Source organism: Misgurnus anguillicaudatus, chromosome 21, assembly GCF_027580225.2.
Source record: "Misgurnus anguillicaudatus chromosome 21, ASM2758022v2, whole genome shotgun sequence".
Lineage (NCBI taxonomy): Eukaryota > Metazoa > Chordata > Actinopteri > Cypriniformes > Cobitidae > Misgurnus > Misgurnus anguillicaudatus.
In genome coordinates, this window is record NC_073357.2 from 26,638,037 (window position 1) to 26,709,334 (window position 71,298).

At 38.2% G+C, this 71,298-nt stretch overlaps 4 protein-coding genes across 8 annotated transcripts; 2 read left to right on the forward strand and 2 right to left on the reverse strand.

The window, feature by feature from the left end:
• Positions 1-1,227: 1,227 nt before the first annotated feature.
• mmp14a (matrix metallopeptidase 14a (membrane-inserted)) lies at positions 1,228-13,006 on the reverse strand. The gene is made up of 10 exons (XM_055199596.2): positions 12,507-13,006; positions 5,670-5,818; positions 4,531-4,653; positions 3,889-4,196; positions 3,655-3,816; positions 3,427-3,569; positions 3,199-3,337; positions 2,968-3,118; positions 2,747-2,862; positions 1,228-2,669 (listed from the first exon to the last, which is right to left on the reverse strand). The coding sequence occupies exons 1-10, from the start codon at positions 12,606-12,608 to the stop codon at positions 2,338-2,340; spliced, it is 1,725 nt and encodes a 574-aa protein (XP_055055571.1). The 5' UTR covers positions 12,609-13,006; the 3' UTR covers positions 1,228-2,337.
• A 566-nt stretch (positions 13,007-13,572) lies between these two features.
• Positions 13,573-23,413, forward strand: lrp10 (low density lipoprotein receptor-related protein 10). Of its 4 annotated transcripts, none has more exons than XM_055199559.2 (12): positions 13,573-13,710; positions 14,179-14,371; positions 14,540-14,572; positions 16,953-17,091; positions 18,641-18,831; positions 18,990-19,468; positions 19,569-19,999; positions 20,077-20,485; positions 20,586-21,016; positions 21,094-21,288; positions 21,381-21,510; positions 21,597-23,413. In XM_055199559.2, exons 2-12 carry the CDS (start codon positions 14,323-14,325, stop codon positions 22,170-22,172), a joined length of 3,063 nt encoding a protein of 1,020 aa, XP_055055534.2. In that variant the 5' UTR covers positions 13,573-13,710; positions 14,179-14,322; the 3' UTR covers positions 22,173-23,413. The 4 variants fall into 4 exon arrangements, with proteins under 4 accessions (XP_055055534.2, XP_055055543.2, XP_055055551.2 ...); XM_055199568.2 differs by having other exon boundaries at positions 13,610-13,715; XM_055199576.2 differs by lacking the exon at positions 13,573-13,710 and adding an exon at positions 13,735-13,949.
• Positions 23,414-24,981: 1,568 nt separating this feature from the next.
• Positions 24,982-35,387, forward strand: cirop (ciliated left-right organizer metallopeptidase). Of its 2 annotated transcripts, none has more exons than XM_073859672.1 (15): positions 24,982-25,097; positions 25,367-25,762; positions 27,993-28,086; positions 28,192-28,243; positions 28,439-28,588; positions 28,752-28,877; positions 30,905-30,989; positions 32,016-32,161; positions 32,267-32,450; positions 32,656-32,722; positions 32,800-32,896; positions 33,590-33,697; positions 33,805-33,933; positions 34,254-34,360; positions 34,852-35,387. In XM_073859672.1, exons 2-15 carry the CDS (start codon positions 25,384-25,386, stop codon positions 35,105-35,107), a joined length of 1,980 nt encoding a protein of 659 aa, XP_073715773.1. In that variant the 5' UTR covers positions 24,982-25,097; positions 25,367-25,383; the 3' UTR covers positions 35,108-35,387. The 2 variants fall into 2 exon arrangements, with proteins under 2 accessions (XP_073715773.1, XP_073715774.1); XM_073859673.1 differs by having other exon boundaries at positions 33,805-33,885.
• Positions 35,388-47,137: 11,750 nt separating this feature from the next.
• Positions 47,138-63,380, reverse strand: LOC129440333 (NLR family CARD domain-containing protein 3-like). The gene is made up of 7 exons (XM_073859929.1): positions 61,225-63,380; positions 57,493-57,666; positions 54,318-54,491; positions 53,872-54,045; positions 49,736-49,909; positions 49,290-49,336; positions 47,138-49,194 (listed from the first exon to the last, which is right to left on the reverse strand). Exons 1-7 carry the CDS (start codon positions 63,321-63,323, stop codon positions 48,668-48,670), a joined length of 3,369 nt encoding a protein of 1,122 aa, XP_073716030.1. The 5' UTR covers positions 63,324-63,380; the 3' UTR covers positions 47,138-48,667.
• Between the last annotated feature and the right edge of the window lie 7,918 nt (positions 63,381-71,298).

Below are 71,298 nucleotides of genomic sequence, written 5' to 3' on the forward strand. Positions count from 1 at the left end.
TATATTATATTCATTCATTATACACAGACTAATATATTTCAAATGTTTGTTTCTTTTAATTTTGATGATTATAACTGACAACTAAGGAAAATCCCAAATTCAGTATCTCAGAAAATTTTAATATTGTGAAAAGGTTAAATTTTTAAAACACCTGCTGCCACACTGTAATCAGCTAATAAACTCAAACACCTGCAAATACCTTTAAATGTTCTCTCAGTCTAGATCTGTAGGCTACAAAATCATGGGGAAGACTGCTGACTTGACAGTTGTCCAAAAGACGACCATTTACACCTTGCACAAGGAGAGCAAGACACAAAAGGTCATTGCAAAAGAGGCTGGCTGTTCACAGAGCTCTGTGTCCAAGCACTTTAATAGATAGATAATAGGCGAAGGGAAGGAAAAGATGAGGTAGAAAAAATCCACGCAATCCACGTGCTTGAAGTCCAGTGTAAAGTTTCCACAGTCAGTGATGGTTTGGGGTGCCATGTCATCTGCTGGTGTTGGTCCACTGTGTTTTCTGAGGTCCAAGGTCATCGCAGCCGTATACCAGGAAGTTTTAGAGCACTTCATGCTTCATGCTGCTGACCCACCTTATGGAGATGCAGATTTTAATTTTTCAACAGGACTTGGCGCAAAAGCTACCAGTACCTGGTTTAAGGACCATGGTATCCCTGTTCTTAATTGGCCAGCAAACTCGCCTGAACGTAACCCCATCTATGGGGAAAATCTATGGGGTATTGTGAAGAGGAAGATGCGATATGCCAGAGCCAACAATTCAGAAGAGCTGAAGGCCACTATCAGAGCAACCTGGCCTCTCATAACACCTGAGCAGTGCCACAGACTGATCGACTCCGTGCCACGCCGCATTGCTGCAGTAATTCAGGCAAAATGAGCCACAACTAAGTATTGAGTGCTGTACATGTTAATACTTTTCAGTTGGCCAAAATTTCTAAAAATCCTTTCTTTGTATTGATCTTAAGTATTATTCAAATTTTTGGAGATACTGAATTTGTGATTTTCCTTAGTTGTCAGTAATAATCGTAAAAAAAAAAAATTGAAATTATTTGATAGTTTCACTTTTTTAATTCATGAAATAACTTTTTGATAATACTTTAATTATATGACCAGCACCTATATGGGACTGACTCATAAAAACATTTTAGTTTCATTTTTAGTTGAAAAGTTTGCACATAAAAAGTTTCATTTTTTATTTTGAGGGAAAGGGAATCATGTTAAAAAACAGAGTTTATTTCAATTTCATTTCCAGGTACAAAAAGTATGAAACAAGCAAAATCTCATTCCTTTACATTTAGTATTATAAATATCATTACTATTATCATTGTTAAAATGATTCGGAAACCTCTAATCCTGATGTATGAAGTTTTATTACACAAAACCCATAGCACCATTACTGTTTATAAATAACTCTTTCTTCCCACTATGCCGAAGACAATTTCACCTCCAGCCCTTCTATTACAGAAACCTGATTTTTAAAACCTGACATAAGAATTGGAAACTCATTTGATATAAGTCACATTCTGCCTGTGTCCAGCAGGACCTGAAATGACAAGACTACATGAAAAAACACATTGCGAACAATAATAACAATAACCATAGTTATAATAACAATGCAAATCATGAATGGAATATTATTAATCAAAGTAAAGTGTAACACACACCAAAGTGTGACAAGTATGTTGGTCCGCTCTTTAGGTGTCATTTAAAACTGGCCTACTTCAGGAGCTAAGCCGACGTCTCTCTCCCTGAACTTTAACTTTTACCTTTCACGTACAGCAGGTCTCTACAGTTGAGCCATACTTACTAAAGTGGGTGAAAAGTCAAAATCTATCCATGTCTTTGGTGAATAAAGGGTGGGAGGTCAATGTTGTCCTTCAATAATGACAACAGTGCTTTAGGGGGAACAGGAGGTTTTCATTGCACCAAAGCGAAAAGTTTAATAAATCAATTAGTTTATAGATGTCAATCAAACAGCCGCCCAGCTGGAGTCAAGTTTGGTTCTGGAGAGGGAGATTTTCAGAGAAGATGTTAAAAAAGACATAAAAGTGCATTTGAATGAAAACTGTAATTGTGTAGGGGAACATATCTGTCTCTTTAATCTCCCTCTCCATGTTGTTTTTATATTAATGGCAGGAAAGTACATGTAAATAGAAAATCGTACATTACACATCCTTCATATCTGTACCCCGTGTAGACCTGTAAAACGTTCATTTTCACCCTAACGCAATTTCTCCCATTCAACACCCCTCCCAAAGTCATCTACTTGTATCCCATCTATTCCACACCTCTTTCTTTTCCCTTCTGTGGCTTTGTTTGTCTTTAAACTTTATCGAGCAGAGAGCGGTGGCAGTAGAGGAGGCGTCGAGGTGTGCCGTAATGATGGAAGAAAAACAGTGCTCCCAAAGTGAGAAGCACGCAGGCCAGAAGAATAAGAGAAACCACAATAGCTGCGGCTCTTCCCATGGCCCCGCCCTCCGACTCATCCACCTCAATAATGATCACTTCATCGTCAGTCCCAATTCGTTTCTTGGGCTCCTCCTCTTCACAGCCCATCCAATCGGTAAGGACGGATTTGGGGTAGCCTGGCTCCACCTTTAGCTGTTGATTGTTAAACTTCCAGTATTTATTGGCTTTGTAGAAGTAGGTGTGGGCTGAAGAAAAAGGTTGACTAAAGTTACAATTATTATCTCTAAATTTGCAAACACAATCAACTCAAATGTGCCTGTACCTCCATCCTCACTCATGATGGCTCCTTTAATGTTGTCTGGTACTCCTTTCCACACATTGATAGGTTTGGGATAATCGGGATCCACTGATCTGGTTTTCTCATTGAAACGGTAATACCTGTGATTCAACAGGGGCAAAGAAAGATGATAAAGGAAACACAGAAGTTAACAAAAAACAGTAAAACTGCCAAAAATTTGACTAAAAGTGACATGAGGATCGTACTTGGTTCCTCTGAAGAAGTAAGTGTTGCCAGTGGGTGTGTAGAAAACAGCTGCATCCAGTTTGTCTCTGGGGAGGCCTGTGCCAAGCTCCTTGAAGGTTTTTGGATAACCTTCATCCATTTTGGCCTCGCTAAAGACCCAGTACTTATCCCCTAGACAGAAAAATAGACATTACTTCACGCTTCGTGAAAATCGATGACTACAGTGAGGTGGAAATGCAGAATGGACGCACCCTTGAAGAACACAAATTTTCCATCGGAACGTTCGTAGGCAGCATTGATAGAAGGAGGCAGTCCCTTCCAGAAGTGTCCGATGGGCATGGGATACCCTTGCTGAGGTTTACCATCACGAACTCTCCAGAACCACTTCTCCTGTGGGGGAGAATAGAGGTGTATATCACAAATACACAAACCCATTACAGTGCAAAAAAAATATTCCTCCATGTTTATTAATGGCGAACCTTAAAGACGAACATCTCTCCCCTCAGGAAAGCCACAGTGTCGAAGTGTCCCTCACATACGTCAGGGCCAAATGAAGGGCGGTCTGGTCTGCGAGTAGGGGTGCGGGGTGCTGGGGGATGAGGGACTTCACCCGAGCCAGCACCTGCCAAAAGAGGCACAGGTGAGTAATGGTTTACTAGATAGCTACTAAGCGAACATTTGTATTTTTTTGTATTTCAGCTGACTACCATATATTTGCTGGATCCCTCGTCTGTCATCATCAGGCAGTATGAAGTTCTCAGTGTCCATCCACTGGTAAAACGGAGCCATGATCGCAGAGGGATCTCCTGAATGTTCCAAACCAAGAGCATGACCCAATTCATGCACTGCCACCAGGAACACATCATTGCCTGAATGAGAGATGATAATGAGAGCACACAATGATATTCGAAGTAACATGCGCACATTTTAATTTTGCTCACCTCCCTGGTCAGTGCTGCCTGTTGTCCACGGCTCTGCCGAGTCAAAATGGGTATCACCTCCGATGCCATTGCCGGGGAAGTAAGCGTGGGCAAGGAAGCCGCCCTCTCCGTCAAACGGGGTGCTGTCTCCATGAAAGCCTTCGGCGAAGAAGAGCATTATGTCTGCAAACTTATCCACCTTGCCTTTGATTTGACTGTATGGAATTTCACGAAACTTGAGGGGCGTCACAGCCTCCCAGACCTTAAACGCCTTCCTGATGGCCTCATGTGTGGCCTTTTCACCAACTTTAGGTGTGTAATTCTGAATACTGGGAAAAGAGCATATGCAAAAAACAACTTGCTTTTTGAGAAGGAAAAAGTGGTAGCATTTTTAAAAATAAAGAAATGGAGACGCTGGATATTTCCATCCACTTCTTAAAAATGAAGAAGCAAAGATTCCTTTTTTATTTCGGGTTTGATAATCTTCCCGTTTTCTAATATTAATGTTCCAAAGAAGTTCTGTTTTTTCTATTTTTCAAGGTCATCCTTTTTAGGATTTTACATTCTTAAAATAATTAATTCATTGCACTTGATAAGAGTTTTGACATTACATTTTATGTAACATAAATGTTCATTCTCTGTTTCTATAATGCAGTTCCATACCTGAAGGTGACCTCTCTTTTGTCCCATTTTAGGCCTTGGATGACATAGCGTTTCTTTCTTAGGTTGCTCTTCAGTTCTGAGCCAAACTTATCTGGAACACCACATCTTGGTCGTTGCATAGCCCTGATAACATCGTGTTCATGAGAAACAAACAACACTTACTCATTTAGCTATTGACATCATCTTTCCATTCAGTGTTTCACTTAACTCTTTCCCCACCATTGACGAGTTATCTTGCAATTAAGAGAAAAAAAATTTCTGCCAATGTGACAAGTTTTTACGGTAATCTGTAGTTCTGTAAAAAAAATTCAGTAGAAATTACAGTGTTACTTGCAGCTGGTTGCCGGTAACTTACCGTAGATTTAAATTTATGTTATTTACTGGCAAAATTTTGTTCAAAGTTAAATGAACATTAAACATTTACAAGTCTTTGTCTTTACAGAGTAAAACTAAAATAACAGCATCAAGCAAAACTTTCTGGGAAACAAAATCTGAAGTAAAAAAAACAGAAAAAGGTTGATGATGATTTCTGGTTCCCAGAATGCTTTGCATGAGGGTGCTATTGTATATTTTACTCTGTAAAGACAAAGACCTGTCAATATTCAAAATGTTTTTAACTTTGAACAAACTCTTGCCAGCAAATAACATAATTTCAAATCCACAGTAAGTTACCGGCAAACAGCCGCAAACAACACAGCAATTACATATTTTTTTTACAGTGATGGCGCTTACCCAATTTATAAAAAAATGAAGCAAAAACGAATTTTACAACATTTTAAACTCTGTGTATGTTTTGATCTTCATTCTGAATCTGATCTCTTACAAAATACCTTTACAAAAATGCAATTATTTCAGTTTTTTGCTCAAAATTTGGTATTTTTGAAGAAACCTACCCATATTTAAGAGGTTATAAAAAGAGAACCAATGAAGATAGGATGAAACTTTTTCCCCCGTTTTGTTTGTTTGTTTGAAAGCAGAGGGTCTGTTCTTTCCTTTGATACATTTGTATGTTTTTATATTTATAGAAGAAAATTTTCCTGAAACTTCACAAAATGCTGGCGGGCAACTATTTAAAAAAGGCTGGAGGGGAATGAGTTGATATTCCTGTAATTGTTTAATAATGTGAGCAAGACACGTACGTGAGTGTAGCCGGGTCCATAGATCCGGTCACAGTGAGGCCATAAAACCTCTGCATGGCAGATATTGCGGCACTGATGGATTTAGGAGAGCGGATCGCCTGAGCCCGAACATCACCAGGTGGGAGATACCCATACTGCTGGAGCCATGCCTGAGAAAGACGAGTGCTACATTAATGCAAAAAACATCCTGTTGTGCCCCATGACTTTCCTTCATAAATATAATGAAGCCACATTGAGTCTATTACTGCGCATAGACTCTCTGGAAACATTTGCACTTCTGTCAAAACATGAAACAGCACAGATTTCTCTGCTGTCTTTGGTGCTTAGGTGACCTCAGTGAAATGAAGGCCAGGCAGGGTTTTTTTACCTTTACACGTATCCCAAACGTCTCAGTGCAGCATCTAATCCTCATGACATGCTGTCTGAGTTCATAAAAATCTAATTGAACATGAAACTGCCAGAATCAACAGACATTAGTACAGAACCACAATGCAAACAAAAAAATGTGTGTGTGTGCTAATGAACTGGTTACACTTTTATATGTGTGTTTGTGTGCTAAGAATTTGGAAACTTTACTGTGGTTTGTGTGTTTTTACTGTAATTTACTGTTTGATAGTTGTTGATGACTTTATCCTAATTTAACCTAAGAAAAACACATGCGTGTGTGTCTCCAACCTACCTAACTTTTTTATTTGCTGAATATGCATCCAATATATGAAGAGTTTGGTTCCAAAACGCAATAAACGCCATTTTTTTAAAGAATGAGTTACCACCAAAATCAGTATTTTATCAGGTCAGTATTAAAAAGTAAATTCTTAATATTACACAAAATCCAATACCCACCGTGTTATTCTGTCATCTTTTCTCCCTTTATTCACAAAATGCGATAAACGCTAGTCCTCCTTCTCTGCAGAATGCAATAAATCCACTCAACCAATCACAGCGCACCATTCCACGCATTGTAAACAAACAATGGCGGCGCGTTGAATACAGACGGAATCCTAGTTTTCCTTATCTACTTTGTACTTTGTGATCAACAAACAAACAAAAACAAAATAATACTTTTGTTGGCATTGATAAGCCTGTGATGGTTTTCTGTGATGGGGAAGAAACGTAAGCCATCAAAATCTAATAATACGCGAGAGGCACTCTGAAGACGGGTGCTTGTTCTCCCGACATCATCAAGCATTTGTCATGCTAACACATTGACCCCAGGTGATCTTATGAAAAACTTTATATTATTTTACTCAAAGCCAACAAAAATCCAGCAGGACCAAAACATTTTACAGCTGACAAAAAAGTTCAGCGACGATGTCCCAAGGATGACAGCAGCAATGACAGTGTTCTTAAAATGATGACGTAAGTGTTTTGATTAAAGGTGCAGTGTGTAACTTTTATAAGGATCTCTTGACAGAAATGCAATATCATATGCATAACTTTGTTTTCAGTGCTGTATGAAGACTTTACATTATAATTCTTTATTGCCTTAGAATGAGGCATTTTTATCTACATACAGTACACTGCGGGTCCCCTTATAGAAGTCGCCATTTTGCTCCCCCACCCTAAATGTCACTATGTTAACCTCAGTGCTTGACTGGCTACTCTCTACCGTCTAAGACAATGACATTTTTGTCCAGCATCGGCCACCGTAACTTCTCTATGTGCTGAGAAAGTGAGGGGTGAGCGGTGGTCTGAGCTATCGGTTGCTATTTACAACCTCACCACTAGACGCCGCTAATTTTTACACTTTGCACCTTTAATTCCATTAATGTTTATTTGTATACCACTGATTTCGCTGTATACCACTAGTCAAAATAATGAATATAACATAGCAAAGATGAATGCACATTTATATATTGATTCAATAGATTTATAGCATTTTGGAAAAAAAACTTTTGTGGAAAAAATTATCAGTTTTTATAATAAATCTTTTTTAATGTTTTTATAACCTAAAGATGCTTTGTGAAAGTTTGTAACAGAAAATAGTGGTTTTCATCTTGTCACTTTCTTGGCATAGAAAACGCGTTTTTACCGAAATTTGTCAAAATGGATTTATTGCGTTTTGGAACAAAACTCTTCATATATATATGTAGATGTAGCTATAGATATAGATTAATAGTTTTACATGCTAAAACATGTCTATAAAAACCCAACTTAGGTAATTTGTTTGCAATTTACTGTTTTTTTTTTTACATAAAATCAACCTACATAATGTAAAAAACATTCTGTGAAAATATAACACTGATATATTTAATATTGTCTGAGTAAGGCCGTGTCAAAGATTGACATTAATGTGAAATCAATGGGTGAAACTCTGATGCTCCTAATCTCATAGATTATAATACTTTAACTTGGATTTTACAAGCAGGGTCTGAATAGAATAAATAGAATATACTTTATAGCTATAACAAAAAGAATGATATTGTGTTATTGTGGTATTATGTTTTTGCTTTAACTTATGCTCTGACAAGAAATCTGTGTCTTTTTTCATTTTTAAAAATACAAATAAACAAAATCAATCTTTTAGTTGTAGTGTAAAGGTAAGTAGTAATTTGTTACATTTGGTAAGCTGAGGTAAATGTGAATGACATCATCACTGGTGTCTGTAAGGTGTGTGGGAGGCCTAAGCACTTGGATAAAACCCACCAGGCTGACTCTGCTCTCACTCTTTATGCCTTACAAAAATAAACAAAGACATCATAAAAGTACAAGGAAAACTTAAAACCGACAAAGAATAAACTAAATAAAACCTAAATATGGACATAAAGGCAGTGTAATTATGTATCTTCAAAGGTTTCTTCTTTATAAAGTTCTCTAGTCGTTGTGTAAAAAAGAGAATTGAGACTGGTTAATGTCTCCACCAGTTTTAGGCATTTGACATCTCTCTCTCTCTCTCTCTCTCTCTCTCTCTCTCTCTCTCTCACACAAACACACACTTCCTGTGTCCCCGTAAACCATGTTTATTGCATATTATAAAACGGTTAGTTCCAATCCTTGATTCTGATTGGTCAATAGGTGTGCTTTATTCACAATAAAACACTGCTATGACCGCTTCACCCAACTGTTCTATTTAATATCACTGCGCCCTTAGCAACACCCTTAGCAACACATAAACATATAATGAGACAAAGTCTGAGAGCAGTTTGTTGTTTTTATTTGAGCTTCCATGTTGTTGTTTGCATTCAGGGACTATTTTTTCTAGCGGAAGGAATGCTTTTATTGATTTAACTTCATGAAAGTTGCACTAATATTTTTTTTACTTTAATATTGTGTGGTAACCGTTTTATAAAAGCAATAAGGTACTCGAGGCAAGTGCTGCATCGTGAATAAGCAACGGCCGAAGGGGTTGCAGGCACTCCGCTACGCGTCGTGCCTAACAACGCCCCTCAGCCGCCACTTATTCACGATACAGCACAGCCTCTCGTACCTTATTGCTTAAGTAAACATGTCATTATACACTATTCATAAATTCACATATGTCAACCCACGCACACACACAAGTAAACAGACTTAAACAGATGTCTAGACATGTGTTTTTGACTAGATCTCTTTTGCCTTTCTTCTGAGCTGGAGATAAGAACATATGGACTTAAAAGCAAAGCAACCTGCAAATGCAGATAGTTGTAGCCCAACAGCTAAACACAAAAGTTACAGGTAGAGTCAATGTGGGCTTAACAGAGTAAATGCCCAATTTTAAGGATCAGACAGCCAGTGTCTCCATTCCAACCACAACGAGTGTCAGCAAAAATTACAAGCAGTTTTCAGTAATCCATGTGACCTCAGACCTCAAACTGTTTTTCTCCTCCCTGTCTCTGTCTCTTTCTTTTTGAATCCTTTAGGATTGATCTGACATTACAGAACGTACGCACTGGTACAGAAGAAACAAACAAGGATTGATGCCTTGGATTTACACATTATAATTTACAGAATGGGCAAACACTGCCTTTTATGCATGCACACTGTCCACATTTGCATAGCAGCACTCCACTGATCAGGAAATCCAACCCAGAGAGTGATTTCACAGGTCAGTACCGTAAATCATGGGGTGCTTCACACTGGTCTATTCACATTGCAGATTTTCCATAGGGAGTGGTCTACTTTGGCCATATCGGTCGAGAAGGTATAAATATAGATAATGCAGTATAGTGTAGTGTTAACCTGGTCACCCTGCTCCATTTTTCTTTCTCTTTTTCTCCCCCTTCTCCATAAGTGCTCTCTGTGTGCGGTGGCTCCGCTGCGGTAACGCACCCCGTTTTTGTAAAAACACTCACGAGGGTGAAAAAGTTTCCCTCTTTCTCGCTCTCTCTCGTACTCCCTCTGAAGGCCACTCTTCTTTCTTCCTAAAAGCCTCAGGTCTCTTACTACTGCCAGAAATCCCAGCATGCCCCACTGCCCTGGAACTCCCGACGGTGGGCGTCAAAGCTTCTATTGAGAACCCCTCTGCTGTTCCCCAAACTGAGGAAGAGCGAGTGACTGTGTGGCCATGCGTCAGCTATTACCATGCACAGACAGGTAGCCTTTAATACGTTTACTGAGTCTCAGTCTGTCTGGGAAAGCTTTGAGTAATAATCAAGGCCAAAGCTGCCATTATACACAGGTCTGGGAACCATTTTCTTTCAACACTGACTAGTATTAGTCACTGACCTGTGGACAGTGCATAGTCACATGCTATGACGTCATTGCCGCAGATGGCTCTATAGCACTAAAGAGGAACAATTAATTCAAGAGACTGTTTTTAAGCAAATACTCTTCAGGTATTTTGCAACAGGCTACGTTCTGGGATGGCTATGTTTATGAAGCATAATGGCATTCGATTTGTTGTGTTGCAACATTCAAAACACATTCCATGTTGGAATTGAAAAGTGTTGTTTTGCTTCAAGGATGATGTGCACAGTTAAAATATCTCCACTGTTAAACTATGCACAGCTCACTCTTCAAACCTCAGATAGCTCTTCTGCAGAAACTATTGCTTTCTGCAGAAACTATTGCTTTCTGCAGAAACGATTGCTTTCTGCAAACGTTCAGACTTTCCGCTTAAGAAAAAAAGGGCATTTATGATTTTTACAGCTGATCTGCTCTCCCCAAGGTATTAAAGAGAGAAAGAAAGACTATACCTAGAGAAAGGAAAAGAAGTTGCTAAATAAAGGGGTAAAATAAAACCCTGAGTGAGATTTAAAATGTAAAAAAAAATACAACAAAGAATAAGAAAATAAAGAGAAAGAAGAAGAGAAATAAGGGCAGAGGTGAGTTAATGCACGACAGAAGGACTGAGTCAGTCGTTCCGCCTTCTCTGTGCCAATGGAAAAAACTGAACGTTTTATACATTAGTGCCCGAGGCTCAATGAGCATCAGAATGGGTAGAATCAAATAGCTAACCTATTTTGCTGAACAAGAGAATTAATACCAGGATAACAGCTGAGTACTGTAGTTAAACAATCCACATCAACAATCATACAAACTTCTTTTTTTACACCATGGAGTTAAATAAATAAAAAAAAAAAAAATAATAATAATAAAAAAAAATATATATATATATATATATATATATATATATATATATATATATATACATATATATATATATATATATATATATACATATATACATATATATATATATATATATATATATATATATATATATATATATATATATATATATATATATATATATATATATATATATATGTATGTATGTATTTATTTATTTATTTATTTATTTAACTCCATGGTGTAAAAAAAGAAGTTTGTATGATTGTATATTCAAACAATATATTCTTCCAGGTTGCATTTACGACTAAACAATGCATGAAAATATGTGCTAAAAGATTTAGCAGTTTTTGCAGATGCCTTGATACAACATCTGTAATGCCACTTAAACAAATAGATCATCTCTCAAATAAGGGGGGTGGGTTGTGGTTCATTATCCAGGTGTTTTCCATAAGGAATAATGCTGAACTGCCTTTCTTTCTTAATGTTGCATTTAAAGGACACTATTTTAAACAACAGCACCTGTAAAAACAGCAAAAGTGAAGAGTTGCAAAAAGTGTCTGGGGTTTGCTACACATAAAAGTACTATATTTTGCTTACAATAAAACTAAAGTTCAGGATTTCTATACGAAACACTTGACAAACTAAAAGTGCGATTCATTTCCGTGTATAAAGTTAAAATATAACTTTTGTCCGTATCACATCTGTGATTTAACCTTTTGCGTGACCTTTCCTTTTGGATCGCCGACTCACTTAAAACACGAATCCCGAAGAATGTATAGTACTTTAAATTAACCTTTAACAGTTTTGATGGAATCTGCATAGTTACAGCAAATATTTTCCACACTAACCTTGGTATCTAAACCATCTAAGAAATGTGAAGGATTGTGGGAGAAAGGAATGAGGAGATAAAACTAAAGATTTAGTTATTTAAATGTCTTAAACCGTCTCTTTGATGTTGTTTTCTTTATTGAAGATATCCCAGCACGAGTATGTGACTGAGATGCCAAACCTTTCTAAAAAAAATCAGTCCTTCTCTCCCACTTATTTATGTGTCTACCACATGTAGGCCTATTTCTCAGACGTCAGGTTGTCTAGGGTTTACTTAAACGTTAAAATGGTTACCCACCTTTATTGAACCAAAGCACCAAAAACAGAAGGTAATGTCAATCTGATAATGGTGAATTTTACATTTGTAATACTGGAGATGCTGCACACACACGCGCGCACACACGCGCACACACACACACACACACACACACACACACACACACACACACACACACACACACACACACACACACACTTTATTACATATAATAATACATGAAGACTGTGGGTTTTTACCTCTGGTCTGACTTCACTGTCACTTGTCCCACTCTGTACCAGAAATACGCTCGCGAGGGCGAGCGTCAGTAGCCGAGGCAACCTCTGAAGTCTCGGTAACATTCCTAATGCTTGAAATTACCGAGCCCAAAACGCTGGAAAAGTGCTCAAGAGTTCCGTCCTTAAACTTTTCTCCTCTTTTTTTCCCAATAGATTATCCTCAGTCAAAACAATCCAATACTGAAACAAATCCTTAAGGACTGTTGGGATTTCCGAAGTGCAAAATAATTTAACCAAATGTCTTAACTATAAAGTAAGCATGAACATTACGTAAAAACTAAAAAAAAAAAAACCCCGAAAAGTTTCAGACCAACAAGTAAACACTTCTGTTTGATCTGCACCTCATTCAGTTGTTTCCCATCTTGCATTGGCTTTTTCTTTTGTTCTCTTCTGATCTTTCCACGGGCAGTTTTCAGTGTCAGATTGGAGACGTGGTTGTATTTTACTTCCCCCGTGGTAATCTGACTGCACTACAGACCATATAACTGGGAGGAGTTAAAAGAGTTAGATGACCCTGCAGATGTGCATTTTTTCACCATGCAGAATTGCATGTATGGTGAGAAATAAGGGACATTTTTGCACCTTTAAATATATATTTGCTGTGAGCATCACAAACTGTATAACATGACAACCCAGGAAGAAGTGCTAATGTACAGCAAAGAGGTAAGAAATGTACACATGTTGTCCAGATGTCTCAGTGTCCCAGAGTTTTCCTTATCTACCATATTGAGTCCATAATTTGGCAAGGAGTAGGATCATTTGAAACCCTTATAAATCCTATTTAATTAATTACTTTGTCCGGTTAATAACCGTATTCAATTTTTATTTTGTTAATTTTAAATGCAGTCAACTGTTTTAAACACACTCATGTTTTCGCTCTTTACATGACTCCCATTATGTTTTAGTTTTGACGGCTTTACTTTAATTCCTAAATGTGAAATAATAAACTTGGTGTCCAAACATTATGTGACAATCCTATCACATGCCAAGGGTAAGTAAAACGTGATACATGATGACATCTAGTGTTAGGATGCGGACATTGCAAGCAAAAGGTTGTGAATGTGCGTCACTAATACGTATATGGGCGGCGCCTCGCACACGTCATACGAAAGAGATCTTACGGAAGTGGCTAAGAGCGAATGTCAACAAGAAAGACGAAGAAACGGTATGGTAAAGAGAAAGTCACTTAATTCTTTTCGTTAAACAAAACAAACTGATTATAAACACTTTTTATTACGACAGTGTTTCTTTTTACGAAGTTATAAAAACTCAGATACCGTTAAATAGGTAAAGTCAGGCAAGAGAGTGAGACGCTAGTTAGTCGAGTCGGAAACGAAACTTTCTGAACAACGCGTCAGTTTAGGAGCTGCGGCCCTGCCTATTGCTAACTTTACATGTCTATACGTAAGCCAATTATTTTACAATAAATATTTTTACGGTAAACTATGAAATGTCACCGAATAGTTTCATGAACCTAACGTTATATGAACATTGCCACGATCTGCAGCTCGAGACAGGAAACTGTTCACAGTGATCGTCAGACGTTTTTTTGACCCAGTCGACTATTTAAATTTTAATATATGGAGTTCGTATTCGTCACTATTCTGACTGTTGTTTCTTTTTGCCTTTAAAGCTAAACAATTCCAGCGAGACACATCCGTGACGATGACGCCTATAACTGTGGCGAGCTGATGGATCTACCGACAGTATTTTTTTAATGAACTGTGTTTTTTTATTTTGTGTTTTATAAGACGACGACAGTCATTGGCTTGTTAGAATGTCTGTTTCTTACGGACTTTGCGTCCTAGGTCTTTTAGTTTTATCAGGTGAGATGTCATTGTTTTCTGATGGCCTGTTTTTTAGATTAAAATAATGACTCAACCGATGTAACACATCCAAGGTTAATTAAGGTTGTGAAGTGTATTTTAACTCCTTAATATTGCAATTATTTTCATATGTCATTCATCTTTCATTTGCTGATTATTTTCCCACAGTTCCCAGCACTCTGGAGCTGGCCTCCAGTAATGGTAAGAGAGAGATCTCAACACTATGTTCCTTTTTCATTATTTATCCATTTGATTCTTAGGCCCTGTTTACATTAGAGCATTTGCGTTTTAAAACGGCATTTTAAAAAGAAAACGATCCTCGTTTATACTGGCATTTTAAAAAGAATCTTCATCCACACTATACACGATCATAAACGCATGAAACATGACAAATCACGTAACTGGGCATGCGCATAAAAGTGTAAAATAACTTATTACTCTAATAATAGCTTACCTTTGCGCATTTATGCAGCCTAGGGGTGTGGGATATTGACAAAAATGTATACCTGGATCCTTTGCCAGCAACTACAACAGACACTATTTTTGAACCTATAAAAATGTGTTTGGGAAAGTCTTCAGCTCCCCCATACAACATATTAATATGATTATTAGGTAATGTTGATGTTATAAACCAAACAGAAAGGTGTTTATGATTTAAAAAGGAGGCTCTTAAGTGAACAGTACTAAACAGTAGCGAAGGTCTTATCTTCCCTTACCTGTCGCTGTTCAGTGTGCAATTAGTTAATATAAATTAATATGACGTTAATTTTTAAATGTGTGCGAGGTCCGTGCACATCCTCCGCTAGCAACACAGAAATAGCAAAAAGCGTAATCGGCTAAACGAGCATTAAATAAATATTAAAATGACGTTGATTTTATTGTTTTTAATTTATATTCACAAAACTTATCAACAAAACATCGATTAAAATTAAGAGACAAAATATATGAAACAAAATTCATTTTGAAGTAGCAAACAAAACTGAAATTAAACTCGAAAATAATGTCTGACCCAATACAATTCTCCCTTCATATCGGCCTTTACAATGCCCTATATGCCGTTTAAAAGTCTATCTTTTGCAGTAAGCTAACTAAATTGAAACAAAACAACAACAACATTACAACAATATTCAAACCCAACAATACTTAAACATAAATATAAAGCAGACTTTATCTATAAAGATACATGTTAAAACAATCGGATATAGCGTTTATAATAGCTGGTTGGTAGATGTTTACTATTTTTGGCAAAACCTCCATTGCAAACCTCCATTTACCTGAATAAAAATAATTTTTTATTTTTAAAATGATGCGCTGGCACGTTAACATCAGCTGTTTGTTTACATAAGACTCCGTCTATGTTCATTTACACTGCAGCGCAACGTCTGAATTAACTAAAACAGGGTCTGCAGCGTTTGCGAACGAATCCGTTTATGAGGGTCGAAAACGGTGGTGTAGTGGAAATGAAAGGTGTAAACGTAGCAAAAGTAACGCATTTTAAAGGGACACAAGGCAGCATTTTTATGTTAATAAATCATCTTCGTAAGTCGGTATATGGTTAAATGACTCATTACATGACGAATGGAGACTCTCTCGCCCGCCCCTACTGTCCGTAGGAAGAATACCCCACTTGCAAGTTCGCTGTATCCGACCCGGTGTCCTTCAGTCTCGTAAAGTCTCAGATATAGAAAGCATCTACTCCCAGACACTAGGGGGAGCTAGTAGAGAAATAATACTCAGACTTGCCTTGTGTGCCTTTAAAGGATAAACCGATTAATGTAAACATAGCCTTAGTCGTTACACTCGTGTGATTCACTTTTGAGGGCCTGTTACAAAACTAAAAACTTTATTTGAGTAGTCACTATAGAAGTCAATGGTGCTCCTGTTTCCTGCTTGATTACAAATATCTTTCTTTGTGTTCAGCAAAACAAAGAAATGTATACAGGTTTAGAACAACTTGAGGGCAAGTAAATAATGACCGAATTTTCATTTTTGGGTTAACTATCCCTTTACAAGCTTAGTTATGTAAAAACACATTATCATAATAAATTGTGTCAAACAAAGATAATAGATATTAATAAGAGATGATGTACTAATATTACTATGAAATTGGGAAATGCAACCCTCAATAAGGCCACTTTAGCGGCCAAAGTCCAGGAAAAAGAGCCAATCATTAATTGTAAAAGACTTATAATGTGAAAATATAACCTAGATATCTTTAATATTGAGTAAGGCCACGTCAAAGTTGAAATGAAAATGTAATAAATGAGTAAAATCAAACTTTGATGCTCCTAATCTCAGTTTTGGATTATGAGGCTGCATCTGTCAACTTCATGTTGTATCATATAGACATTAGAAAGTGTCATATATGGAATGGTTTTCTTTGAGTATTTTTAATAATCTGTATTTAAAATTTATAGTGTGTAATTTTAAGGTTGTGCACTTATATTTACAAATGACAAGTTTTCAAATTAGACAAAAAAATTCTGTTCGACAAAAGAGCAAATCATTACAACATGGAGATTAAGGCCCTCAGTACATTCCAATAAAACATTCAATTGTTATTGTTGTTGTTTTTTTTCAGCTCGTTGTGACCATTCACTCAAAATACTAGAAACTAGACAAGGAAAGATTCATAACTCTGCCCTTCAAACCTGGTCACCCCGTCCGATCGACTGCAGTTGGCTGATAACATCACCAGTTGGGAACCGCGTAGTCTTCAGGTATCAACAGTCTTGTCTTTTATTGGTGGATTTTTATGGCATGTGTATATATGTATATGTTTGTTTTTTTGTGTGTGTGGATGTTAGGGGTATAATGGTTCTCTGTAAAAATCCGAACCGTGCCGTTCACCTTTTTAAATGCTTGACAGCACCCCCTTCGCCTTGTGTACTTTAGCAGCAGTTATACATTTAGTTATACGCAATCTATGATGAAACTCGCATCAAAACTGAGAACGAACTGGCAAACGCACAGAACCTGATATTTCCACATCCATGGCAACTGGAAGTTACTTAATGTGACAGTAGATTACATTTGAATTGTGAAATGGAAAGCTCTGTGTTTCAAACATGCCTAAAACATAAAGCAGTGTTTTAATCTGCTGTTTTGATGAAAAACAGTTTGAAATGCACTTTGTTAATGGGAAATCTCAGATGCTTTTTAAGTGCCAAAAATACTAACTTAATGGATTAGTCTATTTTCTTAAGAAAAATACAGATAATTTACTCGCCACCATGTCATCCAAAATGTTGATGTCTTTCTTTGTTCAGTCGAGAAGAATTTATGTTTTTTGAGGAAAGCATTCCAGGATTTTTCTCATTTGGATGGGCTTTGATGGACCCCAACACTTATTGGCTTTGATGCGGTTTGGAATTGCAGTTTCAGCGCAGTTTCAAGGGCATCTAAATGATCCCAAACAAGGCATAAGGGTCTTATCTGGCGAGGCGATTGTCATTTTTGGCAAGAGGAAAGAAATGCACTTTTGAACCACAACTTCTCTTCATCCGCTGTGTGGCGAGCCAGTGCGACCTCGCGTAATTGCGTAATGACGTCAAAATTACCCTTTTAAACAATAAACTGACACAAAGACATTAATTAATATCATTCGACATACAACGACGTCGGAACGGTCCTCTTTCTCCACACTTGTAAACACTGGGGCGTAGTTTCGATACGTCATCCGTGACCTCTTGACGTCATTGCGCATCACGTGGGGTCGCGCTGGCCCGTCACACAGCCGGATGAGGAGGAGAGGTTGTGGTTTAAAAGTGCACATTTTTTATTTTTCTTGCCAAAATGGCGGTCGTTTCGCTAGATTGGGACCCTTGTGCCTTGTTTGGGATCGTTTGGAGGCCTTTGAGGCTGCGTTGAAACTGCAATTTTAAACTACATTAAAACTGTTAGATATTGGGGTCCATTGGAGTCTATTGGAATGGGAGAAATCCTGGAATGTTTTCCTTGGAAAACGTACTTTCTTCTCGAGTGGGCGGGGAGAGACATCGACATTTTGGATGACATGGTGGTGAATAAATGATCTAGATAAGAAAATGGACTAATCCTTTAAAAGGTTGGACAAATGTTGATTTGTCAGTAGAATGTTGTTCTGAACATTGCCAGTGCCGAACTGTACCAAAACTGTTACACCCCTAGTGGATATGTAATTAAATGTGTACCAAATGGCTTTTGCTTTTAAAAGTGTGAAAGATTGCGTTGAGTCTTATTTTAAATTACCAGCCATTTCCTTTGCCCCTCTCTCTCTCTCTTTTAAAGTTTTTCCCAGTTTTACATGAAGTGTGGGCGCGAGTGGTTGTCCGTGGCTTCTCTAACTGAAAGACCCGTTAAACTCTGCGGCATCCATCTGCCAGCACCATTCGAGTTGACCGGAGGAAACATAACAGTGACGCACCACTTCTACCCTCATTTTTACCCAGTATCAGAGTTTAAACTTTCTTATATTAAAGGTACAGAGGAACCGTCACCGTATTTGCTAACATTATGCAAAAAGATTTTTACCTTGCTTGACAGGTTTATGAATATGCTAGTAATGTTTTGATGTATTGTTTCAACTGTGTTTATTCCCCTTCTCCACATCCTGTTCTCTGTTCCTCCACTTCTCTAGACTCGGGTCCTTGTTATCCAGGCGAGTTTGAATGTTACAGTGAACGTTGTCTTCCTGCATCATGGCATTGTAACGGGCAGGTCGAATGCCTTGGAGAAGGGGATAACCTTGGCTCTGACGAGGATGGATGCGATGAGAGCGGCTCTGAACATCACACAGACTTTGTAAATCAAATTCCTTTTATCGATACCACCACCAACACCATACCAGTCCCGTTATTCAACACCGATGCGCCACCACCTAAAGGACCAGACTTTTCCTTGTTGCCCCACGGAGGTCCATGTGGGGGTTACTTGGATGCATTTTACGGGTCGTTTACTCCCCCTGTGCTAACAGGAAAAACGTTGGAGTGTGTGTGGACGGTTGACCCCCATGATTCACGACCACTCAAATTAGAGCTTCAGCAACTGTATCTCGATCGTAATGACACGATTATAATCACGGACCGGCCTTATGGCACTGGCAACATCATTAAAACGGTGAGTTTTACTGGTTGTAAATTTGTATATGCGTGATGCAATGTAAACTTTGGTAGTATTTGCATTTTTAATCCCTTGCCCTTCTCTTCATCTGTTACAGATCAACAATATGTCCAATAACAAAGCAGTAGAGGTGGAATCCCACACTGGTTTGCTTTCCCTGATCTACCGTACACCATCTGCCTCGAAAGGGTGGGGCTTCAATGCAACCTACAGAATCAAAGATTACTGTTTTCCGTGGGAGGGGCTTTGCGGAGGATCGATGGGAGGCTGTTACACCCAGAAGCAGCGTTGCGATGGGCACTGGGACTGTCCTGAAACGGGCCTGGATGAGGAGGCGTGCGGCGGCTGCCCGGCTGGGCACTTCCTTTGCGGGGCGGGTAACTTGCAGAAAGCAGGCCACCAAATGATCCGTTCGGTCTGCTTTTCCATTAATGAGCGCTGCAATTACCAACTTAACTGTGCAGATGGAAGTGATGAGAGGGAATGTACCATTTGTCAACATGGGACATTTCACTGTGACAGTGACAGGTTTGGATGCATTTATAAGTGAGTTTTGATTAGGTTTTTTGTTAGCTGTATGATTGAATATTGGATTGTTTGAACAGGTGTGTGTTTGAGAGCTGGCGCTGTGACGGGCAAGTGGACTGTAAGGATGGTACGGATGAGCTTAACTGCACTGTGACTCTGCCCCGGAAAGTCATAAACCACATCCCTTTTATCGATACCACCACCAACACCATACCAGTCCCGTTATTCAACACCGATGCGCCACCACCTAAAGGACCAGACTTTTCTTTGTTGCCCCACGGAGGTCCATGTGGGGGTTACTTGGATGCATTTTACGGGTCGTTTACTCCCCCTGTGCTAACAGGAAAAACGTTGGAGTGTGTGTGGACGGTTGACCCCCATGATTTACGACCACTCAAATTAGAGCTTCAGCAACTGTATCTCGATCGTAATGACACGATTATAATCACGGACCGGCCTTATGGCACTGGCAACATCATTAAAAGTGTGAGTTTTACTTGTTGTAAATTTGTATATGCGTGATGCAATGTAAACTTTGGTAGTATTTGCATTTTTAATCCCCTGCCCTTTTCTTCATCTGTTACAGATCAACAATATGTCCAATAACAAAGCAGTAGAGGTGGAATCCCACACTGGTTTGCTTTCCCTGATCTACCGTACACCATCTGCCTCGAAAGGGTGGGGCTTCAATGCAACCTACAGAATCAAAGATTACTGTTTTCCGTGGGAGGGGCTTTGCGGAGGATCGATGGGAGGCTGTTACACCCAGAAGCAGCGTTGCGATGGGCACTGGGACTGTCCTGAAACGGGCCTGGATGAGGAGGCGTGCGGCGGCTGCCCGGCTGGGCACTTCCTTTGCGGAGCGGGTAACTTGCAGAAAGCAGGCCACCAAATGATCCGTTCGGTCTGCTTTTCCATTAATGAGCGCTGCAATTACCAACTTAACTGTGCAGATGGAAGTGATGAGAGGGAATGTACCATTTGTCAACATGGGACATTTCACTGTGACAGTGACAGGTTTGGATGCATTTATAAGTGAGTTTTGATTAGGTTTTTTGTTAGCTGTATGATTGAATATTGGATTGTTTGAACAGGTGTGTGTTTGAGAGCTGGCGCTGTGACGGGCAAGTGGACTGTAAGGATGGTACGGATGAGCTTAACTGCACTGTGACTCTGCCCCGGAAAGTCATAACTGCGGCCACGGTTGGAAGCTTAGTTTGCGGACTTCTGCTAGTCATCGCAATGGGTTGCACTTGCAAACTGTACTCACTGCGCAATCGAGAGTACAGGTAAAGTCACTGCCGCCTCATAACAAAGGATGTAATTGTACAGTGAAGTCAGTTGAACTTATTGACTCCAAATGTGTTTTTCGCGTCCTCAGCATGTTTGCACCAATCACACGGCAGGAAGCCGAACTGATTCAGCAGCAGGCCCCACCCTCTTATGGTCAACTGATCGCTCAGGGCATCATTCCACCAGTGGAAGACTTCCCTACTGAGAACCCCAATGAGGTGAACGCTTCTTATTCTTTGTTTTTGGCAATTTTTTTGTTTGCATTCGTATGCATGTCATCACAACTCTATTTTTTATTATTCAGGCTGCCTCGCTCTCTCTGAGGGGAATACTACAGCTTCTCAGGCAGGACAATTCTTCCTCTCCACGGCGAAGACGCAGGCCCCGGTTTGTACGCAGAGCAGTCCGTCGCCTGCGAAGGTGGGGCTTGATTCCCCGCCCTGCCCCCAGATCGACACACACCACAGCCACTGCCTCTCAACAGACAGAGGATACTACAGGCTCTGAGCCCAGTCACTCAAGTCCTGGAGTCTCCTCATTGGCTACAGAAGTGGCAATTCAGCCCTTGCCTCAAAAACTCTGTTTATCCCAACAGACAGAAACGCCACAGCAGCAAGCCGAGGCCCCTCCTCCTCTGCCGCCTCCTATTAATACTCATGAAACACTGCCTGTTTCTGTTCCCCCGAGCAGCCCATCTTTGGCGTTATTCTTCCAAACACTGGGCCGGGGCATCTCCCGTTTTAGACCGTCCTCTTCCCCTACCTTTCATCCTCTATCTGCATCGCCCTCTTTTTCCTCCTCTTCCTTGGAAGATGAAGTGCTGCTGATCCCGCTCTCGGATGACACGACCTCTGAGGATGATGTGCCCTTGCTGACTTAAGAGATACTTTTATTAGAACCATTTATTTTATTTTTTGTCTTTGTGGTTCAGTCTTCGCTCCACTTTGTTTTTCGCTATCCCTGCCTCTCAGCACGTAAGCGTCACCATGTTTGCTTCTTGTGCTGGCTTGGTGCCTTATCGATCTGTTTTCCTGACCTAAATGAACAAGTATTTAATTAACGTGGCAGAATATTTGACAAGTGACTGTGTGTGTGTGTGTGTGTGTGTGTGTACAGGTATGGCTATACTTGTGAGGGTCAGATTTTTTAAAAATGTTCTCACAAATATACTGAAACTCGGCATATTATGAGAATATTTTAGGCTCAAATCAGCCAAATAATGTTTCACTTGGTCTAATAGTGTCAACAGGTTTGTGTCAGAGTTAGATAATAGAAAATGTAATTTGCCAGGCATGAGATTTAGTGAAACAAACACTGTGCACTTATCATGAGTGTTATGTATACTAAAAGAAACATTTGCACAAAGAATCTTCCCCTAGCTCGCTTAGGAAACTGATTACAAATCTAAAAATGTAAAGTTAGCACTGCTTTATAAATTTAATAGACTTCAGTTGACATGGTTGTACATGCGTATAAGTTTACCTACAGGCCACGAGGTTTTTTGTTTGTGTTCCTAAGAAGTGCCTATGATTGAGCTTCCCGTTTGTCACTGGACGTATGGACTGCGTATGTGCTTGCACGTAGGGCCAAACACACTTGCACAAAATGTTAACACATAGATGTAGAAAAATACCTTTGCTATGTATGTGTTAGTGCATGGCAACTGTGGCAATAATGTATGTGTGTGTGTTAGCTAGTTAGCTAACTAGCTGCAAATGATTATCCACAATCCCTCTGATGCACTTTAATGTGCACAGCCCACCTGATTGAATGACATCACAGTAACTTGAATAAGTCTATCAAAAATAAAAAATGTAGATTTTATACTTTAAAGTTTCTTTGTAAATGGATGCCTGGTTGTAGTGCCATATCTGTAGTCACCTGATTTCTGCTGCTGTTACAATCTCTCATTTCACTCCTCTTGTTACAACGTTGATTGTTGTTTAAACATGTATTTTTATGTCGACATGTTTTAACTCATCTGCTGAATAGGGATTGTAATAGAAAAAGGTGGGAGGGAATTATGATAGATAAACTGATGGTAGTAAGATGTATTTCACTGTATATATTTGCTAAACCAGTTGGTAAATCCACAAAGAATAAAATGATTTGCACTTTTAAGTCTGTGTTGTGTTTTTATGTCTACATGCCTAATAATAAAGGTACTACACAGGTTTCTATGCAGTGATGCATGTTTGGTTTAGAATAGAACCCTTCAGTTAAAGCAACACCAAAGAGTTTTTTTTAACCTTAAACTAAAGTTTCCAAAAAAGTTTCAGTCGTTTATCCACTCGAAACAGGGTGAATGGCACTTTCACATTCGCTTTGCAGCCCTCTATCGGCCAAAACCGCACTAAAGAAGTTTCCAACCGTCGGGTAGTGGTCCTGTAGTTCGAGTGAAAACTACAAAAACTTGCTTTATGGCAGACCTACAATCCAATCAGAGCAAGCTATGCTGCAGTATTTATGACAGTGGTAATGGACAATTACGCTTCTAACCTGTAGGGGGAGCAAAGAGCAATAAGTCTTTAGTGTTGCTTTAAAAGTTCTTAAAAAGGTCATAACACTTGTTAACCCTTAATTAGTCTCTAGTAGATCTTTTATTCATTACAAAGAAGCTTTGGAACAATAGAAAGTTCATATGAATGTCAAAGGTTCGTTAAGGAATGGAATCATACAGCCCGACAAAAAGCCCAACATTTCTTTTTAAATGTATTTGAATATTTATTGTGGTTCAGTTTCTTAAATTGTTTACAAATTGCAAAAGTAATTTTTTTAACCTAGGACTCTGTTAAGATCTTAAGGTGAAAGTTGAATGAAGTTTATTTAACTAAGTTCAGGAGGAGCATGTCCATGTAATCCCATGTCTATCCCAGTTAAAGAGGGGGAGTACTCTGGGTTCGGGCTAATATTCCGAGCTCGGGGGCCCACTCCTTAAACAGCATGCCAAATATGCTTTATATACAGTACTGTGCAAAAGTCTTGTTGTTTTAGAAGTTTTAATGTCCATCCATATTTATTTTTCAATCTATTTTATTAAGCTACAAACAGAAAATACAGGAAATATGTACAAAAATTAAAATTTTCAGGACTAAATGTCTTTTTTATGCATCGTCTGTGTTTAGCGTGACCTCTCTTGGCACTAAACACATTTTGAGCGTTTTTGAGCAGAATGAAATAAAAATACTAATTTCTTTCAAATTAAAAATTAGTATTTAATTTTATTTAGGTTTAAGAGATCCTGCAGTGTCTTGCTATTGTTCAAGTGGAAAGGGAGTTTACTCTAAAAACTTGACACATCCGTTTACATTTGAATACAGTTTTTAATACTATATACACATTTCCTTTATTTTCTGAATGTATTCTATTAAAGAGACTGATAAACAATTATATATATGATCACTAACATTGCAAAAACAACAAATCGAATTCCTTTCATGGTTGCCTAAAACCAGTATTGCACAGTATTGCTGTATATCATTACCCTATTGATAACATGTTAATGGGAACTCTTACAACATAGATTAAAACTTCCAAGAAATGAAGACAGGCTTTTATTAGATATGTTGTCCCAGGTTATAATGGATGCATTGTGCCATCAATTCCACTGAAACTGTGAGGTGTGAGGTGTTTTATTAGCACTTCAAAGCTTGCATTGTCAATGATCACTTTCTTTACATCCTGGAGGAGGAATAGGAAGCACAGGATCATTCACCTTTAAGAAACACCACACTAAAGAATAAGCTAACTAAATAGCAGAAGCCGATTTGATGGTGTTACAGGATGAAAAGCTGATACTGTGCTGGTAAGAAATTCATTGACTGAATTGTAAATGTATTATAAATACATTTTGCCTTTTAACGTTGTAATGTTTGTAGAAGATCTGTTTTATTCATACAATATTTAGGAGAGACATAAATATCATCTAAAGTTTCTGTTATGATAGTTAAAGCAAACAGATAATAAATGGGCATGCATGTGTAACTTAATGAGGATAATGTACTTTAAAACCTTTCTGAAATGAAGACATCATTGTGATCATGGACTGATAAAAGTGTTTCTCTTATGCTGTAGGTCCTTTGGTCTATGTAATGGCTTTTCTGCATTGTGTTTGTATTGGCGTATTACTGCTGCCATGGTTTCAATGTTGCTGGGGGAAGTGCATCTTTGACAAAGTTCAGAGATCAGTCAAAGTTGTGTCCCCATCCATTAGTAAACAAAACTTGGGTCATTGGTCCGTGAATGAAACTGCACGTAACTATCAAACTCTTATCACTGGATCAGAAGACAATTCGGCTGAACATTCTCAGAGATCTAAAAGATCAGATAGAGATACATTTCCTGATCCACAACCAATCAGGATCAAGACCTGGATTCCAAGAGAAAGCCCCATCCTCTCAGACCAGGAGGGAGAGAGATTAATGGCAGCAGTTAATGAGGCCATAATCAAAGTATCCAGTTTACTGTCAGGTGTGTGATTCCTTAAATAGCACCTATTGTCTGATTTTTTCATTTGTTTGGTGTGTAAGTGTGTGTTAGTAGTACATGTTAACGATATGCAAAAGGTACAAGCCCCAAAGTAAACTATGATGCAAGTTATCGTCTCCAACGTAAATCTCTTTTCTTGGACTACGACAAACACACGGATTGTAGGCAACAGTTTACTTCCTGGGATTGGTGATGTAGAAAAGACCCGCATTATCGGAATTCCTCCCGCTTCGGACTCACAGCCTGTAAGTTAACTCCTGTTAGCAACCGAATCTTTCAAACATGGTAAGGAGCGTCACATTTCCGGCTGACATCAGAGGTATTCAGGCCACACAACGTACAGATTAGCTGGTCAATCAGGGACACAAAGCTTTTCAAATCCGTGCGTTTCAGGAAGAGAGTGAAATCTGGAGCAACAAAAATGTACCATATGTGGAAAAATAATGTGTTTTTAAACATATACCAAATACACAAAATAACATTGTTTTTAGCAATGAAATAGGTGCACTTTAAAGAAATAATCAATGCTCCAACTTCCAAACCCATGGGCATCATAACCTTTAATAATAATAATAATAATAATAATAAAAGCACTTTGAGGTCATTGAGTTGATGTAAAGTGCGCTATAAATAACATTTATTATTATTATTAGACTATTATATGTTTTGGACCACACACAATTCTTTTTTTTGCTTCCTATGCCCATATGACTCTCTTCATTTTGTGGAGTCTTTATTTGGCAGACACTTTTTATCCAAAGCTTACAGTAGCTACATTAACATTAACCCCGTAAATTTTTTATCAATAACGTTAAGTGTGTTATGCTGCGTTCACACGTTATCGTACTTGCCCTTGTTTTTGTGTGATAACAACACCACGTGACCTTCAACTCGAAGCTGTTCACGCCCTCGAATTGGGGATTGTGCGTTTCTGTAGCAACAATAACAAATTAAATCCGTGAGAAATTGTTTTCATGTGTAAAGTATAATTACATCATGAAATTTTAATGCTTGAGCTAAATATTGCAGAACACAGAAAGTGCGTCAGGTAAAGCCCGATTTATAGTCGTGCGTAAAGGGCTCGTTATAGTTGTGCGTAGGTCCTACGGCGTAGCCGTGACGGGGTAGGTTCCGCGTCGGTTTTCATTTATACTTTAGCGTCGTCGTCCGCGTCGACGTTTAAACACACACGCAGACCGGAAATACCTATGACGCAGTTTTTTACCTGACAGGAGGAGTTCTGGTGGAGATCTGGCGCGCTGTTAAAAATTTTGCGAGGTGCACGTCAGGGTACGCAGAGGTACACACAGGCTACGGATAACCTACGGCGTAGAGCTTACGCACGACTATAAATTGGGCTTAAGTTCTACGCCGTAGCTACACCGTAGGTTGTCTTCTTCGACGGTCGCGGTGCTACTGTGGTTACACGCGTGGTTACTGCCTACCAGCGGTCTGCGGGTGTGTTTGCACGTCGATGCGGATGACGACGCAAAAGTATAAATGAAAACCGACGCACAACGATGGCCCTGTCCCAAATGGCACACTCCGGACTTGTGGTCCTCCTCAGAGTCCACACTTTGATGACATCATCTAGTGCAGACTTTAGGGACCCTTGATGCGAGTCCATGTGGGTGCACCGGAGTCGTATTTTGGGGCAGACTCGAGCGTCACGCCGGAAATAGGTAGAGAAGTTGCCCGTCAGTATGAACTCCTCCCTTCCATCGTCTGATTGGTCTGATTGCTCTTTCGCAAAGACTTCTGGGTTGGTAAAGTGCGCAAAGCCTGCTGCAGTGCGGGCTTCGCTGAAGACCGCATCAAGGGGGCAAAGGAGGCGCTGATGAGCACATGGCTAAGAATAAACAAAGCCAGTGCTCTCACACAAAACATGGGTCTGTCATGGTTCTGCCACAAGACTAGATTAAACAAAGGACAAAATGGCAGAACCATGACATCAAGGGGGCAAAGGAGGCCACAAGACCGAAACTCCACATAAAGTGCGCCATTTGGGACAGGGCCTATAACAAGCCCTTAACACTGAATGTGCGTAAGGTTGCAGCGGTCACGTTTCACAGCTTCAACATTTAAAATAGTTTATTTTATGGTTATATAAACAAAGGAAAGTCAAGATTTAAAGTTTCATCAGGGTGAGAATGAAGGGATTTTGTTGCATCTTTTCTTTGTCAGCAAAATTTTTTGTGTATATTGTTTATAGTTATAGGAGTTCCAGATAGACTGCTGTTAAACAGAGACATCAACAAGTACTGCAAATTCATCTGGAGAAACAGTAACACAGTCAACTATATGAAGTATGTTTCAGATGTTTTGTGGCATTTATTTATATTCCTATAGGCATTTCAAATTTTTATCAATAACTTTTATCAATAATTCACCACTACTTTCCTGAATTCCAGATGTGGCAGAGCCAATGATAACTACAGATCTGAGAGCTGTCTGGATGTGACTGTAAGTCCTTAAGTATTAGTATAAATGTATTCATATAATGATTTGTATTAATAAAATGCATATATTAATATTCTCAGGGATTAATAATAATTAAAAGTCTTTTTAAAATCTTGTTCTTTGCATGTTTATAAATTCCATTGTCGTAACTCTATTTCTAAAGAGCTCTGATCATACCTACCTGCTTTTGATTGACAGATACCAGATGAGCACCTGAATGGCTGTTTCATTTATCCGCATCCTGATCATCCAATCCAAAACGTGCTGAAGCCAGAGGGGGCGGGAGTTCCTGACACTGACTTCCTGCTTTATGTGTTCACTCACAGTACTGATAAATGTCGGACAGAGGTAGAGACCGCCAGCTGATAGATGCTCCATTTATTACTAATCATGGATCAGTTCATTTTCCCTCATAGAACTTTACAATAGTGTGTAATCAGTAGTATACAATAAACTGCTATTTATGCAGTCTGTTGAAATAATGCTTATACATCTGCTCTGTCTTTCTCAGTCCAGTGTTTTAGCGTATGCTGCTCATTGTCAGACAGACTCTGTTGGACGACCTATAGCTGGGGTCATGGTCATCTGTAGAGAACACCTCAGTGTGGAAAGATACACACATGATCACTTTGTGCAGGTGACAGCAGATATATTAGAAATAATATATGAATTATCATAATTAATAAGAAGTGAGAATTGTGGATATACACTCACCTAAAGGATTATTAGGAACACCATACTAATACTGTGTTTGACCCCCTTTCGCCTTCAGAACTGCTTTAATTTTACGCGCATTGATTCGAAGGTGCTGAAAGCATTCTTTAAAAATTTTGGCCTATACTGATAGGGTAGCACCTTGCAGTTGATGGAGATTTGTGGGATGCACATCTAGGGCACGAAGCTCCCGTTCCACCACATCCCAAAGATGCTCTATTGAGTTGAGATCTGGTGATTGTGGGGGCCATTTTAGTACAGTGAACTCATTATCATGTTCAAGAAACCAATTTGAAATTATTTGAGCTTTGTGACATAGTATATTATCCTGCTGGAAGTAGCCATCAGAGGATGGGGACATGGTGGCCATAAAGGGATGGACATGGTCAGAAACAATGCTCAGGTAGGCCGTGGCATTTAAATGATGCCCAATTGGCACTAAGGTGCCTAAAGTGTGCCAAGAAAACATCCCCCACACCATTATACCACCACCGCCAGCCTGCACAGTGGTAACAAGGCATGATGGATCATGTTCTCATTCTGTTTACACCAAATTCTGACTCAGAAATCGAGACTCATCAGACCAGGCAAATTTTTCCAGTCTTCAACTGTGCAATTTTGGTGAGCTTGTGCAAAGTGTAGCCTCTTTTTCCTATTTGTAGTGGAGATGAGTGGTACCCGGTGGGGTCTTCTGCTGTTGTAGCCCATCCGCCTCAAGGTTGTGCGGGTTGTGGCTTCACAAATGCTTTGCTGCATACCTCGTTGTAACAAGTGATTATTTCAGTCAAAGTTGTTCTTCTATCAGTTTGAATCAGTCGCCTCATTCTCCTCTGACCTCTAGCATCAACAAGGCATTTTCGCCCACAGGACTGCCGCATACTGAATGTTTTTCCCTTTTCACACCATTCTTTGTAAACCCTAGAAATGGTTGTGCGTAAAATTCCCTGTAACTGAGCAGATTGTGAAATACTCAGACTTGCCTGTCTGGCACCAACAACCATGCCACGCTCAGAATTGCTTAATTCACCTTTCTTTCCCATTCTGACATTCAGTTTGGAGTTCAGGAGATTGTCTTGACCAGGACCACACCCCTAAATGCATTGAAGCAACTGCCATGTGATTGGTTGATTAGATAATTGCATTAATGAGAAATTGAACAGGTGTTCCTAATAATCCTTTAGGCGTGTGTACACCGATCAGCCATAACATTATGACAACCTGCTTAATATTGTGTAGGTCCCCCTTTTGCCACCAAAACAGCCTTGACCCGTTGAGGCATGGACTTCACTAAACCTTTTTTATCAGAACCAGCCTTCACTTTTTCAGCAACTTCAGCCACAATAGCTCTTCAGTTGGATCGGACCACACGGGCCAGCCTTCGCTCCCCACAAGCATCAACGAGCCTTGGCTGCACCAAACCTTATGCTTGCCTATTTTTCTTGCTTCTAACACATCAACTTTGAGGACAAACACTTGCTTAATGTGTTAGAGACAGGAATAATGGGCAAGCGTAAGGATCTGATTTGACTTTGACAAGGGCCAAATTGTGATGGCTAGATGACTGGGTCAGAGCATCTCCAACACCGCAGCTCTTGTGCAGTGTACCTGGTCTGCAGTGGTCAGTTCCTATCAAAATGGTCCAAGGAAGGAAAAGTGGTGAACCTGTGATCATGGGCAGCAAAGGCTCATTGATGCACTTGGGGAGCGAAGGCTGGCCCGTGTGGTCAGATCCATACTGATGCTGAAATTGCTGAAAAAGTGAATGCTGGTTCTGATAGAAAGGTCTAGTGGAGTCCACGCCTCAACAGGTCAGGGCTGTTTTGGGGCAAAAGGGGGACCAACAAAATATTAGGCAGGTGGTCATAATGTTATGGCTGTATAATGTATATATACGGTAAATAATTTGTGTGCATATTTCACTCTTTTTACTCTCATTTTGTTGTTGTACAGACTGTCCTGCATGAACTGTTTCATGTATTGGGCTTCAGTAAAGAGCTCTACAGCAGATGGAGAGATTGCTCGACCTCCTCTCAGGGTTAGTAACACTGCTTTACTTCTCTTTTATAGTGTTGCCTAAATATTTGTCTGTGATGTCTTGATGTAGCCATGTTACCAGAAATCTTTTTTTTAGATGCATTTCTGACATTTTATGAAGAAATATATGACCCTGTCTGTGAAATCAAATCTAATTTTGAGATTAAGAGCATCAGAGTTTGATTTAATTTATTATTATTATTTATTTAATTTAATTTATAATTTATTTAATTTATTATATGAAATGACCTTACTAGAGTTATCAAGGTTATATTTTCACAGAATGCTCTTTACATTATGTAGGAAGTAAATCAGAAATTTAACATTAGCTGGGTTTTAGCTGTTTTTTTCTATTATTAAAAACACATACCCTTGTTTTCACAGACAAGGTTTACAGGGATAGTTCACTCAAATATGAAAATTCTGTCATCATTTACTCACTCTTATGTTGTTACAAACCTGTATAACTGTCTTTGTTCTGAATGATAAACATAAAGGAAGATATTTTGAGAAATGTTTGTAACCAAACCGCTCGTGGACCCCATTTACTTCCACTCCCATATATTTTTCCTACTATGGAAGTGAATGGGGTCCACAAATGGTTTGGTTACAAACATTTCTCAAAATATCTTCTGTGGTGTTCATCAAAACAAAGAAATTTATACAGGTTTGCAACATCATGAGGGTGAGCTTTTTGGGTGAACTATCCCTTTAAGGTTAGTACTAGACTAAACCACATGTCTGAGCTGACAATAACTTTGACAGACAGATCTTAAAATAGGCCAAAGCCACTGATTTGTCTGAAGATACACACCAGTAATGTCTTTTTCTAAGGCATGTTTATAAAAGATGCTTAAATATCTTAATTAAGTCCTAGTCCTGGCATTAGCCAAGCCTTGTCTGTGAAACTAGACCATAGCATGTTATTTTTTGCCCCAATCTTTGGTTGCATGAATTACTGACTTGATTTCTGATCTTTCATTGTACATTGCTTGTAATTGTTGTCATTTTTTGATTTGCTATTTAGCTGATGAAGACTGTTGGTCTTATGGCCATGTGACCAGCACAGATGAGATGGGTGAGGTTAGACTTTATTCACCGGCTGTGATCAGAGCTATGCAGAAACATCTCAACTCTACACAGTCTGACCTCGGAGCTCCGTTAGAGAACAAGGTACTTCAAGACCACACAAACATCTCTTTAAACACTAACACACAACTTATGAAACATGCATGGGCTATTTAAATTCAGACTTTTTGAACTCTTTTTGCTTTTTAGGATGCTGGTTCTGATGGTCTCTCATCACACTGGGAGGCTCGTGTGTTGCAGGGTTCCATAATGACAGCTTCATTGGCAGAACCGTCACTGGTCCGGATCGATCCGGTCACACTCGCTGCTCTTCAGGATACAGGCTGGTACTCGGTCAACTTTAGCCGGGCTCAGAGTTTGGTGTGGGGAGACGGTAAGACATCCACAGTTGAGACCAACTGTTATAAAGCTTAGAGGCAAGACTAAGTTTTTATTCTTTGTTTTTCAGTATATGCTTATGTTGACTCTGTAAAGCTTTAATCGAAAGATCAAATAATACGTGTTTAAAAATATGATAGTTTTCAAATCTAAGATGTGTTGCTGTTAGAGTCAATGTTTTATGTGTGTGTGTGTTTTAGGTGAAGGTGGTCAGTTTGGGTCTGTCTCTACCTGTCACAATAACTCAACCTTTTTTTGCACAGGCAGGTAATCAAATTAAACAAACAAAACAATTGTTAATTCATCATCCATATGTTACATCTACCATCTTGTTGCACATGTAGTGGATTGGGTTGTCATTACCTTCACCTCCACAAGGGGGAGTGTCTTACTGATCAGTTCCTGGATGGCTGCTTTATTTTCAAACCGCTGGCGAATGCTGTAAGTCCTCAGGTTTTTTTTTTTTTAGGGATTTTGTTCTCTTAAAGTCCCAAATTTTCATATGCTTTAAAACAAACCATGTGCAAATTCCTCATGCAACACCATCGCTGAGTAGTTTATTAGGAGACTAATTTGCACATTCATAGATCCGCATATACTAAATAAGGGAATTATATTTAAAGGTGCAGTGTGTACATTTTAGCGACATCTAGTGGTGAGGTTGCAAATTGCAACCAACGGCTAAAGCCACTGCTCACCCCTCACTTTTAAAACACATAGAGAGCTACGGTAGCCACCACCAGACAAACATGTCATAGTCGAGGACAACTTAGTAAAACAGTTTGTCCATTAATGGCTTCTGTAGAAAAATGGTGGCACAAAATGGCAACTTCCATGTAAGGGGACCCTCGGTGTATGTAGATAAAAACATCTCATTCATTATGACAGGTCTTTATACACCCCTGATAATATAGTTTTGTAAAATATTTTGCATTTCTGTCAAGAGATCCTTCTAAAAATTACACACTGCACCTTTAAAAAGTTTTAAAGTATGCAGAAATTACGCTCACAGGAAAAAACTTTTACAGAAGCTATTATGATGCTCAAAGATGGGGGTTAAGTGATAAATTATCGGCTACAGGGGGACTTTAACAAAAATTGTTATTAAGGTGTAATGTAATTGCTCTTCATCAGAGTGAGTGCTGGAAAGAGCAGAATAACAGCAGCAGTGGATTGGAGGCATGGAGAGGTGAAATCTTTGGATCTGACAGTCGATGTTTCATATCTAACCTCACCAGAAAGGTGTTGCAATTGCTCTAACCTACATACAATAAATGCTTATAGTTATAAATGTCAGTTTGCATATATTAGGACTCTAACTAAATAACACTATGTTGGTGTTTTATTAGAGTCATTCATCCTCCAGTCAGCCAGTTGCAGGTTATTGTTATAGACACAGGTGCACTGGAATAAACAGGTATCAAATCCAGGTGATGGATTCTGATTGGTTGGATTGTCCAGCAGGAGAAAGCATCAAGGTTTGTCAGAACGGCATTAGTAGTTTTCTCTTATGTATCTTTAATAATAACCTATTTGCGACCCAGTCTGTGGAAAAAACAGCTAAAGTCAATTTTTGTGATTTACTGCTTTCTACAAAAAAATCATCCTATAAAAGGTAAAGCACATTCTTTACAAATATAATCATATTATCTTTAATACTGACTTGATTGAAATCGATGTGAAATCAGTGACTGAAATCAACCTTTGATGCTTCTAATGCTTACTGCTTATGCTGACCAAAATGACTTTTATGTGATGCTGCACTTACCTCATAACTTTATTTCTTTAAATTTCACAGGTACCTGATTATCAGGGTTTCATTTTCTGCCCAAACAAGAGATTATGTGAATTTTCTGATTTAACTCACACCCAAACACAACACTCATGTGGGACATGCAGAGAAAGGTTGGTGTTAATTTGACACATTTTAAAGGTGCAGTGTGTAATTTTTAGAAGGATCTCTTGACAGAAAGGCAAAATAATATACAAAACTATATTATCAGGGGTGTACAAAGACCTTTCATAATGAACCGTTATGTGTTTATTACCTTAGAACTTTACCTTATTACCTTTTTATCAACATACAAAGAGGGTTCCCTTACATGGAAGTCGCCATTTTGTGCCGCCATTTTGCTACAGAAGCCCTTAACAGACATTTTTTTTTACTAAGTTGTCTCCGACGATGACATGTTTGTCCGGTGGTGGCTACTGTAGCTTCTCTATGTGTTTCAAAAGCTAGGAGTGAGCAGTGGACTGGAGCCGTTGGTTGCAATTCACAACCTCACCACTAGATAGCGCTAAAATGTACACACTGCACCTTTAATAAAATCTTTTGTTTAGTTTTATGTAAATTGACTATACAACTATATACGCGTTGTATTCTGTGTCTATTTTAGATATCGTGACAAGATAGAGGAAGATGCCACCCATGCCAGACTGAATTTAGACGTCACCACTGTTTCCACTTTGTCACTGACTAAAGCAGAAATCCTTATGCAGGTAGTGTTGAGCCTCAGTGCAGTTTTCTCTCTGCTGCCTGCTGCTGTGCTTATCTATTGGAAGTGTTCATCAGCCAGAGGCAGAGTACATGCTGCTATTGAGGATCCATACAGGCTGGAGTTGGCAACCACATCTACCAGAACTGCTAACTAAACTTGATGTGGACATAAATGCTATATGTACAAATGTATAAACATACACATACACTGGATCACTCTGTGACCTCTTAAACACTGTGAAACAATAGACATTGGTATTACAAGATATCTGATATAGGAAGCTGTGTCGTCCTTGTAGCTACACTAACTAAAAATTACCATAGTTTTATTATAATAAACAGTGCTGGCCCAACCAAATAAGCAATAAGCATTTGCTTAGGGCCCCTGGCTGTGGCCACTAGGGGGCCCCTTGCTGTGCGTGAAAATGAAATTTACTTGCTTGTTCTTCTGTTTGTCAATAATGTTTATTAGCATAAACTGTGCAAAGTAAAAAAAATGAAAAGATTGCACTATCAGTCTGGTGCAGAGAAGAGGAAGAAGAAGAAAGATGATAAGGAAAGAAAGGAGCAAAAAAAGGGTGTTGAATTACAAGACATGTACAACATTGTTGAAAATACTTGTAAATGTGGTTCTGTACAATGACCCATCGCTTAGTAAACATAAAAAATGGTGTTTGTTTTTTAAATAAAATGCCTGATGTGTTCTGTCAGGAATTAGTGTGGAAGAGGATAGAATATATAGTTTGTAGTTAAAATCATTAAAATCATCATTGGTACTCGGCCCGACTCCCTTGTCCAAAGTGTTTTTCAAAAATCATGCACCCCGCCTTTAAGTGTATGGAGAATCCTTATAAACTGTGTGTGTGTGTGTGCGTGCGGGCAGCGCGCGCCTTATGGGCACTTTTGAAGTATTTTCAAAGAATATACAAACATCTAATGAAAAAGCAGGTCAGTTAAATGGGCTAACTTTCCTAAAGATCTCACTAAACTGCAAAAAATTACTTTCTTACTTAGTATTTTTGTCTTAAATCAAGATGTATTTTCTTGATAAGGAAAATGACTTAAGAAAATAAATCTAGCATTTATACAAAAAATATAACATTTAAATGAATTTGTGCTTAAAACAAGCAAAAAATTTTGCTCACTATAAAGAATTTTGTGTCATATACAGTAAGCACTAAAAAACTAAAACTATTTCTTTAGCACATACACATAGGGTTGGTGAATCTCTTTTTTTTGAAGGTTTTCGTAATGATCACCTGCTTGTACTTTTTGTATAAATAATACAAATAAAATGGAAAAATATCAATTTCTCCTATTTCATCTTGTTCTGCAGACATTTACATGCAGATTATATACATTTACAGTACTTGTTGAAATATTTGTAACTGTATTTTTATCCCAAAGTGTTTATAGCAAAAAGGATTGGCAATAACAAAAAATAAACATAAAATTCAAAATAGATTTCTCTAAACATAGAAACACTGGACAACTTTTTTTATTTTGTTTTAGAAAGAGTTTAATTGATCAAAAGCAATAAAATTAAAGAAGATTTTGTGACAGATTCACCATAAGTGACAGATTTGTTGTATGTTAAATGATACACAAAATGATTATGAATATCAAATCAACAATAAAAATAAATAATCTAACAGAGAAGAAATTAGTAAAAAAATAAAACAATATTCAAAAATAAATGACAGTTTTTCATTTTATTTTCACGGGGACTTTAACTCAACAAATAAAGTTAAACAATTTAAACTTGTTTTTATAAGTTATGGCAACTAATCACAGGTCAAAACTTAAAATAGTACGTTGAATTGACTTGCCTAAGTTGCTTACAGGCTGTATTTTGTTTAGTGACAGGGTTGTGGAGTAACATGTAACTATGTGCAAATGATGAATAACCGTATTCAGTTCAAATGATTGGTAATTGGAAAACAGTTACATTTAAAAAAGTATTTTGATTGGAGTAGTAAGAATTTTACTGTTGGAAAAGTGCCACAGTTTACTAACATTATAAAGATATAAGAATGTAGAAAGCTTAACTAATTAATTAACCAGTTAATTAATAATATTACACAAATCACTTAACATTATGATATTTTGATTCTGTAATAAATATAAGAAACAAACAAAAAATACACAGACAGGCCTGTGGATTCACCTTCCTGCAGTAGGTCTTATTTTACAGGAAACATGTTATTACTGTATATTCGGTTATCTAAATATATTCTATATAAAAGTGATTATATAGTTTGGATTATATGAGAAAAGGGTTTGAAAGAACTGTCAGACAGCTCTTTAAACCTTCAGTACAGAGAAATTTCTCCTTTGAAATGATGAATGACCCAGGCAGTCATTTCTGTAAAATATAAGCAGCAATGATTCAGCCACTTTACAGCATTTTATTTCATTAATAGCAGATATTTAAAACAATATAATTTACAAACAATCATTTATTCTTTATAGTACAGTATTAATTGTATGTACAGAATCTTACCTGACAATGATACAGTATTGTTCAAAATAATAGCAGTACAATGTGACTAACCAGAATAATCAAGGTTTTTAGTATATTTTTTATTGCTACGTGGCAAACAAGTTACCAGTAGGTTCAGTAGATTCTCAGAAAACAAATGAGACCCAGCATTCATGATATGCACGCTCTTAAGGCTGTGCAATTGGGCAATTAGTTGAATTAGTTGAAAGGCGTGTGTTCAAAAAAATAGCAGTGTGGCATTCAATCACTGAGGTCATCAATTTTGTGAAGAAACAGGTGTGAATCAGGTGGCCCCTATTTAAGGATGAAGCCAACACTTGTTGAACATGCATTTGAAAGCTGAGGAAAATGAGTCGTTCAAGACATTGTTCAGAAGAACAGCGTACTTTGATTAAAAAGTTGATTGGAGAGGGGAAAACCTATAACGAGGTGCAAAAAATGATAGGCTGTTCAAGCCACAGTACACAGTGAAGACAGTGAAGCACGGAGGTGCAAGCATCATGATATGGGCATGTTTCTCCTACTATGGTGTTGGGCCTATTTATCGCATACCAGGGATCGTGGATCAGTTTGCATATGTTAAAATACTTGAAGAGGTCATGTTGCCCTATGCTGAAGAGGACATGCCCTTGAAATGGTTGTTTCAACAAGACAATGACCCAAAACACACTAGTAAACGGGCAAAGTCTTGGTTCCAAACCAACAAAATTAATGTTATGGAGTGGCCAGCCCAATCTCCAGACCTTTATCCAATTGAGAACTTGTGGGGTGATGTCAAAAATGCTGTTTCTGAAGCAAAACCAAGAAATGTGAATGAATTGTGGAATGTTGTTAAAGAATCATGGAGTGGAATAACAGCTGAGAGGTGCCACAAGTTGGTTGACTCCATGCCACACAGATGTCAAGCAGTTTTAAAAAACTGTGGTCATACAACTAAATATTAGTTTAGTGATCCACAGGATTGCTAAATCCCAGAAAAAAAATGTTTGTACAAAATAGTTTTGAGTTTGTACAGTCAAAGGTAGACACTGCTATTTTTTTAACACACCCCTTTCAACTAATTGCCCAATTGCACAGCCTTAAAAGCGTGCATATCATGAATGCTGGGTCTTGTTTGTTTTCTGAGAATCTACTGAACCTACTGTTAACTTGTTTGCCACGTAGCAATAAAAATATACTAAAAACCTTGATTATTCTGGTTAGTCACATTGTACTGCTATTATTTTGAACAATACTGTATGTTTATTTTCTGCTGTTGTAGCGGGGACCCAACAAATATCAGTTACCAGTGCTGTTTGCAGATGAGGGCTGGTGTGATCCCTGACGTTGAGGCAGAGGTCGGAGTGCTCTTTCAGATGGAGGGTGAGGGCGGGCTGGACCCGAAGGCTTTGGTGGTTGAGGAGCCTGCTGTTTCTTGGTTGATATTTGGGGACTAGCAGCAATAGAGTGGGAGAGCTTTGTTCCAACAAATACCAGTTTCTCCATTTTCTCTGAAAAGCACAGAAGTGGTGATGTTGGAGAGAAGAAGAGAGAGTGTGACAACATCAGCTATGATTCTGGCGTTCCTGAAGGCTGGGGAGTGTTATCATGCCTTCCCTGGTTGATATCTACAGAAACGTCCTTGGGTGTTTGGGTGTTTACAATCCAGCTGTAGCGAAGCCTGTGGGCAGGACTCAGCCTGAGCTGTGTCTGTGAACAGTAGTTGTTGTGACTGCAGAGTTTTATCCTTGTCATTTGAATGTCCATCCAGGTGCTGGTGTAAAATCCTGTGGTCATTTCGGACGTTCAGTAGTGGACCGGCACACACAGTTGATGGATGATGCATGAAGAAAAAGATATTGTCTTTAAGCAACCTAGCACCTAGTTTGTTTGGGTGGATACCATCTGTGTAAAAAAGTTGACTCCAGAAGATATTGAAATTGTCAATGTAATTTAGTCCTCTCATGGTGCAGGTTTTTTGCAGCCATGAATTTAAACTTAGTAGCCGAGAAAACATATTTGTTCCTTGGGCTGGGAGAGGTCCACTGATGAATGATTGAACTTTCAGTCTTGCAAGTGTTTCAAAAAGTTCATTGAAATCCCCCTTAAAGGCAGGATAGGCAGGAATTATCTAAAAAAAACTTTTTTACAAATTTGTTTAAACTGTCTTTATATACCAATACATAAGTAAAGTGTAAGTACTCTGAAAAAGAGAGTATAAAAATCGAGTGTCTTTGAACCTCTCACGACTTTTTTAAATACAGCTCATTTTTCCATTCACTCCACCCTATCCCTTCTGGGTTTCTTCTAAAGCCACGCCCCAAAACACATGAACGCGCAACGCTGACCGGCTCTGCTGGGAGAAGCATAACTGAGACGAGCGGAGAGGAAGGAGCGCGGTGCATGTAGTAACATCATGTCACAATCACATGTAATAATACACCTAACTTTATCACTATGAATACTCACTATTAAGCTAGCATATCGATACTGTTAAAGTTTCAAAAATATTTAGTTTGATTCGGTAAACGAGCTAGTCCATACGACAAGAGGAATCTTTAGAGGAAGGGCAGGGATACCCAAAGAGCGAGACAGCTCTTCGTCCAGGAAATTGCCCTCGGCTCCAGAATCGAGAAGGGCTGAGGTGGGATGATCCTTACCACCGAACGACAAAATGACAGGCAATTTAGAACTGGACACGGGGGAGATTTCTTCAGAACCGAGCTGCATGGGTTCAGCATCAGTGAATGAAGATGACGGAGTGGGTGAGGAGTGATTGGCCGCCTCGTACAGGAGAACAAGGTGACGCAGCGTGTGGCGGTGATAGCGAAGGATCATTCGAGCCTCAACCTTAAGTACAAGCTCGATGATAGCGTTGAGGGTACGAGGAAGGTCGTGGGTAGTGATCTCATCCTGGATCTCATCATTAAGACCGTCTACAAATTGAGCATGTAGAGCTGAATCGTTCCAACTGCACGCTGTGGCCAGAGTCTTGAATTTGATGGAGTAATCCGTGACTGAGTGCTTATTCTGAACCAGACGCACCAAACGGGTGGCAGCGGCATGTCCCTGAGCCGACCAGTCAAACAGTTTCTCCATCTCACGCTGAAAAGCCTCAAAGGACTGACAGCAGGGCGCGCAGGCATCCCAGGCCGCAGTGCCCCACTCATGCACTCGCCCGGTGACCAGGGTGATGCAGAAAGCCACCCGGGTCTGTTCTGTAGCATAACGTTGAGGTTGGAGCGCGAACACTAAGGAACACTGGGAAAGGAACGCCCGGCAGGAGTTAGGATTGCCGTCGTAGGCGGGGGACTGGTAGCATGAGGCTCCGCCTCCAGGGGCTGGCGGGGTGAACCTGCTCGAGCTGAGCGTTAAGCTAAGTGAATCGAGACGAGAGATCCTCGACCTCCCGGGAAGCGGAGGAAATCTGAGCCGTGTGCTGAACCAACCAGGCTTCCTGTTGTGCGATAGCAGCACGCTGGACTCGGTATCCGCTGGATCCATTTAGGTGGCAAGTTCGTCTGTCAGGACAGAGAGAGAGACAGAGACGGGATCCAAATGCAGGATAACAGAATTTATTAGATGACACAGGAATATCCACAAGGCTGAGCTTGGGTGAGATAAATGTCGAAAAATGTCAGAGAGAGAGAGATCCACTGCGCGAAGACAGGGTGAGAGATCCACTGCACGAAGACAGGGTGAGAGATTCACTGCGCGAAGACAGGTTGAGAGATGACTGAGATGCCGCTGAGGTTTAACAAGCCGCGCTGGACCGCGGCAGAAGACCCCAAGGGCAGCTGGGGGCTTCCGAAAGCAGGGCAGCCAGTGCAGCGGCAAAGAGGGAGATGACAAACTTCCAGAGTTGACAGTGCAGAGAATAACCTGGCAGATGGTGAAACAGCAGAAAGCACAGGTAAAATACGATAATAACAAAACTAACTATAGTACTAGGAGAGTATCAAGACTAGGACAATAACTATGCAAGGCACATACAATGACAAACTCGCAGGGAACAAAAGGCAGAGGGCACAAATATAGCAAACCGAATGGGGAAATAATGGGAATCAGGTGCAGGAAATAATGAAGATGAAAGCGCCCGAGTGACAGATGCGCACATGCTGAGCTGTAAAAACACAAACACAATGAAAACACAAAACAGATCAGTCAGTCAGACCGAAGTCATGACACTAGGTTTGTAACTGAGGAGAAGAACGTGATGGCTTGGCCGTCCAAGGTGAACTGAGATACTAGAAAGGAGTGGATCTGATGCGGGGTTCCAACAAGTAGGGCCTCAGTTTTCCCAGAGTTTAGCTGGAGGAAGTTGCTTTTCATCCATGTCTTTATCTCCAGAAGACGTGTGTTGAGTCGCGACAAGGCTGTGGAGGGGCTTGGGGCAGTTTTAATATAAAGTTGCAAGTCCTCTGTGTAACAGTGGAAGGACAGTCCATGTCTGCTGATGACAGAGCCAAGGGGAAGCAGGTAGAGAATAAATAGGATTGGGCCGAGAACCGAGCCCTGCGGAACACCGCATGTAACAGGGAGCAGTCTGGACATTCTCCCAATATGACTCGTTAAGTCCTGCCAGAAAGGTAGGACTGAAACCAATGCAGTGCTGTTCCTGTTAGTCCAACTGTATTTTGGAGGTGCTGTTTCAGTGTTGTGAGCCGAACGAAAGCCTGATTAAAATACTACATATAGGTTATTGTGTTCTAGATGGTTGTGAAGCTGAGTGGCGACTTCCTTCTCTAGAACCTTTGACAGAAAGGTGAGGTTGGAGATTGGCCTCTAATTTCCCATGACCTCTGGGTCTAGGGTTGGTTTCTTAAGTATTGGACGGATGACAGCAGCTTTAAGGGCCAGAGGGACATTGGCATTTTTTAAATGAGAGATTAATAAACTCTGTAATGATTGGGCTGACACTGGGAATGAGTGACTTGAGCAAAGCAGTCGGGATAGGATCCAAGGTGCAGTGGACGGCTTCTTTTTTTAATGGTTTCTTCAACATGGCTCTGCTGAACTGCAGTAAAGTGTGATAGAATTGTCTATCAACCGAACAGAGCATTGAAGGACGGTGGAGACAATGAGAAGGAGCCAGATATTGAGGAACGGATGTTATTGACTTTAGATCTAAAAAAAATCAATGAAGCTGTTGCATTGCTCCACTGTGGTTTCAGTGGATAAAGATGATGTCGGCTTCAGGAAATTGTTTACTGCAGAAAAAAGATGCTTAGAATTTCCAATGTTCTTATTGATGAGGTAGGAGTAAAATATTGAGTGTGCATCCTTTAAGGACTTAAGATAAGCCTTTTGATGGTCGCGAAAAGCAAGATTATGAACAGTTAGACCAGTCTGTTTACAGCGGCGTTCCAGGATACGTCCCTTAGTTTTCATTTGCCACAGTTCCTGTGTAAACCAGGGGGCAGAGCGTTCAAAGTTGACGTCCCGTGTCCGAACTGGGACATGGAGGTCAAAAACACTACTCAAAGATGTATTGTAATGTTCCACTAGTCCTTTCACTGTTTTAGAGACTGGGTAATTTATATTAGGTTAAAGGTCTCCAATGATGGAAATTGGGTTTAGTTGTTTCCAGTTCCGAAAAGATATTTGGCGCTTGGGTCTAATGATGGGCAGTGAAAATGTAAGGGCCATAGAGATCAACTTGTGGTCGGATACACCCAGATATTTTACCTCAAGGCTGTTCATAGGGGGCGCATCAGTAATGACAAGATCTAAGATGTGGCCCTTGGTGTGCGTAGGGACCTTCACATGTTGCTGAAGACCAAGCCAATCAATAAGACTGATGAACTTTGTTGCAAGATGACAGGAGGGTTTGTCAATATGGGTATTGAAATCACCAAGAATAACAATTCTGGTTGACATGGAACAGAGTGATGTGAGTAAATCATATATTTCAGGGAGAAAGGAGGAGTGTGGTTTGAGGGGACGGTATATAAGAAGCACTGTAACGAAGTATGGAGGTTTACATTTGAAGGCCCAGCATTCCATTGAGGTAAAATCAGGCAGTGGCAGAGGAGAGAGTTTCAATTCATCCCGATGGATGACGACCAAACCACCCCCACATCCAGAGCTGCATGCTTTTTCCATATAGACATAATCCTGGGGACAGGCTTCATTTAGTGATGAGTGATCACCTGTTTTGTTCCAAGTTTCCATTAGGCACATAAAGTCTAATCTTCTATCCAGAATATGGTCATAGATAAGCAAGGATTTATTTGTGAGGGATTGTGTGTTGAATAATTCCATAGTTGCAGTAGACAGAGCTGATGGTGAAAGTCTCTGTAAGCTCCGCAGTACACTGTGGTCCACTCCATGTTTTGTATTTCTCCCACCACTAGGAAGCGGTGTGGGATTGCCACATAGTCCAAACTCGGCAGTGTTCTGATGATGTCTAAACCTTATTGATTGAAACAGTGAAGCGTCAGTGGTTCAGGAAGCCTCATTTTGCCATCACTAGCGTTAATCAGACTGACACTTCATTTAGAAAGTGCGCGAAAATACACTAACAGCGCCTCCGTTCTTCCTCTCATATTTCAAAATAAAAGTATGTGGTAAAAACATAAACAGTCTTACAAAACAAATAACAAAAGGTCCACATTAAGCATTCAACAAAATCAATAGTTAACCAAAAATAAATAAAGAGTTCTTTAGCAGCATTTGGCTCAAAGTTGAGCAAAAAGTCCTTTTTGGTGAAAGCCTTTGTGTTTAGACCCTTTTACTGTTTGTTTACAGTGATGACGTGGCAGCGTATGCACGCACATTTAGGCAACGGAAGTATGGCAAGAATCAGCAGTGAAGCAACACAGACAGAGAAAGTTATTTAAAAAGTTGACTTTATCAACTTTTTTATAACACCACTTCTTTTGCCTAAACTTATAGTACTTATAGTAACAGTGTTTTCATTCTAAATTCATATAAACTATCTCTAGGTCTATCTCAGGCCACAGGATAACTGGCAATTGAGAGTGGTATTTAAGAGAGAAAATCCATCCACTCTCATGTAATGGTGTCAGAATAGCACCACACGGTAAAGAAATTTCTCAAGACATGAGAAATAGAGATAATTTCTTTGCACAAAATGGTCAAAGTTTCAAGATAATTAGTTAAGCATTGCTAATAAGTAGGGGGAGTTCTGAAATGACAATTAAGAATGGAGAATAAAAGATGTAACTGTTTGTTGTCAACTTCTTTATTCAATGTCTAGAAGAATTAGTGCTGTTTTTAAAAAAAGAATGGAGGCCATACAAAATATTACATTGTTTTTTTTAAGAGTCTTTGTAGGTTGTACTCATTTTTGCATCACTTCATTTGATATAATGAATACTGTATATATATTTATATATTACTAGTGTAATAGTCTTTAATTTTATTCAGTTATTCTATGCATGTCCGTAACATGTCACCAAGACAAATTCCTTGTATGTGAAAAAAATACTTAGCAATAAAACTGATTCTGATTCAATATTAAAGATATCAAGGTTATATTTTTACAGAATGTTGTTTACATTATGTAGTATGAGTTAATGTAGAAAACAGTAACAGAAAGAAATTGAAATGTATTTAAAGTATAACCCCTTGAGATGCACCATCTCTTTTTCGAGGGGGTCCTTAAAACAAACAGAGATACAAACAACAAATTACAATGTTTAACACATAAAACATACATTCATACAACAATTAGCTCTCCATAACATCTCCTCACATACCAACTCTATAAGTACATAAATACAATAAATGTTCATTTGTCATACATAACATACAAGTTCAGTACCATTCAATGTAATGAAGTTCACATAATTTTAAAAATGGTATACTCAAAAGCAAAAGCAAATATTCTTCAAGTGATCATGTAAAACTGACCTAAAGATATTGATTGAAGTAATAGATCTTATTTCACTTGTTAAATTTTTCCAATCTAATGGAGCTTTAAATTGAAATGCCCTGCGACCTACTTCTTTATTAATTTTGGGAACATAAAAAAATAATTGATCAGTATGCCTTAAGTTATATGAAGAAGAAAATGGAATTAAATATTGTTTTAAGTACTGAGGATAATTTAAATGACAACATTTAAAAATAAACTGAAGCCAATGAAAGTGCCTTCTTGAATATAACTATAACCAATTTAATAATTCATACATTTGACAGTGGTGCATTTTATGGTAGAAGACTGTAGCTGGGTTTTTACTAAGTTAATCTTTAGGCCTAATGTTTATTGTTAAAATGTTTTGATATTTGCGGTCACCGATCATCAGCAAATTGAATAAGCCATGGGGAAAATTGAAATAAATAACTTAAATAAATAATAATAATAATAATAATAATAATAATAATAATAATAAATAAGTTGTTTTTGTTTCCATTTAACCGTTAATAACTTGAATAGAGTGTTTTTTTAAAATAATTTCAATACAACACTAACAAATAAATGATTAACGTAATTAAAACGTTGCATGTATCATTGCTAATAAACCTTATCTTGTTGTTTAAAGATGATTGTTTAATACCGGCTGTGTACGCCACATGTTATGATAATACAATAACACAATGCTAAAAAATTACCCTAAAGGACAAGTTCGGTATTTTACACTTAAAGCCCTGTTTTCAGATTGTTTATGATGAAATAGAACGGTTTTGACTGAAATTTCGACATATGCGGCTGCCCCGAGAATTTTCGGGTGTTTGTGTTTCACCTCCCACCTCTATAATGGGTTTATAGATGCACTGGAACAATCCTTTCTAAAATGCATTAAACTTTCGTTTACAAAGACGTGAAACTCACCGATTGGTCAGGGGTGCTCACTGATACGCTCACACAAAAACCGCCGCAAAAGACGCCCTCCAACAGGTGTTTTAGCATTCGATGTTAACCTGTGGACCTATTTTTCCAAACGCCTAACACCTGTACATTCTTCCGTAGAGAGCTTGAATAATAGACACTCCAGCCCAGTTGGTGGCGCTAATCCGCCTTTGCCAATTGCAAGAATACAAACAAAGTTCCCGGCGCAGAGTAATACCGTACCTCACAGCACATCTAATACAAGTCAATGGAGTTGGCAAAAACTATGATAAAACCTGTTGGAATGCGTATTTTGCAGTAGGGCTGCACGATAAATCGCATGCGATACCACGCGCATCACGTCAGTAATGCCGGTTCCTTGATTAGTATTAAATCGCCATCAGCTGTTTTCAGATGGCGCGACATTAACTGCACAGAGCCGTAGTTCCCTGACAATTTGGGCCGTTTCGCATACATATCGCAGGCGATACGTTCGCGATAATTAATGCGAAATTGCCCCGATTATCAGGGAACTACGGCTCTGTGCAGTTAATGTCGCGCCATCTGAAAACAGCTGATGGCGATTTAATACTAATCAAGGAACCGGCATTACTGACGTGATGCGCGTGACAAACACATGCGATTTATCGTGCAGCCCTATTTTGCAGCGATTTTTGTGTGAGCATATCAGTGAACACCCCTGACCACTCGATGAGTTTCACGTCTTTGTAAACAAAAGTTTAATGCATTTTAGAAAGGATTGTTCCAGTGCACCTATAAACCCATTGTAGAGGTGGGAGGTGAAACACAAACACCCGAAAATTCTGGGGCCAGCCGCATATGTCGAAATTTCAGTCAAAACCGTTCTATTTCATCATAAACAATCTGAAAACAGGGCTTTAAAGGTGCAAAAGAGGATGTTTGTTTTATACATTTTTGCAATATTACTTGAAACTGTCTTTACTAACTGATAAAAGACTATTTATTAGGTGCACTGAAAGAAATAATATTAATATACGTCATCTTGTGCAAAAGATAGGGCCTTAAAAACATCAGCCAATTGCTCATGCGGTCATCGCAATCATCATTGGCCCTCTTGCTTGTCAATCACTGCCATTACGATCCTTGTGAGATACTTTTTTAAAGTTGCTGGGAATAGGTGAAAATTGTCAGAAGAACGTAACTTAATGTAACCATAGTCGTTAATGGAGAAACATTTCAACGCTGGATAGCAACGAAGGAACAGAGAGGTGTAAAGACAGACGCGCAGTTCGCAAAAATTCTTCTCAACAGGTAACAGTGATTATTCTTTCTTTGTGGATGTAATTATTGTTGTACTGTTATTCAGGTTTATTGACGTTGTTGTACTGTAGTTGTAAGGCAGTGACCAGTCTGCTACATGCTAGTTGAAATGGGAGTAAGTTAGCGTCGACTCATCAGACGTTTTAACGTCTTATGTGTTTATTATCATATCATTTCACATAATGAATCCACTGACGCGACACAGCATATGCCGGTGGTAAACAAACACTAGTTCAAATATTCGTGCACGAGTTTTGGAAGGCGTTCCCTAGAAATGAGCTGTGAAGGAGGGAGGCTGTTCTGACGCATGCGCTCATTTAAAAAACTCAGTAACCGTTTTTAGATTCTCAGTCGGCGAAAAACATCCTCTTTTGCGCCTTTAAGTGTAAAATACCGAACTTGTCCTTTAACACAAAGTAATTAACAGTAGTTTTATATTAATTTACTTTACATTTTACTACAGTGTTAATAATTAAACGTGTACAATAAAATAATAAAAAACTCATAGGCCCATATGCCTGGCATACCCTGCACCCCCCTAACAAAGCCCCACTAGGCAGAATGCATCTAGCTCGAGGGTGTGGGAGAACCATGAGTCTGTTTAATTGTTAAAACAAAAAAGATTTTAATTCTGAAAACACAGGTAAAGAACTACACTACCCACAGTGTTTAGTGAGATACAATCATGATCATAGCCGGGGCGGTCATCCTGAGACCTCCTGCTATTATAAGTTGTGTTCACACTTTTCCAGTCGTTTTTATTTTTATTTCTATTTATTACCTTTACTGTAAAAAATACTTTGCTGCCCCAAAACTTTTTGTTGAATCAACTTGGATTTACAAGTCATTTAAACTTACTATTATTAATCTTGACTAGAGATGAGTTGGTATAACTACAGGTGAGTTGTTATAACTTATAAAATTCATCTCATCTCTGTTGACATGACATGTAAATCTGAGTTGATTCAACAAAAAATTTTAAGGGAGCAAAGCACCCCTTACAGTGTTGGTTTTTTATTGTGATTTCTTATTTTTACTGATTTGATTTTTTTATAATTTATTTCTATGTAAAGCACACTGAATTACTGTGTATAAAATGTGGTTTATAAATAAACTTGCATTGCCTTGCCTAGTTTAACAAAATGATATTGAGTCATAAATTCTAAATGCAGCATAGACGGGCTCAGTGAATTTGGTTTGGAATGTGTGTAAGCGTGTGAGTTTGTGCCTCTCTGAGACGCTGTACATGGACACAGTGCCGGCCGGCCAGTCCAGATATACTCCTATCCTTTTAATGCGGGAGGAAGGAGCAGGAATGTCTGAGCTTTCATGATTGTGCCAAGCGTAGTACTCGTCATTAAAGCAATTTAGACTCCAGGACACGTTATTTAATCCAAAACAACACTCATCAGTAACACCCTGCCTCTTGATTCCTTTGTATGACACTGCTATACCAACCCACCTTTCCCCACTCGACACAACCTCCCAATAATGGCGTCCAGACAGAGGCTCTTTGGTCATAACCTGAGGCCAACCCTCAAATCTCTCCGGATGATTAGGATATGGCATCTTTTCATTCACAATCGTCACTTTTCTGTCCTCCTCAGACAGAGACAGTTGTATATTTATTGAATTTAGGTCCAGGGTGAGATTACATGCATCTGGAAACAAAAGAGTTAAGTGTTTAAAAAATAAGTAAGCCAACATAAAAAAATACTGCAAAAGGATTAGGTTGTGTTTGTGTGCAAATACTTACACTTCTGGAGTTCAGGTGCGATTCTGGATTCACCCCCATAATCTACACTGTAGAAACACACACACAAAACTTTAGATTCTGCTCATCTAGTACACAGTAAATGCATTTGACTAAGAAAAACTGTATTACATTTTCATTTTTTAAACATATTTCAATTTTTGATTGGTCGTTGGTTTTAATGTTTACAATGTATGACACTGCTATAACAAATGTGAACATCTACCTGGTGTTTCTTATTTAAGATACAGGATGTGATGTTTGTTGTAATGACCAGGGCATTGTGGATGCGGGATTATATAATCACAGTTTCACATGATGCTGTTTTGGTATCTAGTATATAACATTTATTATGTGATCCAAATTATAATCTATATAACCTATTTACATACTTCAATATCTTGGTTTTGCTGTAGAGGTTATATCTGTAAAAAAACTGCCTAACATACTTGAGGATCTCTAGTTTGCAGTGTGGATCCTCCCGTCTATCAGAGAGCAGCTTCACTCCTGGCTCTCCTGGGTGATTGTAGCTAAGATCCAGCTCTCTTAAATGTGAGGGGTTTGAAATCAGAGCTGAAGCCAGAAAAGAACAGCCGTCCTCTGTCACCATGCAGCCAGACAATCTAAACATTTCAGATTAGAAATAAACACAGCAGATTGGAGTAGACTTAGCCTGGGTGCCAGCCGATCTTAGCCCCGCCCACAACATTTTGAGGACGGGAAGATCGGTCTGGGGTTTCTCCGTTGAGGAGCTTTTATGCTAGACCTAAAGCTGGTCGACCAATCAAATTGTGAGGGCGGGCTTTATACAATGATGGACAGATGATCAACAGTAACGTAGTCAACCACGTCACCAAAGAGCGCGTGTGAATCTATTTACAACAAAATGGCTGCCGCTGTAGAATTCAGATGTGTGGATTCTGACATTGAGTCTGTTCTAAAAAGATATCGACAGAGCATTGATTTTAAAAGAGGGACAGAGAAACGCGATCAAGCCATTTGTTGATCGTAAAGATGTTTTTGCTGTCCTTCCTACAGCATTCGGCAAAAGTTGGTCACACTTATGGAGGACCAAGTAAAAGAAGCAACTGAAATGGGTATCACGGCGATGCATCTCGGCGTGCACGACGAGATGGATATAATTAGCGGTCGTTGCCAGCTTCTTTTCGGAAGCCTGGAATTGTGGCTGCTGAAAAAGTGGAGGGACATGCTAGCCTCCGATATTTTTCAAGCCAACGTAATGGGTATCGTCGTGGATGAAGTTCACCTAATGTACAAATGGTAAGAGATAGTCTGACTGTATGACTTAGTAAAACACGTAATGTTGTGATATAAATGAAATGTTGTAAACATTGTAGGTGTTGATGTACGTTCGCTAACTCAGACTTAGTATAATCACAATGTTAGTGTCATTGTACCGAAATAACTAGCAGTTCGGTCAGGCTGCAAAAGACGTCATTTCAACATACGTCGCACACTCCGTTGCTCTGATTGGTCGTAGGTCTATCCAATTGAGTGCAGAGGCATTTTTCGGTTGAGACACGCCTCATAATCATAGCCCAATGGAGCGGTATCGGACTCAAATTTTGACTAGAATTGAGTCTGACAACGTCAGGCTAGAATAAACTATCTGCATGGATTAAAGTGAAAAAAATTCTTCTGACTGAATTTTTTTTCAAGCAAAGTAATATTCCTTTAACTAACACTTTATGTATGCGAGACCAATAGCATATTAATGGGACATTAATTACATATTGAAGTCTCCTGTGGCAGGTAGTAGCTGTAGTTTGCTGGGCATTTCAGATTAAGGCGAAACCGCAAAATAACTCACTATATAAAAAGAAAACATGAATATCACCACCATCAATTATTCTTTTATTAATTATTTGTTTTATTAATGAATTGTAAATGTAGGTCTGTTCTGTTCACACAGGGTTTGTTCTGTTCACACAACAGCTTACAGTCACAGCTATACAGTAACGTTATGTATGAATATAAACCCTGAACGAGTAACTTGAGTCAAACTCGTGTTCGCACAGGATGTCTGTAACCACAGTTGTAAATTGAATGACTGTACCTTTATCAACAAATTATTATGTTACAATAGAGGCAGCGCTGATGTGCTATTTTATGAACAATGTTTATGCTGTTTACTTTCTCCTAAGACCTAAATGGTCGTGTTTATATTAGGCATGTTGCTATCTCCGCTGTCCCGGCCGACTTTTTGGTTCCGCTCAACGAAACTCAAGATTTCCTCAGGCGGCGCACGGTGTTGTGGAAAATAATGCTTCTGTTGGTTTGTTGATTGCGAAATTTCTGAGTTTTTATTGTTAACATCACCGGAAGAAGCATATGTACCTTTTCGTTTTCAGTCACCACCTTTCATGTTTAATTACTGGCCGTGCGAGCTCACCAAAGTCTCTTGTTTGTAAAATTGTCTTTGTTTTTGCTGAAGTTGTGTAAAGACATTTTGAAATTGTAAAGACATTTAGTTTAATTGCTTAACTACAAGTGAACGAAATGTTAATAAATTTGAACGACGACCACGGGAGTTTTAACTCTACCAAACTTTGCTTAAATGGTAAAGAATGGGAAGCAGCCGTATAGCCATGTAGTAGATGTCTGTATATATAGACTGAATAAATAGTGTTATTTGGTGTAATAAGTGGTTTAACATGATCTTGGTCTCATTTAAAAGCTTTTTTCAAGCTCTTTCTATCTGAACAACTAGTTTCAACATTTAACCATTTTGAAAATTTTAGCAACATACCTATTTATATGAGGATACAAAGACGGGATTTTTTGCGTATGTGTATTTAAGGCCAATGAAGCGGCAAAAAATACTCACAAGCTCAATAAGAAGCAAATGTGCGGCTTGCGTGCTCCTCTGACACAGAAACAGCGGGCAGCAAATGCAAGAACCGACAGGTGGATGACATCAAAGTGCATCATTTACCCCCAAAATACAGGACCCAAGTCATAATGTGCAAAGACACGCAAGTTATCTGGCTGTTTGGTTTTCTTAGCCTACGAACTGAAAGGCTTGCCATTCTTCATGATTTCGCTAAGCCAAGTCAATCTCCATTGGTCTTTTACACCTTTATCGATTTCCAAAACATCGGAGCCTATCTGCATTATAAGTTTGTCCATGCTAGCTGAAATAAAGTTTTCCCTCAGCTTAATGTGATACAGCCAGAAAATCCAGAGTGGTGCGCAGTGATTACAGAATACTTACAGTGGAGAGAGGAACGTGATTTGGCTCCACTCCAGACTTCGATCACATCCCTTTACCTCATCCCTCATCACAGTCTTTATGAAAAGTGAATTTAATAATTTTGCAATTGACGGAAATCTGTCTAGCAACGGAAAACTTTAATTCACAGATTATCTGCCCATAACATTGAAAACAAAGGCGGCTTTTATTTTTTTTTGTTTACACCGGAGAACATTAAAGTAAGAACCAGCATTTTCATAAGGCTTTTATGCAGGATCACATCTTCTGCCTCTATTCCACCAAATACTTGGCTGCTTCCTGTCAGCTGCCATTCTATATGATCAACCCTGCTTTTTGTCTTAATATTACTTCATAAGTACAATTTCTCTAATTCATATACTTTGTTATTGGTGTTAGCAGGTAAATGCACTATTGCAGTAATATATCTTTAGTGGTGGTTTTGTACACCTTTGTGGGTGCATCTGATATTGATCCTGTTTTGCACATCTGTAACTACTAATCCTAAAAATCAGCTCTCATAAACCTCATTCACACAGCACTTTGGTCCCAGAATATTTCCGTTAAATTGTCAATTGTAAGGCTTCTGTGTAAACACAAACACGTCTCGTAAATGTTCTGGGATCGCTCCCGGACCCAGTAACATTGCCATAACATTCACGGAAAGCATTCTATGTGAACAAAAGACAGAAACAATGTGGTAAGGGGCGTGGTGTAGTGAGGATGCACGTGTCATCGCAATAAGTTTGAGGTTATGGTTCAGCTCTTTTATAGCAGTATATGCAGGAATCATAGAGATGAATTTTTTACCTTTTACTACCTTTTGACCACCTCCACAATTTTTACTACCAACACGACATCAAGCAGCAGCCCTTTTTGGGGGTGTGGGAGGGGTATGCATTGTGACACTGTCACACCCATCATACATATTAGTAATGTTTAATTGTGATCATTCAGTATTGTCATTGTCAATTGTGTTTTTTATAGTGTCGAGTTGAGTTTCAGTTGTCCTTATCTTAACCCTAGCCCTTGAGTTATCCTAACCATAGCCCTAAGCCCAAGGGTGCAAACTCATCAGGGGTGAAAAAAGTGACAAAGATACAAGCGTTCATATATATCTGATAAGACTCTTTGGAGATATGAGGAATGTAATACTACTCTATAGGTACTCCAGATTAACATCAGATACGCAGAAACAGCATGTGTTATGGACGCTTTAATTATGTCACATGTCTTTACAGGATCTTTAGGGTATGTGTGTGAATATCTCAAAAATCAAACGATCCCAGACAAATCCTGGACGCATTTTCTGTGTATTTTCCATAATCTCTCTGTGAAAAGGGCTTTAAATACCTTAATATCTCTATCTGACAATGAGGACTTCTCAATCCATCAGATAGCAGCTTCGCTCCTGAGTCCCGCAGGTCATTGTTACTCAGGTCCAGCTCTCTCAAGGTGGAGTTTTCTGATTGCAAAACTAAGGCTAAATTTTCACAGCACTGATCAGTTAGATGACAGCTTGACATCCTGCAAAGATAAAAATAGCAATAATCAATTATTAATGTATTATATGGTCTAAAGTTTACCTTTCACTGTGATAGTCGCAATTATTAATTATAATATCCACTGGTGACTACAGATTTTTTTTTTAATTAAGAAAGTTATTGCATTTATATTTACTGTAGTATAAAGGTGCAGTATGTTTAAATAATGATAAATGTTAAATTAACAAAATTAATCTGTAGACTTTCATTAAAAATCATTTCATTATAGGTTATTTTTCTGTCTATCAGACAAACCTCAGTATCTTTAGTTGACAGTGTGGACTCTGCAGTCCATCAGACAGCAACTTCACCCCAAAGTCCTGCAGGTCATTGTTACTGAGGTCCAGTTCTCTCAGGGGGGAGTTTGTTGATTGTAGAACAGACGCCATATGTTCACAGCTCTCATCAGTGAGATTACATATTGCCAGTCTTAGGAAAACAATTACAGGTATTATAAACATCACTTAATACTAGGGGTGTAAATCAGACAGTTCATTACAATTCGATACAAAATTGATTTTCTCCGCCAGTGATGCGATTTTTGCCGATACTTCGAACACTTCTTCGATCAATATTGTATATTATGTGCGTAGCTAAGCAGTTACATTTTTACTTATAAATGCAACCAAAATATATAACATGAACATGTAATTGAAAATGGCACAATCTCTGTCCCAATTGGAACATTTACAACAACAAACTAACAAAAATACACTTTTTTAAATAAAGAAAAGTTAATATTGAGTCACATCAAAATGTCACATAAAATCAAGCTTATGATGGCAACAGTCAAAGTCTTTCAGTATTTTGTGCCAAAATAAGCAATAAAGACAATAACTGAGGTAGTTTTAGAAAAAAAAAATATTAAATTGAAAAATAAATGAATATATGAAGAGTTTCGTTGCAAAACGAGATAAATCCGTTTTTAACATTTTTGTCAAAACATGTTTATTAATATGTTATCATGTTATTATTTTGTTTTATGGTGCTACTTAGCTGTATTTTTTAAGTTATGAAGGTTTAAATCAAAACAAACCAACTGCAGTTGAATTGATATTAATTGGAATGCACAACCAAAAAACGATTATCTCGTTTTGCAACAAAACTCTTCATATAGAAATAAAGATAAAGTTAAGCATTTGATCCATCACACAACATCAGAGCTAACAGTCAAACAAATGCTGCAGTGGTCACTTCTGAGAGATTTTTCTTAAAAAAAAAAATCAACATGTCAGGAGAGAGGACACTGCGTTTTGCATGGACAATATCACCTGCAGTGCAAAAAAATGTGCGCAAAAACGCGTGCATTGGTTGAAATGCGTAGATGGACGTTGCGTCAAGGAATGAGGATGTGAAGAGTGTCAAAATAAAGGTAGGTTACTTCAAATAGATTTTTAATTGTGGCATCGATGCATCAGATCGTTAGAAATAAAATCAATGTACCAATCCATTTAGATGTATTGTTACCAGTGTTGGTCCAGTTACTTGGAAATAGTAATTAGTTACTGATTACTGATTACTTCCCTAAGAAAGTAATCCCGCTACTTTACTGATTACTTATTTTCAAAAGTAATTAGTTACTTTAATAGTTACTTTACTAAGTTACTTTTCAAAAACATGATGCACGACCTGAATATGGTACAGTATAAAGCAACAGGGGCCGGTTGCATGAAGCGTCTTAAGCTTAAGTGTAATTTTCCCTTAAGTTCACCCTTATGTTTCATTTAAACTTAAGGGTGTTGAAAAAAAACGTACGTTTTTTCTGTTGCATCTCCATGGCAACAATAATATTTTATAACAACAAACCTGGGTCGCTGTCGTGAAACATTTACCAATTACCCTTACCTTAGAGAACCATTTAAGGGAATTCTATTCTTTCTGCATATTCCATGATCTTAAATTAAATCAAATGATACATTTTCTGTTTTAGCCTCTGGACGCACACTAATTCGTGGGTGTGATGGCGTCGTTTTTTTTAACGCTGCTAACAATATCTATATAGCCTACTGTCTACAAACATTAATAATATTAATTTTAACATTACTATACAGTACATCGTTTAAAAGGTCTACGGGTTTAGCATCAGTGTATGGTCTCTGTTTTGAGATACAGATGCTCTAGCATCATAAATGTAGTATTTTGTTACAGAAGTCCAAATGACAACATGCAGAATATAAACGGGACTCCTTACCTTGGTGTTAATATAACGATCGGGAGTCAAATCCAGTCTGTTTCAGATGTGTGAATAACCCATGAAATCAGTCTAATCTTGTCCACAAATGCGTATAATCCATGAAATATAGAGTCTGTTGTTTACATCAGATTTCACGTGAACGTGTATGAGGTGGAGCCGCAGCGGTCATGTCAGCTTGTCCACAAATGCTGTGGATAAAAGTTTTATTCCCACACAGAGTGTACAGTGGGCTCTAATGTTTTTGTCACCTTCAACTGGGTTAAACTCAAAGTAATGTCGGTACTTCCAAGCATTAAATGCTGCATAGTCTTGTTCTCTTCAGCGCTCCATGTTGTCTTTTCATGTTCAACACTACACTAACTGACGGCGCGGCGCTCATAAGTCATTGTCACTCGACTCGCGTCACGACACGAGATATTCTCACGAAACAAAATCAAGGTTAAAAAATAACGCAGTAACGCAGCCTGCTTCCGGGGAAGTAACGGTAATCTAATTACTAATTGTAATCCCTTACTTTACTCGTTACTTGAAAAAAGTAATCGGATTACAGTAACGCGTTACTTCTAACGCGTTACTGCCCATCACTGATTGTTACACCCCTACTTAAAACCTGTGCAGTAATGTTTCTGTGTCCAAAAGGCCTCAGTGCAATATTTTATCTAATAAGAAACTTGTTTTAAACAGAGCAATTTAAACCGATTAAGTTCTATTTCTAATTATTAAAGGGACACTTCACCCATTTGCATTAAGCTTTGTATAGTTAGAACCCCAGTCATGTTTTTGAATGGTCGTGCATCATTCCCTCAGTTGCCGCTGAGACAGGTGAAATACAGATTTCAGTGTTATACTTCCTTCTTTCAATGATGTAAAAATCATAATTTTGCATCATTGAAAGTAGGAAGTCCAATATCTTTGTTGAGGGAGTGAGACTACAAATCCCCCTTTTCTCGGTCAAATAGGCACCAAATTCGAAATTGATGTTAATTTTCAACTACAAATATGACACACTTTGAATAAAGATTAATGTTTCTACGGGTGAAATGCTCCTTTATATAAACATAAAATGTACTTTATACTTGCAAACAACATCCTCATTTTTTCAATATTTCTTTAAGCTTTAAAAACATATTCTGAATATACTGATTTATTTTATCACTGCCTTTGAACTTCCGATTTTAATTAATTGTTGTCCGTTTATTATGTCAGCACAGCTATTTTTTTACTAAAATCACCAACCTCAGTATTTGTAGTTGACAGTTTAAACTCTTCAGTCCATCAGACAGAAACTCCACCCCTAGATCCTGCAGGTCATTGTTACTCAAGTCCAACTCAACCAGGTGAGAGTCTGATGACTGTAGAGCTGAGGCCACACTTTCACAACACTGATACTTCAGACGGCAATCAGCCAGTCTATAATTTAATAACACGGACATAACCAAATGTAAAAAAGACAAATAATTACAGTTGAAAGAAAATGTTTATATTATTTCAGCCACTACGTAAACACACTCTTAAAATTAAATGTTAAAAACTGATCTTTATCAGGCTGTGTGTTTCCATAAAGAATCTTCAACATCCACAGAATATTTCCGCTGCACAAAAGGTTCCTTGTAGTGGATGAAGATTGTAGAAAATGATAATGTAAGAAAGGTTTTAAGAACCTTTGGAAAACCAAAAATGGCTTCACTGCAAAGGACCCTTTAAAAACCTTTATTTTTAAGAGTGTATAAAAATACATGGACAAGAAATTGGGTTAATGTTTTAAGCGCATGAATGACTAATATGACTAACATAACCACCCTACAATGAAAAATTCCACCCACTCCTCTTTTAAAAGTCAATTTTAATCCCCATTAAACCAAAGCAGTCTCATTCATTAGACATGCTGTTTTGATTCTCTTGTTAATGTGATGTCACACTAACAAAGCCATGCCCACAGCCACTGACTAACAGGTTAACTGTTAGCACAATCTAGCACTAATGCAGCTAAAGATAATATTGTCCCAGATTGTATTCATAGGAATCAGATCTAGGGCCCTATTTTAACGATCTGAAACACAAGTGCGAAGCGCAGGGCGCAAGTGACTTTGTGGGCGGATCTTGGGCGCTGTTGCTATTTTCCCGGAGGGAGAAATAACTCTTGCGCCAGGCACAAATCAATAAGGGGTTGGTCTGAAGTAGGTTCATTATTCATAGGTGTGGATTGGGCGTAACGTCAAATAAACCAATCAGAACGCTATCCAACAAACGCAAGGGCGCAAGTTCCATGGCGGGTTGCTTTTATTATGACAGATTTACCAGGCGCACGCCAGGAGCGGTTCACAGCCGAGGAGACCGACGTTCTTGTAAGAGCAGTCAAAGACAGAGAGGTTGTTTTGTATGGGGATAGGAGAAACCCGCCCAAATCAGCGTAGGTTAAACAGGCGTGAGAGGAAATAGCCACAATTGTCTCAACAGCTGGCATCCCCATCTTCCGCCAAGCGCTACAATGATGTCAGGAGACGGGGGAATCCCAAGCTTGCCAGCATAAATCGGGCACGCCGTGTAACGGGAGGTGGATCTGCCTCTACACATGACCTGACGCCAGCAGAGGACATCGCTGCGTGCACCCTCACCGCTGAAAGTGTTTGGGGGCTTTCAAATCGGACCCAAGAAACGCAAGCAAGGTCCAACCCCAAAGTACACTTACAAATCAAGTTTATAAACATTAAGGTTTCTTATGAAAACATTTTAATTATTATTTACATAAAATAAACGTAATACAGCCACACAACAAACTTATGAAAATATTGTAATCGTTATTTGCATGATAATTTTTTAACGCAGCCACACAATAAATAAAAACTATCACCACAAAGCTCACCACTATGATTTCCCTTATCTCATGTGTTAATATTTTTTATTGTAACAATTTATGATTTGCAAAAATAACTGTTGCATCTGTGTAGATTAGATAAGCAAAGTGTGTGCGCGTTGTGTACGCTATACATTATGGTCAAGCATGCGCCCTTAAAATAGCATAATGAACCACGCGCAACGCGCCACTGACTTTAGAATAGTTTTTTTTGGTCAGTGGCGCAATTGTTTTTTGAAACTGCAAAATAGCATCAGGGATGGTTTGTGCCGGAACACGCCTCCTTTTTTGCGCTGAACCGCCCAGGGAGCGCAAGTTCATTCCTTAGTTTGCCGACGTGCGTATGTGGAGGGAAAAACCCGCTGTGCGCTGGTGCAAAATACGAATGATACATGCGTCACTGACAGAGTCAATTGCGCTGGGTGCAAGATAGGGCCCCTAGTATTTTTAACTGAAAGCATGAGCTATTTTGAATTTAAAGGAATAAACATGAAAACAGCACTTTTTTGCTCCTGCCCAATTAGGGGCATTTTGGGCATGATATAACAAATGATCTGTGGGGTATTTTGAGTTGAAACTTCACAGACACATTCTAGGTCTACATCTTGTAAAAACTGGCATAATATTGGCCTTTTAAAGGAGCAGTGAATCAAACAATCAATGATAATCATTGTTATATGATCAAAACTGAAAACGTCTGTGCTACTGAAATATAACAGGTTTTGGCACCAAGCCAGAAAAATGTTTGAGTCAGGAATGTGCCGAAATATGACGTCAGAGTAGAATTGAAACACCTTCCCAAACCCAAATACAACGACCACTTTTGTAGCCCCGCCCACAGCTTCGCGTGACACACGTGTGGGCCAGGGGTAAAGCATACCATGCAGTGTCTCAACAATCAGTAAACATGTTTTTAAAGATTGCCAAATGTAACCAAAATGACTTTTAAATACATTTTTCCTGAGAGACTTTTATTTTGACACAGTGATCTGTTATGAGTACCCATGGAAACGGAGTGTTCAGTCATTGGGAAAAACACAGCCGCTGTATAACGGAACATAGGAATGCGTGGTTAAAGTTTGTTTTTAAAGAAGTTCAAGCTCGAGTGGGGAGTGTTTGTTTACTTTGTGTAGTGCGGATTCATTTGTAAAGAAGCCACAAGTCGGTGCTGTTTTTTTAGAGAGACTGTGATTAAAAGCACCACACAGCAATATACACAGTAAATAAAACATTTTACTTTAAGTTTCTACGTTTTACAATTGCTTAGTAATAGATCGCTTGATGTGTCCTGTTGTAACATCCGTTTCTAAACACGTATATTTGACTGTTTTAACTTACTAAAAACATTAAACGATTAATAAAGGTGCAACACTTAACAATACGACTGTAATATAACAATAGAAATATACAAAGTTATAGATAAAGAAGGACTTACCAGGCACAATTTAGATTCTGATGCCCGCTTACTGTGTTGTATACGGTAATTTAGGCAAGTTGCGTTTGAAAAGGTTCAACACTCAACAAAGCTTTTTTATAATATAACTGTGGTATATAACGTTATGTGTATATAAGAGCAACCTCACAAGCACAATAGAAATATACAAAGTTATTGAAAAGGACTTATCAGCCGTGGTTTAGATTCTGATGCGAGCTTACTGTGTTGTATACGGTAATTTAGTCACGTTGAGTTTAAAGTGTTGTTTCTACTTTACTATAAGTATTGTCATTTATGTGTATCATCTTTAGAAACTAAAATCTTTTGTGGCTCAAACATATTTGTGTTCGGCTGCTATTTTTACAAATTAATGTTTTTATAACATTTCCCCACATGTAATGATGGGGAATGAAGCTATCCAATCATAGCAGTGGGCGTTTACGTCGAGGTCTTCAATGCGGCCCGCCCCTTCAAACGAAGCTTTTCTCCAGACTGCATCAGAACCATGTTATAGCCTATTACTTATTGCTTTTGATGTTTTTGATTGTAAAAACCACACAAACATCATAAGTAGACCTCAGACAACAGTATAAAACAATAAAATCAACTGATTCATTGCCCCTTTAAAGACAGAGCATAGCAAAGGAATCAAATGTGCTATCCTGAAAAAAATACCCACCGTGCTTTTCTGCTATTTTTCAGTGCTGGTAAAAGTCTCTTGCTGCCCTCCTCTGTTGTGTTGTATGACTTGAGGTCCAGCTCCTCCAGGACCTTCTCTGATATTTGAAGCATGTAGGCTATGGCTGAGCAGTGAGCTGGCGAGAGTTTCTGTGAACGTTTCGCTGCTTTCAGAAACATCTCAATCTCCTGGTACAGAGACTCATCATTCATTTCAAGCAGACAGAGAAACAGATTGATTGCTCTGTCAGCCGAGAGACGCTCTGAATTGGTTCTTACATTTGTGATTTTGTCTTTAATGTACTTGATAGTTTCATCTGTGCTTTCGACGTTGCTCTCTGTGCGTGGCAACAGATCCTGTAAAAGTCTCTGGTTGGACTCCAGTGAGATGCCCAGCAGGAATCTGAGGAAAAGATCTAGTTTTCCATGTTTACTTTGTATGATTTTATCAACAGTGATTTTGAGAAGCCAAAAGCGATTGTGCTTCTCAGATCTGCCCCCCTTAAATTTTTTCTCCAGTAAAATCTGCAGTGTCTCAAAGTTCTTAATTAAAAACGAGTAAAACACATAAAGTGCAGCAAGAAATTCCTGAAAGCTCAAATGTATAAAGGAGAAGACCTTTCTCTCATTAAGGACAGACTCCCCCTTTAAGATCTCTTTGCAGATCCCAGAATACAGCAGGTCACGAACAGGATCTATGCCACACTCATCCAGGTCCTCCTCATAAAACATGATATTACCTTTTATCAGCTGCCTGAAAGCCAATTCAGCAAACTTCAGAATCTCTTCTCTGTTTGTGTTGATAACTTCACTTATATCTTTCCCATCTTTCTCACCAAACTTCTCATTCCTTGTATTTGTCTGAATTAACAGAAAATGTATGTACATCGCTGTCAATGTTTTAGGGATTTCTTTACAGTCACATTCATCAAGCATTTTCTGAAGCACTGTGGCTGAGATCCAACAAAAGACCGGTATACCACACATTATATGCAGGCTTCTCACTGTTTTAATGTGTGAGATGATTTTGTTGGCTTGATCTGGGTCCTTAAATTTCTTTCTGAAATAGTCCTCTTTCTGATTGTCTTTAAACCCTTGAATCTCTGTCATCCTGTTGATGTATTCAGAAGGGATCTGACCTGCTGCTGCTGGTCTGGACAATATCCATATACGTGCAGAGGGAAGCAGCTCTCCTTTGATCAGGTTTGTTATCAGCACACAGAGTGAGGATGTCATAGTCATATCAGATACTTTCCCACAATCTGAGAACATCAACGAAATTTTTTTTTCATCCAGACCGTCAAATATGAAAACAATTTTACACATATTGAACATCTCAACATCCAGCTCTTCAAGATCAGGATAAAAATGAAGCAGAAGTTGGTATAGATTGTACTGTTTATCTCTAACTAGGTTTAAAGCTCGAAATTGAAGCACAAATATGAAGTCTACATCCTGATTGGCTTTTCCCTCTGCCCAGTCCAGAACAAACTCCTGCACAGAGACTGTTTTTCCAATTCCAGCAATGCCTTTAGTAAGCACAGTCTTTATATGTATTTCATTATGCTTTCTTTTATCCTCGTGTCTTAATTCAGATAATGGTTTAAAGATGTCTTTGCACTTTATTGGAGTATCTTGTATGTGTTTTGTCCTAGCTGCTTTCTCCATTTGCAAAACCTCATGTGGATTATTTGGGTCTTCTTTATCTTCCTCCATGATGTAAAGCTCTGTGTAAATGCTGTTGAGCGGGACTTTACTGTCGTGTGTTTTGACCCCTTCAAGAAAGCTCTCATAATGGCCCTTCATGTTGTTTTTGTGAGCTGTTTTGACCCTTTGCAAGACATGAATCATTGATTGGTGGGAGTCTTCCTGCACTTCTGTGCCAGCGTCACATGGGTCATCAGTAGCTGCTGTGCTGCAATGAGCAAAACTAGCAGGGCTGATGCCTCCTATGACATTGTGTAGAACGGGGCGTGTCCTAAACCATTTTCTGCACTGTGGACAGCAAATGTCTTCAGGTTGTCCATACTTATCCCAGTAACTGGTGATACAATGCCTGCAAAAACTGTCTCCACAGGTAGCAGTGACTGGATTTCTCATAACTTCTTTACATAATCCACAACAACTGGACTGAACCTGGAGTTTATCTTCTTTCCCAATCCTATAAACAGACATGAGAATAAATTGTTGAAAACAACTACAATACTTGCATGCAGTTTAGCCAAATCATCATTATTAAAGTAATTAAGTTTCTAAAACAGAAACAGAAGGTAGATAATAAATTGTTTTGAATTAGCAATCATTAATCAATTAGCCTATCAATTCACATAAACAGAATCAAATAAGGGCTCAACTGGCAAAGCATTGTCTTAGCAATGTAAAGATCATGGATATGAACCCCAGTGAACACACATACTGGGTGAGGTTATTTTGGGTCTTGGGATTTTTTAAATGAAGTAGGCCTAAGCAAAATAGGGTATAAGATTAACATCAGCACTGTTTGTACTTGATACTAATTTAGAGTAAACAATAACATACATTGTAAAGGAGAGGCATTAAGAAAGGGTCCGAGCATGTAAGTAGACTAACCTGAGGTCAACAATGTTTTTATCCTGCTGTTTAAACTCTATTTTACGGCCCATAGAATCATTACTCTTCAGTGACAAAGCACTGGGTGACGGAGGTGACTCATGGGACTCCATTAGATAATTATTTCAGATCGTGAATAGACAGCATTTTGGACAGATTAATATAATTCATATCATAGCATAATATTTTTGTGAATTGCCATATCTGTCTGTCTGTCTGCCTGCCTAAGTGCATGCATGGGTGCGTTTAACCATGTTTGTGCAGTAAAGATTACTTTCGGACTTCTAAAATGGCATCTTCCTTAAAGGTATGTTCACCCATAAATGAAAAATCTGTCATGATTTACTCACTCTCATGTTGTTACAATCTTGTATACGTTTCTTTGTTCTGATAAACACGAAGGAAGATATTTTGAGGAATGTTTGTAACCAAACCGATCATGAGCCACATTCACTTCAATAGTAGAATAAAAGAATAATATGGAAGTAAATGGGGCTCATGATCGGTTTGGTTACAAACAGGGCCGGGTCTACAGGGGGGCTGGGATGGGCATTGCCCCCCCAGATTTTCCTTCTGCCCCCCAAAAATGTCCATCCAATCATAAAATGACAGAGTCTCTTTAAACAAAAAAATGACAGAGTCTCTTTAAACAAAAAACATCTTCTGTTGGCAAACGCTAATGTGTACAGCTCCCGCCCACTACTGTCAGATTTGCTTATACAAGTCTTGAAGGTCTATTCAGCAGTATTTAACTCACAGGAAAAGTACTACTGTTCTCTATGACGGTAACTAAAAAAAACCGCATCTTTAAAATATTATCAGAAACAATGCAATTTAATATTACATAAACGTAATAACACAAAACATATTAAAATGAAACTTTTTTATAGTAAAACATGCCCAAAATAGCCCCTTATCCTTTCTTAGACTCACCTCATTATTTATTCATTTAAATACAACAACCAATGGCAAGTCTCCAGCAGCATTTAATGTGTTTGTTTTAGACATAGTTCTGTGTATTAAAATTAGAATATGTAGTTTGGTTGTGGCATAGCCTACTATATAGTAGATATAAATGATATAAGATGGTTATACAGTAAATATACAGCATTGTAACAGCTGAGCATCGCGTGCAGTTTTAAAATCAAATTTTAGCGGTTTTGTCATCGTCATTCATCAGCTCATTCAGCTCGCGTTTGAGAAAAACTTCACACGCAAAAATCAACCAACTTTTAAGTTCAGAAGAAGCTGTTACTCCGCAAGGTCATCGTAATGTAAAACATTTTATGATGTTGCGTTGTATTATAACATCTAATTTGCTGTGTTATGAACAAGCAGTGTGATTTATCTTTGGTCTCGTCGCAAATCACACTTACAGTATTTTAGGGCTTGTGCTTTTGTCTGGTGCTGCTATAGGCAAACAGGATAACCTTTGACGAATTTGTCATGCACGTCAATTTGCTTTCATGATGTTTCAAAAAAGATTATTTAAAGCGTTGTTTTTTTTTGTGATATTTGAGGTTGCTGCAGCTGCAGCAGATAGGGTCAAGAATTAATGAAAATATAGCTTATCACATATCATATTGAAAATGCATTATTTTAAATAAAGAAAATGTTTGAGAAGTGGAAATAAAGTTCCTAACAAGTGTTTATTTAGAATAAAGGCATATATTAAGTAGGGTAGGTATAAGAATGGCTTTAATTTATCTATAAGTGAAATAATAGATTAAATGCAGTGTACACATTAATAAAATATAGCTATATGTACAGCTTTGCATTCATATCACCTGCTTGCGTGATTTCCTTAATTGTGACTTAATGTGTAAAACTACACTAAGTGTAATCATTATAACATTATAAATCTAATCGGATCTACTTTTAAAATTTGAACGTGCAAAAGGACATATAAATGTCCCTTTATTAAAAGACATATGCAAAATAATATTGGATTGAAACATCCATAATTTTAATGTATGAATCATTTTAGTCGAGAAATGGCTGCCCACCCAAAAATCCTGACTGCCCCCCCAGTCCAGCATGCCTGGTTACAAACATTCTACAAAATATCTTTCCTTCGTGTTCTTCAAAACAAAGAAATTTATACAGGTTTGTGAGTAAATTATGACAGAATTTACATTTTTGGGTGAACTATACTTTTTAAGGGCAGACATACTAACCAACTGCAGAAGCGCAGAACCATACATCATGACAATCTTAGCAAGTACTCTTTTGGAAAAATCACGTTTCAAAGTTTAAAATCATAGTACTACCAAGAAATGTTTTAAAAAAATTATATCTTTAAATATATATTTTCAATAAATAAGATGCAATTATATTATATATAAAATAGGGTGATTTCTGAGTGATTGAGACACTTTTTGCCATTGAGATGAATTGGAAAAAGTGTCCCAAACAACATAAATTCAACATACAGTGCTTTGCAAAACTCTTAGGCCACCATGCCAAAATTAGATTAGTTGTTTTTGCAATGTTATAGTGATCATATATGTAAGCAATAAGGTACGAGAGGCTGTGCTGTATCGTGAATAAGTAACGGCTGAAGGGCGTTGTTAGGCACGACGCGAAGCGGAGTGCCTGCAACCCTTTCAGCCGTTACTTATTCACGATACAGCACTTGCCCGAGTACCTTATTGCTTTTATAAAACGGTTACTACACAATATTAAAGTAAAAAAAATATTAGTGCAACTTTCATGAATTTAAATCAATAAAAGCATTCCTTCCGCTAGAAAAAATAGTCCCTGACTGCGAACAATAACATGAAAGCTCAAATAAAAACAACAAACTGTTCTCAAACTTTGTCTTATTATATGTTTATGTGTTGCTAAGGGTGTTGCTAAGGGTGCAGTGATATTAAATAGAACAGTTGGGTGAAGCGGTCATAGCAGTGTTTTATCGTAAATAAAGCACACCTATTGACCAATCAGAATCAAGGATTGGAACTAACCGTTTTATAAAATTGTTTATTTCATACATACAGAAAATACAGGAAATGTGTATATAGAATTATACAACAGTTCTTTCTGGTTCTCGAATCTGATTGGCTAAGAGCTATGCGATATTGCGCTGATATCGGCACTGTAACCGCTTCACCTTTCGTATCATTCCGCCACCTAGTGAATGGAGGTCCTAAGCAGGCTCATCTCTGAATGGAAAAACAAAGACGCGCTGTTTTGAATCACTCTCCGTGCGTCTCATTAGTTTACTAGCTCATAAATCAGTCTGTGAATCCCCAATCGGAAGTTATTATTCCGTCAAAGATCAGCGCTCTTGAATGTTACGTTACAGTTAATGGGAGAAATGTCTTGTCACATGTGTGGACGATTAACACTTGGAAAGAGGAATATAAACACTCTTTTTTTCTGGAGCTATATTTCTTATCAGAACGCGAAAACACCGTGAAACTGCAGGTAAGCACCGCAGCTTTTAAATGTGGACATTGATCATTTACTTTATCGTGACGTGACTATTAAAACATGTTATGAGATATCGCCACTGGTATAACGTTATTTATAAGCAGCATGCAAAAACATCTCTCTGACACTTATAAAAACCGTTTTATATAGTACTGACAAGAACAAAGTTTAATAATAATAATCGACTGCTCGTATCACGTTAAGAATAAATGAGAAAGCAATAGTAACGTTATACAAGTAGTTTTATTAACTTTTACCTCACGCCAAAACAATAACAACACAAAAGACACTAAATATAAATTAAAAAACAAGTAATAGTTTGATCATGACACCAAATACTGCTGATTTGATCTCATTTTGACGATCATAAACAAACAAGGCCAACATTAGAGCCAGGGTATCTCTGTCAGAGATGTAGCCCAGAGAGGGCGGTGGTCAGCGGGGCGAGTGAACACTGACGTCCGCTCATGCTTTGGTTCTCATTCGTACCGAATCTGACTAAGCAAACGTTCAAACAGGCGCTATCTTTACTAATCGACTGCAGATTTAAATATAATACATGAACTAATCTTAAAACTACACTTTGTGACCAAGAAACGGTAATTTAAAGTAACAGCTTTTCCGTCCATTGAGTTGTTATGAGCTTCAAAGCAGCCGAAAGTTTTACCTGTCATTCTGGCCGCCCTCAAATCCGTGGCGGAAGAAGTAGTTCTCAAACAAAGAGGCTTTTAAAATAACTCCGTTGTTGTTTTCTAGTTTTCGTTTTTCAAACGTGTGCCGTCGAACTGTTGTATAAAAGCAATATTGCTCGAGTAGGAGTGTGATATAGCTCTATATCATCACGGATGTGATTGCCTACGGCCTCGTGCCTCTGGCCTAATCACAGCCGTGATGATATAGAGCTATATCACACTCCTACTCGAGCGATATTGCTTAATTAAAAACTGTATAAAAATGTAAACTGATGTGTCAAGTATTTAGGGTAAACTCCCCTTCCACTTGAGCAATAGCAGGAAACTGCAGGATCTCCTAAACCTAAATAAAATTAAATCCTTATTTCTAAATTAAATTCTTTTTACTTCATTCTGCTCAATGCTCAAGATGTGTTTAGTGCCAAGAGAGGTCACACTAAACACAGACGATGTCTAAAGAAGACATTCAGTCCTGAAATTGTTTTATTTTTTGTACATATTTCCTGTATTTTCTGTTTGTATCTTAATAAACCAGATTGAAAAATAAATATGGATGGATATTAGAACTTCTAAAACAACAAGTCTGGTGGTGGTGGCCTAAGACTTTTGCACAGTACTGTACATAGTGTATGTATCTTTTTAGTATCAATTATTGCGCTGATACCACAGTTACAAGAAACATGGTATTTTGTTTGTTGTGCTTATTTTAAGCAATTTGAATGGGTGTGCGTTTTACAGAAAAATAATCAAGACCTGTGGAACATTTCTCAACCAATCAGAATAAAGCATTCAACAGCCCCATGGTATCATACGACTCAATGTTGTAGAAGAATAGTCCTACTAACACAAGACATACTACACACAATTGCTATTTTTTTTATTTTTTAGTTAAATGTATAGTTTATTATCCATTTGTTTGTGTCATAAATGATTAACCCTATAAATTGAGCTAAACCCTCACAGAAATTAACCATGGTTTTATTGTGGTAAAAGTGTAGTAATCATGTTTTTTTTGGTCAATTGATTATTATGAGCAAAACCATGGTTTTACTACACTAACCATGGTTTAACTATGGTTTTTGAAAACCATGGTTGTCAAAACCATGGTTATTTTTTGGTAACCATGGTTTTACTACACTAACCATGGTTTTTTGGTCTTAACTGTAGTAAAACCATGGTTAATTTTCGTAAGGGAATCTTAAAACAAACAATACAATAAAAACAAAGCTTGAGCATTTTAACATTTGATTGAAAAAGCATTTTTAATACTCAATTTTACAACTGAACAAAGAAAAATCGTATGGTCCTGGAATTGTGCAGTTACACCTGTCGCAAAAACAAGCAGTAAACACGGAAGTTATTCAGCTCACCTCGAATTTCAATCGCAGGTTAAAGTCCTTACTCACTCTGAAGTGCAGAGCTCGAAAGCCCTTTGCTATCCGCCAATTATTAGTGTTTACTGAATGGATACAGTGATAAAAATATTAATAGAATATAATGTTTCTTATATCAAAATTGCCATTAGATCTACCAACGGCACACAAGTTAAATATACGTAACAGTGTGACTTTTAATCATTTTTATTTGAAATTTACATCTTGAAATATAGGAACATATTTTTATTAATAACACAAAATCCTTAAGCCTTTCGTGTCTCTAAACGATTTATTGTAACCGCTGATCGTCGACACACCTTAATCTAGTGTGACAATTATGTCTACAGTGACTATATTTATGAATTCCTCAATAATACAGCAGAAATAAATAGGCTACACAAGAAAAAAACAAACAACAATAAAATTGCTTACCTACCATGAGACGTAAGGACAGTTAAAAGGTTGACTGTTAAATGGCGCCGTATATATTATCGCAAAATGTCTGCACTCTTCACCTTTACTTTCGATTTGAGTTCACGATTGCGCAATGCGCACCTGGTGCGCACATGCGCGTTGTCTGCTACCTTTATGGTTAATGCTGTGGGTCACACTGACTGAAACTATTTCTGTAGCACAAACAGAAAATGTTGTAGGGTTAGGGGGATGTACCATAACTTTCTAACCATGGACACTTCAAAATAACCCGATAAAAATCTAATTTCTTAAATATTCTTAACCTCAGATAACAGAGGTTACTCTATTTTTATGAAGTTTAGTAGCCTACCTGGTAACGATTACTGGTAATGCTTGATCTTATTCTGAAAACAATGGCAAAATGTCCTTTCCACCTATTTCATTCTGTTAACAGAAAAGCTGGATCATAGACATTTACATGAAAATTACATTCAGTGTTGACATATTTGTACTTGTGTAGTATCTTGTACATTTTTTATAGTATTAAAGCATACAACGCTATATGCTACAAAAATATCATAATGCAAAATATGATAAACAAATTTAATCTAAACATTGAAACACTGGACAGAATGTTTATTTCGATAAGAAACAATCAGTATGAATGATCAAAGGCAAGAAAGTTAAAGTAGATTGAGTGACAGATTTTAGAATTGTGGTATATTAAACGATACACAAAATAATTATGAATATAAACATTTGTTCCAAAATGTTATTTTGATTCTTTGAACTTTTACTATTTTTTTCATTTATAAATGACAATTTTCATTTATAAATATTTGGGTGTTTGGATCAGCAATTTCATTTTGATCTATCAAATAACTGAAGGACGCAGTAAACTTTTAGTTGTGAAATTAGGCCCTGCACTTGTGACATAACTTAGTACTAAGCATTGTAATGTAAATGAAAACATGCTTTATTTCAGCCTAAAAGTACTCGGAAACAAGCAATTAGATTACATTGCCCTGTAAACTGGCAACAACATACCCTTATGAACTATATAGAAACCATGCAGCACCGGCATATTAATGACAAGATAGGATAATAATACACATTTTCAACATTTACAAAACAGTGTTTGTATTCATCTGTATAGAGAACATGGTCACAAGTGCAGCATACATCAACATTAGATTTAGCAGTTTGACCTTTTTTAATAATGTAAATTTCTGACCTCAATATACCGCACCTCGTTTTCAACCTTCACCTTTTTTTCTCTGTTTGTTTTGTTATTGTGGCTGCAGCGGGAGCTGCTTGGCGCTTTTGTGACTTTAGACCAAATGTTTGGGGACATCACATCACGCTTATGTTACTAAGTTATGTTACTACGTAGGCCTAGGTCTAATAAAAGAACCTAATAAAATATGAAAATATATAATCCAAAATATTTTTATAGGCAATTGCATGCAACAAACATGTTTTTTTATTTTGTTTTTAATGACCCGCCCGGGCCGCCCCACAAAAAAATGACAATTTTTTTAACCGCCCGACCTGCTACCTGCGGGTTAC

Bases quoted from the DNA above. Each gene is read 5' to 3' on its own strand.
- lrp10 (XM_055199559.2), top strand. From the start codon at position 14,323: ATGTCTGTTTCTTACGGACTTTGCGTCCTAGGTCTTTTAGTTTTATCA. The intron at 14,372-14,539 runs GTGAGATGTCAT...ATTTTCCCACAG, and splicing joins AGGTCTTTTAGTTTTATCAG to TTCCCAGCACTCTGGAGCTG. The intron at 20,000-20,076 runs GTTTGGATGCAT...TTGTTTGAACAG, and splicing joins TTTCACTGTGACAGTGACAG to GTGTGTGTTTGAGAGCTGGC.
- mmp14a (XM_055199596.2), bottom strand. From the start codon at position 12,608: ATGTTACCGAGACTTCAGAGGTTGCCTCGGCTACTGACGCTCGCCCTC. The intron at 4,197-4,530 runs GTATGGAACTGC...CTCTTTTCCCAG, and splicing joins AAAAGAGAGGTCACCTTCAG to TATTCAGAATTACACACCTA. The intron at 3,570-3,654 runs GTAGTCAGCTGA...CTCTTTTGGCAG, and splicing joins AGGGATCCAGCAAATATATG to GTGCTGGCTCGGGTGAAGTC.
- cirop (XM_073859672.1), top strand. From the start codon at position 25,384: ATGGCTTTTCTGCATTGTGTTTGTATTGGCGTATTACTGCTGCCATGG. The intron at 32,451-32,655 runs GTAAGACATCCA...TGTGTGTTTTAG, and splicing joins GAGTTTGGTGTGGGGAGACG to GTGAAGGTGGTCAGTTTGGG. The intron at 32,897-33,589 runs GTAAGTCCTCAG...GCTCTTCATCAG, and splicing joins TCAAACCGCTGGCGAATGCT to AGTGAGTGCTGGAAAGAGCA.
- LOC129440333 (XM_073859929.1), bottom strand. From the start codon at position 63,323: ATGAGAAATCCAGTCACTGCTACCTGTGGAGACAGTTTTTGCAGGCAT. The intron at 57,667-61,224 runs GTGGGTATTTTT...ATTAAATTATAG, and splicing joins AAAAATAGCAGAAAAGCACG to ACTGGCTGATTGCCGTCTGA. The intron at 54,046-54,317 runs GTTTGTCTGATA...TTATCTTTGCAG, and splicing joins TGTCAACTAAAGATACTGAG to GATGTCAAGCTGTCATCTAA.